We start from the raw sequence: 60,948 nt of genomic DNA, 5'->3' as shown, positions 1-60,948 counted from the left end.
AAACCACTGTTAAACTATAAAAATATGTGAGTGACCCTGTAGTTTACAATTTTTATGGCCTCGTTTGTCTGAGGAGTGGAAAAAAGCGAGGCAAAGTGTCGCCAAAACCAAGTCATAGGCACTCAATCCACGCAAATAGAGGCACACTTCTTTTTCCTCAGTTTGTTGCTGTCTTAGACAATTGGAGTTGATTCCTATGATGACTGGCAACGTGCAACCCAAAGCTACCAAGGACAGAGATCCGAACATGAGAGGACAGATGCATATCTGAAGAGGCTGTTTGGCAACAATAACGTTCTGTTACTGTCTTATGAGCCTACCCAACAAATGAGGCAGATTCTTAAAACACTATTGTAAGTGTTTCATAAATATGCCTTTTTTTTTTTTAGAGAAAGATTCATGGACTATAACAGTGTGTTACTATTGTCAAACAATCCGAAAAGGGATGGATCATATTTAAGCATCCAACATTTTTCATCAACTACATGGGATGGGATCACATTCAGATAAGCATCTAACATTACCCATCAACCACATTTGTTTCTGTAACTGTTTGAAAGCATGAATTTCAGAGAACATAGAGGGTGGTGGGAATGAAACTGGAGATAGTTCATGTCATTTGCAAACACTTCCTAAAATAGATTTTTAATTGGCAAATGCACAATCAATTTCTGCTCCCTGACAAAGACAAAAGCAACTTCGTCAGTACCCAAGGCAAGATATAACCTGGCTCTCCCTTGGTGGTCTATGAGATTTATAGATTCTCTTCCTCATTATTACATACCAACTTCATAATATGCATTTTTTTCTGTAAGGGGTCATGAATACATATGCCACTGCAGGAGAATTTTAGATACACAGCTTCGTGCCTTCCTGCTTCCTCATCTTAGTAGCTGAGGCGGGGTGTTGGGTGAGATTTCAAAGCCAAGGGAGAGCGGAGACTGTTGAATTGGCGGTGGCTTCGCCAGCATTCTAGCCTTCCGTTTGAATTTACTTTTGGGTACTCAATATCTCTATCTTATCTCCTATCTTCTTGTTGAGAGAATTCTTGATCTTTGCGAGGCATTCTTCGATATCAATGCACAGTTGGCGAGGATCGGGAACACTTTCTTCATCTACTGAAATAACCAACTTCACCTTGTTCACATAGCTTTGGAAGTGAATTGTCAATGCCTGAGAAAAAAAATCCAACAGAAATTATTCAAACAGTTTCCTTATGTTTAATATATATATATATATATATATATATATATATATATATATATATATATTAAAAAAATGAAAAAATAGCATTGAGTTGAACTGTATTCCTTGGAAGAACTTTCCCTTCTCAGATTTTACTAATGTCTGGGTTCAAATTTCTGAAGAAACTTGCATTTGTAGGTCGAATGCCTAATTCCACTTAATCTCTCAGAACAGAGAGACACATAAGGTGACAAACATTAGTAGCGAAATAGAATAATTTTTCAATTTGTGGAAGTCACTGTTCACACCAAATTTCTAGCAGTAGTCGCCGATCGAGTTGTTTACACCTTTCTTGCACTAGGTTTGCGTTTGACCATGGCTTGGCTAAAATTTATGCAATAACTCAAAATATAGTTGCTATTCTTGCTTTCAGTAATTTCTTGTTAAGTTTTTTCTTGTCAATTATACCAAGGTGTGGTTACCAACATGTTTGTGATCACCATCGAATGCATAAAATTTTTCACATCTTGAATCTGAAATATCTGCACATACATGCAGACCTGCAGACTCCTCAAGCAGAAGGTAAAATGATTGCGGCTATCCTGTTAAAAATAAGAAAGTATGCACCAAAAGAAGCAAAAGTTTTACTTACATGAGGATGCCCATACACGGTGGGAGCAATATAGACAATTGGATTGCCAAAGAACTCAACCTCCTCCGTTGGACCAATAACAGTTGAGAAGGAGAATGTTGTATTGGCAAGTATATTGTGGCACATTGCAGTTGCTAACTGTTTGTCAAGTCATGCAGTTCACGTCAGCTGAAGCTCAGAGAAATGGGTGGGTGCATGGACGCACACACACATCTACTACTCATGCACAGAGAAAAAGCAAGAGATCGTGACTTTTACTAGTCCTAATCACCTGATACCTAAAAACTAACAGTGACTTTAACAAATCCCTTAATTTTTGAGTTTATCTCCCTTCTGAATATTCACTGTTGAGCATGAAATGATGATGAGTATATATATATATATATATATATATATATATATAGATAGATAGATAGATAGTGGTGACAAGTAAGTTAAATGAAGGGCGGACCTTGAACCCGAAGAGTTTGGCTATCAGAAGACCACCATAATAGGAGAAGTATGCTTCAAGGGACATTTTTTTCCTGTCGGCAATGGCTTTGGCTTCTCGAACGTAATCCATAGGATCCTTATGCATCTTCATTGGGATGGGGATAATCATGTATCCCAATTTATTTCCCCACTTCACATTCCCGTTCCCCTTCATCATCTCAGCCAGTTCCTGTACAAATCCATGTACAATCCTCGCCATTAGCATTAACAGATAATTTTTGGGCTTATTATTTCCATTACAGGTAAAACTGACCTAATGAAAGCCTAGACAAGATGTCAGCAGATTGCAGCTAAAATTTAAGAATTAAGACTCATTCAACCAAAAGATAAATGTGTAAATCTTGGCAAAATATTATTTTTTTCTTTATGACACGGCCCCTTCAAAGTCGCAAAATTGGGGTCATAAATTCCAATCCGGGCATTTGATTTTGAACTTTTTTTTTTTCCAAACCTGTAAATTTGAACCACCCAAGTTCATTCTGCCCAGTCAAATTTGAAAAAACTTTGCCCAAAAGCTAGCCGAACCGATCAAACGACCATAAATATAATGGACCATTCATCCAAAAGCCTCAACGATCAGGACCTGTTGACAAGTACAAGAATTATAACTCATGTTTTCATGGATGACATATTTCAAGTAAATACTTACATGGAGCCCTGGTGTTTCTCTGGTATTGAAGAGAAGGGTTGTCCGGACCCGAATGTTGGAAGGGATGCTTGGTCTTTCGTCATCCACGCCGTTCGTCTTTGCTATAACCAAAATGAAAGATTTGAATAAGATTTTCTCTAGCAATGAGTTGAAATGGACACTAAACTTTTCCTTATACTTAAGTCTTGAATTGGTCCAGCTCCTTTGAGTTAGAACAGGTCCATGAATCGATTAACAACACCGTAAAAACTTTGGTAGCCGGAGATCTCAGATGAGTCTCGGATAAAATGAATAAGTGGGTGCGAGTCTGCCAGGCCTGGAGATTGATCTGGACTAAGAAATCCAAATACCGTGGATCTCTCATGGCAGATTCGTTTGGTCTTTGGATTCATCATGTTTGGAGCTCAACGGCAAATCCATTTCCTTCTCTAACGACATGCTTGTTATCCTGTTGTGTGTTCTGTTACGTTGGTGGGCTAATTAATCTGGCCTTGAGCACGAGCACCAAGCCCGCTCAACAGCTTTGAACAGTACGGTCAGGCCCATGTTTGAGCAAACCCTGAACCTGGGTCAGGACTGGGTCCACCACCATGTCTCGCTCAGAACTTGATCAAATTGTTCAGAACTCTCACTTTGTGTTACTTACCATATCTCCTGTTCATGTACCGAACGAGTCCTGCCGTAGCAAGTCCAAGCATGACGTCGTTAACGGTCTGCAGAAACCAAACAGGAACCAAAAAACAGAAAGAAATATCAGGATCTTAGCCTTGGTAACAATGTAAGAAAAAATGCATTCAGCTTCATGGCACTCTCAAGAGGAAGAGAGGAAGCTTACCCCAGAGACGGCATGTTTAACCAGCTTGATATCATCCAAGCTGAGGGTCGAGTGGACTATGAGCTTTGGCCTGCTCTGCATACCCTTTGAGCCCTTGATGGGATTGTTGGTGTCCTTATAGAACAGAGCTGTTGCCATCAGTAGAAAGCAGTCTATGAAGCTGTACCACATCACCTGCAGGAGGAGCCACAGACCCGCCAGGAACGAGAGAAGACCCTGCTTCCGCTCCGACCCTCGGCGTCTCGGTCGCGGTATCGTGGGGAGAGACTCGGGATCCGAGACCTTCCTGGTGCAGGCGAGCAGCAACGACAAGAGCGAGATGCCGTCGCCCAGCGAATGGTGGACCTTCAAAACCGCCGTGGCCTCCGCATCCTGGGTTTTCCCATTGAGAAGGTGCAGTTCCCACAGCGGCTTCGACTTGTCGAGCGGTATTCCGGTGATTTTTCCGACGTACGCCTCCACGAAGTCCGGCGGCAGCTCCTTCCCCTCCTCCAACGGCGGCATCACGATATGGTCAGGGATGCATACCTTGGTCCGGATCCACTTAGGCGCACCCGATCCGCTCTCGTCCTGCAGCAATGTCACGTATCCGGATATTGGTATCTCTCGGTTTCGTTCTATGGGGAAAACTTCACCGAATACACGAAAAAAACCAAAAAAAAAAAACCCAAATCTGAAATTGGAAAAAACTTTTAAAACTATATTTTAAAATTACAAAACTAGTTTGCAAAACTTATTTTAACACTAGGTCACGTGCATTGCAGAACGGCATTTATGAGAAACTTGTCCAGATAAATGGGAGATAACTCCGGCACCTGAAATATTTACTTCATGTGAAGGATACAAACACACATTCTAAGCCCAGTCGGGCAGGTCCGAGACTTTTATGACCTGATCTTAAGGTGAAAATTTATCTTGGTGAACGTACCAACTTGATCAGAGGATCTTAACTTTTAGAAAAGAAGTCTAAGAATCCCATAGTGAAAACTTTTCATCCAAGATAATTCATGCACACATGTGAAAGCATACAAAAAAAGGTGTGAAACTTTTTTGTACCAACTATATGGTTCTCATTTATTTCTCCAAAAAGCTATTCGTTTTTGTCCTCTGACATGGGATCCAAGCACAATGGTAGATCCTACAACTTGTACAACTTGTGATAGTGAGATTTAGGGTTATGTTCTACAACTTTGAAGAGATTTAAGGGTTTTTATGTATCTGTGTTAAAATAAGAAAATTTTAAAGTCATTTATGAATCTCTTTTAAATTGGGACATATTTATAAAATATTACCGTTCTCAAAAGAAACATACGTGTCCTTAACAGGCCGTCACAAATTGTTATTCTCCAGTGATTCTACTTCAAAATTTACTATAAAATTTATGAAACAGAATTTTATGAATCTACCTTAATTTTTCAAAGTAGTTTTATGAGACGGGTTGAGCTAATAGAACAGTAACATGCTTTAAAATTTTCAGTCAAAATTAGATTAAGTTCATGGAACAGTAACTATTTCATTATTGCTGGAGCGAACGGACAAAAATGATATGCAATTACATCTAGATGTCTATGAAGATTGACCCTTCGGAAAAAAAGGGAAGTAAAAGAAAGGTAAAAGGAAAGGAAAAAGATACATGGATCTGCAATCTTTCCTAAAAGTGAAAAAGATTTGGAGGGAAAAAATGTGTCTTAGAAAATGACAAATTTGCTCTCTGCAATTTCTTCCTTGTTTTTCTTGGTCCAAGGCTAGTTAGTCAATTTAAAATAAAATAAGAATAATAATTTCCGACCACAAGTCGGAAAGGGAAGCCATGAAAACCGTCCCTGCTAAACCAAACATTTGGCTAGGAATATTAAAGAATAAAAATTTGTAAAACAATAAACTAACAATAAGGTGGAAAATCGGGAAAAAAAATGAACGTAGCTACGGAGATCGCAGGCCACGAATTTATTCTGCCCTTTTGCTTTTGTGTAGAAATTTTAAAAAATTCCGGCGTTCTCGCTTCCCGGAGTCTTCTTCTTCTACTCGCTTTTCGTTTTCGTGATCAAAGGCATGATTTGGGCGGAAGATGAATCGAGAGAGGGAACGAAAATCGGGAACCGGCAAGTCCGAGAAGGAGAAAAGGAAGAGAAAGCAGCAGTTCTTACCATGATGCTGCAGAAGCGGGGGTGCTTGCCGAGGGTGAGTCCGAGGGCGGAGATGGAGGTGGCGACGTCGATGGGGCGGCCGAGGCCGAGGATGGCGATGACGTGGCAGTCGAAGTTGCGCTGGACGAAGAGGCGGGCGGCGGGGCTGAGCGGCTGTTCCTCGTCCATCTCCTCTTCTCCCTCCCGTTCTTCTTCCTCTTCGTCTCCTCTTCCCTGGCCGCCGGTGGTGGCGGCGACGGCGGCAGTAGTTGAGTGGGGGAAGGGAGATTGATCCTCCTTCTCAGAAGACCGTCTCGATCGGATTCGGACTCTCAAGTCCATGCGGGGAGAGATAGACAGCCCGCCCTTTCTTTAATACCCCCCAAAGATTGAAGGGAAAAGAGAGACGGAGACAGAATCGGAGAAGAAGGGTCCCCTGTTTAGGCTGTCATTGATGGCCTCCAATCGAAGAGGGAGGTTCTCTGTCTCTGTCGGAGCCTTGAATTGAAGAGAGTGGGACGCCCGCCTGCTAGCATCAAACTGAAAATTTGAAGAGACAGAGAGAGACGAAGAGAGAGAGAGAGAGGCTCTCTGCGTGGTAGGGGAGAGTCGGGAGAGAGAGAGAGAGAGAGAGAGAGAGAGGTAGACTTTTTGTACCATGGATGTCGTCGTTGCCGCCGTTCATCTGCATTTGAGGTCACCAAACTCCCCAGATCGACCTACTTTTGCAAATTTAAATTTCACCCGTAAAACTTTTCAGAATTTATTTGCAGAAGGCTTCTCTTGAAGTTTGTTAAGATAAGATGAAGAACATTTATGGTGCCGTAAAGTTTTTGCCGGCTCCGCCTCATCATTTGACGCTGAAAGGCACCGTCCCTCTTTGATTCCCCCATTAATGTCTGCAGATGCGGTGACTGTCACCATGACGCGTTGCCTCCATCCAGAAATGCAAATAAATGAATAAGATCCACTAGATGTCCAAGCTCCCATCTTTTATGAGAATCTGTTTGGTTATAAAGAAATTAGATGATATAGATTAAGTTTCAAGTATAAATTTCAAGTTATTTTTTAGATATCCAAAATATAATGAAATGGGTGTGGACTAGCCATCAAAAAGTTTCATTTAAATTATATTATACGACTTAATAATTACATATAGCAAACCTTTGGTTTACGTTTGATGATGGCAGTGAAGAAGAAGAAAAAATCTTCCAAAATAAGGAAAAAATCCACCCCAAACTTTTTTCCATTTCTCTATGTCAGGTAGATCCACTTCTCCCCTTTCGAAAGATATGTTGGCTGCCTGGAAACAAATCAATCCTAAAAGTTGCTGGGAAATTCAATCTGGTCTTTCTGTTAATGATCTGATTACTATGCATAGTGTCATGAATATTTCAGTTTAAGATGCAGTGACTCAGATCGGGGTGTTTGATGAGGACTAATAGCAGTTGTTTGTTAAGAAAAGAGTGAACCAACTTCTGTTCAGACCAGGTGAGGAATTTCTATGCTGGAAAAATTTGTCTTTAATAATCATATTGGAACCAATCAGACTTCAAGGACCCCGCATGAATTGGACAAAATCAAAATGGCTCGACCAATTTGTCCTCATCGCTAATTGGTAGCAGGCGACTGGAAATAAATATAATGGTGGGTCACTGTCACGTCTCAGTGCGCTTTATTTCTGTACGGTAAAAGGTCTCGACTCAGGGAGTCGGGCACAAGGAGGAGAGGGGGGTCAGTCTCTCTTACGAGCGGTAAAATGAACCACTCACCCTATAAAAAAAAATCATTCTTTTATCAATAATAGATGGGGACTTCCCGGTTGGATTTCTTTTTTTTTAAAAAAAAAAAAAAAAAAAAAAAAAAAAACCTATGGTGATAGCATTGCATAGTGGGATCGGTGTGATAGAATTGGAGGACAATCAGATCCCTTTTTCATGTAATTAAACATGTCCGTCCAGATGAAGGAAGATCTTGCCATAAATCCCCACGTTGAGTATCGCTTGGGTAGTTCATTTATGGTGAGAAAACTGGCCCCTCAACGACCATATTAACTGGACTATTTATGAGCCCCCTATGTAGTTTATGAACCCTTTAACGTGGACGTTGCAGGTTGCAAGTTTTTGGCAGTTGGTTCGGCTAAGGATCTTATGAACATCAAAAGCAAATGATACCCAATTAGCGCCAGCAAGTTCTGCATTTATTGTTCATGTTTCACAAATCACAACTTACCAAATTGAATCATGCTACCATTAAAAAGTACTTGTGAACAACAAGCTCGACTCGTTAAAGCTCGCTCGGCTCGTGAACGAGTTCGAACCAAGTCATGTGCTTAATGAGTCGAGCTCGTTCAAGCAATCGAGTTGAGTTCAAGCTCAACACGTAACTACTGAGTCGAGCTTGAGTCTTAATCGAGTTTGTCGAGCCTTAATCAAGTTTTGATAAGTTCAAACGAGTTTCTGAGTTTGTCGAGCCTTAATCGAGTCGAGCTCAAACTCAAGACGTAACGATGAATATCAATTCTATTCAAACGAGTCTGTCGAGCCTTCAGCGAGTTGAACTTGAGCTCAACATGTAACAATGAATACCAATTCTATTCAAATGAATTTGTCGAGCCTTAATCGAGTCGAGCTCAACCTCAACACGTAACTGTCCAGTCGAGTTCGAGCTGCTTCCATCGAGCAATTCTCGAGCTCGAGCCGAGTTGAACTTGAGGTTTCATTAGTCGAGCCGAACTCGAGCTAACTGAACTCGGGCTCGATTGGGCTCGTGCTCATCCCTATTAAAAAACATATGTTGTTGACAGGATGATTAAGGGTAGAGCCAAGATCTTTTTCTCGGCGGAGGAGAATATTTAGAGAATTTGTGCTTTTTATATTTTTAAATGTTTTTAAAAATATCTAACATGAGCCTACTATATTTTTAAGTTTTTACAGTGACAAACTAAAATTCATGAAAATTATGATGTTTAATTTTTTTTAACAGCTCACCGTCGCTCGATATGATTATTTTTCATTATATTTATATGCTTTTTGTTTTAGTCCTTGCATAACAAATTCCACTCGCTAACACATTGTAAATAATTTCTCTTAGCACACGATGGAAGAACTAGGATTTTACATTCATTTGGACAAGTTTAAAATTTAGACATGCAACGCTGCTAACACAATTCTAATGAAAGTAAATTTTGCAACTGGTGGATAAGTATATGAATAAGTATAAGGGTAATCGACTCTCAACTCTCTTTAGTAAAGCTAAACCTTTAGCAACTAATCTAGTCTTCTAGTTTAGAGATTCAGGTGAGCAATCCACTGCTCAAATGAACAACAAAACTTCTCATCTTCTTTTTGTCTCTGTTGTCGAGAGAGGAGGGGGTGCCTTGTTGAATCTTGACTCTGTCCTTGTTGAGGTCAGATATGAATCGGTATGGTGAGATTGCCATATATTTAGAGACCCACTCCTTTTCCGCTCAATTAGAAATTGAAAATTCAAAGAAAAAAAAAATGATTTTCAAAGTGATATCTGTCCCTTAAAAAAAAAAAAACCATCAAACCATGCATCATGCCGGGTCACATACAGCGTGAGTCGGCCAAACTAAAATCGAATTTGTCCAGAACCAGGCAACCGGCTACCGGTACCCTCGTGACAGTAAACTGAAAAAATAGAAATCTGGTTTGGCACTTCTGTGCAAATTTTGACAATTGAAGAGGGGCCAACGAAATATAAATTTTTAAAAATCCCTCGGCTATACGTGGCTCCATTCTTACGGGACACCTTTTAATTTCTAAACCGGTCTGACTTTCTTTTGTATTCTTTTATGCATCACAGCCAGATCTTAAATCCCGAGCAGATTTTTCGTGCACGCTAGATCTTCTCTTATCGGTCCGTCTTGAGAAAGAGTGATGCATTTGACTACTGTGTAAATTATTCATCAAGTTCCAAGTCTGTGGGAGACGTTTATATTATGCCCATTTATTCTAACAACAAAAATAAATTAAAAAAATCGACTTTATAAATTAACTTTGCACTCTCAGAATTTTCCAACAACAAATAAAAAGCAATTCAGTACTTTTAGAAATTGCCTTAAGAGTCATTTTTAAGCTACTACGGAAGTGTTTGATATATAGAGAATAAAAAAAAATTGAATCAATATGCTTTTTTTTTAAGAAATTAGAATTATTAAACAAAACAGGATATTTTGTTTTCAGATTTCCTTTTTAGTTTGAAGAGGAATTCTGAAATTTTTATTCTTGAATCAAAATTTCAAACCGTCAAAGACGATTTTTGGACAAAATTGGTGGAGCCGAGTGAGTGAGTGAGTGGGTGGGCGTGGTCCTTCATAATTTCAAAAATAAGGAGCTGTGAAGCCAAGTTAGCAGTCCTCTAATGGGACAACTTTTCAATCCGTTGTTTGATTCCATCACCCCATTGAAAGCCCTACCTCACCTGCCACCAAGACTACGTTTTCTTCTTCTAGAAACTCTACAAGTAGGGCTGCACACGAGCCGAGTCGAGCTCGCCTCGAGTGTCTGTCTTCGAGCTTGACCCGAGCAGCTCGTCTAAACTCGGCAATGCCTTCCTTTTTCGCTGCAACCGAAGGCGGGGTGAAAGTGTCACTGACGTGGGGAGGAGGAAAGGCAGCATGGGAAAAGAGAAAAATGGAAGGAAATGACGACGGGGAAGAGGAAAGGCAGCTTATTCGGAAAAGAGAAAAAGGGAAGGAAAAGTGAACATGAGTGGTGAGGAAAGAGAAAAAAGGTTTAAAGAAAGTGGCTGAGTGGATGAAGAGAGGAAAAAAAAGGAGGAAAAATTAGAAAATTTAAACAAAAAAAAATAAGATTAAGGTGTGTGTGGGTGAAAGGAAAAAAAAAAGAATGAAAAATTAAAAACACAAAATAAAAAATGAGATTAAAGTCGAGTTGAGTCGGTTCATTAACATACTCGAGTTTATATTTAAGCTCTAGCTTGACTCGTATAAAAAACGAATCGAGCTCGAGTCGAGTTTACTTGAGGGAGTTCGAGTCGAGCCCGAGTTGGCTCGACTAGCTGTGCATCCCTATCTACATGCACCATGCGAAGTCAATACTGGACCCATTTTACTGTGTTTGAAAGAGACAATTTTTCCAAGGATTGCGTGTGTAAGACACAATTATATTTGGATTTGATAGTTGAAAGAAAAAGGTCGATATGGAGTTTAAAAAAAAAAAAAAACTATGGAACTGCTTTAGGTGTGTAAGTAGATATAGTTTGATTTATCGACCCTTAGTAAATTTTTATTTAGAATTCAGAATAGCATCAACATATTGGAATTGGTATCAGTTATGACCTAAACTTGAATGAATGTTGACATGCAAATAAATAAGCACCTTAATAAATGAAAATTTTTAAAAGATACACAAAACTTGTAAGTTAAAGCTTGCTTCAAATCACATTTGCCTAGTCAAACAGTTAATAGAATATATAATCATTCTCTTGATACCCAATAAAATTTTACCATCGCCTTGCAGATGTCTGGTATAATTTTGCAGAGATTTCTCTCGTTCGTCGGTTAATGGCACAACCTGAAAAAGACTAAACAAAAGAAAATTTGAAAAGAAGCCAAAGTCCGGCGGCCAGAAATCCTTCACAACAGCTGGAAATTTCTTTCCGAGAGTTGGCAACATATGGTGCAAAGCACGTCCTTTCAAGTGATCCAAATATATAATTCAATGGTGAGCCAAAAAAAAATTAACAATAGTTATATATGGTGGAGCACTAAGGATAAAAGTTTAAAGATGCTCATTTGAAAATAATTAAATTTTAAGAGATTAGGGTGGGCAACTGCCCACACCAGTCACCATGTGGCTCCGCCACTGTCTATATTACATAGTTATGTATGCCAAAGAAATATCCCTTGTATGGGCTTCTGCATAGCCGGCGGTCCGAAAAAAAGATCACTAGCAAAAGAAGATGGAGAGTTGCCCACCAAAATACAATAAACTGTTATTGCACCATCAATGCTTGTTATTGCTCTCTCAGCATTGGATTTTTAGCATCAAAATTTTAATTTTTAACTAACATACATCATCCAGCATCTGTCGCAGCATCCGGTAAATTTAAGTTCTTTTATAAACATAATGTTAATAAGTTGTGAAAAGAAAATTTCAATATTACTTTTTACGGAAAGAGAACTTATATTTGTGTCCTGCCAATGATGAAGTATTGTGAACCATTGAAGTCTACATGCATAACGTTTTTCTAAGAGGTAAAAAGAACAAATAAACACAAAAAATTATAAATTGACAACTCATGCAGTATACCAGTTGTTTGGGTGTTAAAACTCAGAAACCAGTTAAAAAATTTAGTTTTGGTTGCTGCTAAATGACCGGACTGATGTTATGATATTAGTGGGCCCGCACGATGAATATTTTATCATATCCCAAATCTTTTATCTTTCTTACATTCTCCTACATTGTAAACAAGTATGTTTTCAATGTCTTGAAGTGACGCCTTCTATTATGTTTTAACTTGCATGTCAGTATAATTTTTTTTTTTGTAGTACAAAAGATTGATACTCAAGAATTCAAAACAAAGACCGGTCACATTGTCTCATTTGTTACACTAAGAGGTCGTTTGATAATTGTCTCATTAGACAGAACGGACAAAACGTGCTATTCACCACACTAATGTCTTATCTGTTTTGTCAATGGTGTCTTCTATCCACTGTTTGATCATTTTAAAAACAATAAACTATGTCATTTTTGTCAAGCATTTGAATTGCATCAATTTATTTTGTCTAGTGTTTGCTTTCTATTTTGTTTTTTTGTTTGTTCCGCCCATTGTTTGCACTATATACATGTATATATATATATATAGAGAGAGATACAGAGAGAGAGAGTTATTAAACAAAAATAATACAAATTCTATATTGATAACTTATTGCTTACATGAATAACTTATTACAATCAATAATCAAACATACAACAAAATGATCCATAAAAAAAAAAAAAAACTCATACTTAAAATAATAAATCATCAATGAAACATGTACTTTCACCAAACATTTTCTGTCCAATAAATATTCATCCCTGAACAGCCAATGCAAAATACAAAAACGCCCCAAATCTATTGAAGAGACCTCAAGCCCAAACAAGCGATTGAAAGGCTCCCTTCGCTTACAGATTGAGAAGATGAGCTGCTGGTTTTCTGCTTATTGGGAAACGAGTCGTATCTGCTGGGGAAGCAACTGAAGGAGCTGGTCGTGCTCCTCGGGATGAATCCAGGACGGGCGAAATTTATACCCAATGTCCGCCTCGTCCACCCTGACTTGCAGCCAGTGTTTGGTGGTATTTTAGAAAAAACAGAACTTATCGTCCTGCTCGTTCCAGGCCTATCAAACGACCTCTAACCCCTTGCAGAAAGAATTCAAGCGACTTCACTTCCACTGTCAATTTCATCGGTGGACGAATTTAAAATCCTTTCATTTATTAGCCGGTGAGTGGGTCCGGCTTATCATGACGGCCAAAAAATGCATACCAAATTCTCAGCTGCTGCGTGGGAAAATGGGCAAGACAATGCCCACTGGCTCATCCAGCTCCACAAGGCAACATATATTCATTAAGATCTGATCTAAAATTATACAAGAAAAAAAGTTGTTCTTTTAAGTCCCTGAATCTCAAATCTTGAGAATCTAAGACCAAATAAGATCTAAAGAATATTTTAATTTTTAAAAGTCAAAATAGAAAACTGACGCCTAGGTGCACTATTTTTTAAAAAAGTCATGACTGAGTGCTTTCTTTGTTCCAACAAAAGATGTGCAGTGGAGTAAGGCTCCCCAACCTTTTATTGAGAAAAAATGAAGGATATGAAAAAAATATAGAAGGGGCCAAACCTAACCACTCCAAAGCCAAAATAAAAAAACACCCTTGCCATAAAACATTCAGAATGCTCATCATAGCATCGGTAATCAAACACTGTCATCCCTTCCATCTCTTTCCCCATACTTCATAATGACCTTACCCACTTCCACCATTGGAAGCTTCAACTGCAGAACTATATCCGACTTGTATTGATGATGAAAAGCATGCCACTTAGGTGCAATCTGCCTTCTGCCTTCAATCATTCCCTTTAGACGTCTCCATTCAGAGCTGTTAGAGCATATGTACTTGCTACCTGTACAGAGGTTAGTGCTACTCAGCTAGTCCATTAAAAAATGCATCTCAGCATCATCGCCTCCCATCTTCGCCTCCACCACTCGCATCATCCACTTCCTATTACTGTCTCTCCATATCCCATACACTTAAGGGGCACAGTTTTTTCTAAGGATGAGAAATAGGAAGCCATTGTGAAACTCGATCATAAACTTTAGAGGGATCGAGTTTCAACCCTACCACCTTTTCTCTACTAGCTGAGAAGACTTCCATGACCTCATTAGCCAGGGAGATCCGATCGTGAATAGATCTAGTCTTGACAAAAGCTCCCTGATTGGCCTCTATGATTTGAGGAAGGATGTTCTGCACTCTCATGACCATGATTTTGCTCACAATTTTATAGAGGCTGCTACACAGTGCCAAATGTCTATAATATTTAATTCTCCTCGCGCCATTAAACTTTGGAATTATCATGATGTTGGTGTTGTTGATACTTCTTACCATATTTTCAGTTTTGAAAAACCCTGTCACTGCTTTGCCCACATTCTCTTCAATTATATCCCAGTATTCCTAATAGAAAAAGTTACGTATGTTATCCAGGCCAGCAGTACTTTTATTATCTAGAGACTTGACTGTAGCTCAAACCTCCTCCTGCATCAGCAGCCTAATAAGCATGTTGTTTTCCTCATCTGTGACCATCTCTCCTTCAGCTATATTCCCCCTTACCTCCCCCGTGGCATTATCACTATTGAGAAAATTTTCAAAATACAGACTTGCTTCCTTTAAAATATCCTCTTCATTCTCCAGCTGTCTACCATTAACTAGTAGTCAGGAATTTTATTTCTATTAGCTCTCCCTCTCCTCTAGCTGCTGCATGAAAAAAATTAGTGTTCTTATCTCCAACCTGCAACCACCTCACTTTAGCATTGTTTTTTCACATCATTTCTTCCATAAGAAGAGCCTTCTCCAGCTCTTTACCAGCTTGTAGTTCCTCAGCAGTATTCTAAATATACCCCTGTTCCACACTCTCTTGAAGCACCACCCACTTCTCTGTCAGCCTGTTAATCTTCTAATCAAGCTTGCCAAAGTGACTGTATTTCCATTGCTTAAGTTTTCAATTCACTGTATTCAAATTTTCATAACACTTAAAAACATTGGGCAACCTGCCTCCCTAGAGCTCCAGCCCTCTGTAATAGCTTCTCTAGCAGTCGGTTTCAAAGTCCAGGGCTTAAAAAATCTGAACCTAGTGTATCTCCCTTCTTCCTTTATCCATCATGTGGAGGACCAAAGACTTGTGGCCGGAGGTGGACTTAGCTGTACAACACAATTTCCATTCATATGGCATGATTGGAAGTAGGCTGTATTAAGAAAGCACCAATCAATCATGATGAAAATCATTTCCTCCCCTTGTCGTTTGTTGGACCAAGTATACTGACAGTTTGGGTCTTCAATCTTCCTAAGGTCACAACTGCCTATGCAGCAATTGAAATGAAAAGTCGATCGTAAATTGGAGGGAAATACCAGTCTTGTTAGCCAAAAATCTAACCATACTAAAATCTCCAATCACTATCGTTGAACAATCCTCCATAAGGATGTGCTCCTTCAAAGCTTCCAGACACTCCCCGCCCAAGTGCAATATGTTAGACATATAGACTCCGAAAACTCTAATCCATGGACCCCTACTGCCAAACTGAAAACCTGCCCATTAGCCACCATTCAGTTTTCTGTCAGTCTAATGCAAGCACCTCTCCCGGGTTCCCATAGTACACCACAGGCGGTATATACGCTCACTATCTTCATTGGTCTCTATCCCCATTAAGCCAAATTTCTACGCCAGACTCAGGAGAGTGATTCTCTTAGCCCGGGTGACTAGTAGAAACATCAACTAGGGCCTTTCTTCTCTTAGCCCGGGTGTCTAGTAGAAACATCAACTAGGGCCTTTCCTTTCTAATGAGGGTCAGGGTATCCTGTTGAGTTGCTGCCCTTGCAACTCCCCTCACATTCAACATATTATTGTCATTTAATAGAGACAGGCGTACCCATCTCTCTTGGTTTTCCTTTGCATCAATTAGCATACCCTCTCCCTCATTCTCCTTGTCTTCTCTCCCCTCATTCACAGGCGTCTTTGGCTGCTGGACTTTCTTCTTTCTCTTCCTGCTAACCACCTCCCATTCAACCTCCTCGTCCCTTCCATCATTATGCATCTCTTTTAAACGAACACGTCCCAGTCTCCTCCCTTCTCCTTTTAACATACCACGTCCTTTTTCCTTACCCTCAAGAGCCCTCTGTTTTCCTTTACCTCCCTCTTGATGGGGGTGAGTTTCTTTCCACTCACCCTCCGCATTAAAAGAAAAACCAGGAGTACTATGCAATTCAACCAAATCTATGCCATTTTTAAAAAGTGAAAAAGGAGTTAATTGAAAGAGAAGCTGCAGTACCGGCATTAGTTGTGCTTCCACTCTGACCTTTGCCAAACAAGAAGTCCCCTCCTGCTATTCTGGTCCCTCTAGACTCGCCCTCCTATATCAATTTCCCTTTCACTAAGGCCTGGCGATAGCTATCACTAGCTCCAGGGCGCCAATCACATGTCCCTGTGCCTTCTCATTAGAAGCTTACCCACATCTTTCCCTTTCCCTCCATCCATCTCGACATGTTCTTTAGGTCTCACTTTGTAAGGCACAAAAAATTTCTAGACCATTAACACTTTAGACCATGGGTCCTCCTTTTCCACTCGCCCTTTGTCCCCATTGAGTTTTCCTTTGCAGACTGAACCCCAGTGCGTTAGAGTCCCACAATGGTTACAGAACATGATACAGGACTCATAACAAATCTCTTGTTTTTACTGTACGCCCATCCCAACATGCAGGTTTATGCCAGGTATTGTGGAGAAGCTGATCGGTATTTCCACTCTGATCCTAGCATAACCTAGCCTACCTCAGTTCCTAGTACATTGATCTTCTTCCATGAAGGACCCTTTCATAGTTCTAGCAATCGCCTTGAATGTATACTCATTCCAAAGGAGGGCTGGCAACTCTAGAAGGTATGTCCCCTCTTTGATTTTCATTTCATCCCCAGGGTCCCACCTACTCGCAATCAACGTGCGAACTCCAACATTCCATGCTCTTCTCCTCAGAACCAGGTTCAACTCTTCTTCCGATTCGACACGCACCAGAAACCTCCCGCTGCCTATGATTGAAAATTTGTGACTCCTTGTAGCCAACCATTGCTTTCTTAGAACTTCAAAAATGTAGACATAATCCACAACCGAGCCGATCCCTGCTACTGCTACATAAGAAAAAGGCTCCTTCATCTTATCATACATTTCCTGTGGAATGAACACCTTCGGGCCATTCTCAAAAAGTGAAACCGTAGCTTCCAGAAAGCCCATTACTTGTGCTTTCTCATGCACCTCAACCACATCTGCCCACGACCTACCTCCAACCTTCATCATTACAGGAGACACCCTGTTCTACCGACCCCAACCTTCCCAGCTCTGACGTTGTCTGCCGCTCTCTCAATGCCTTTTGGGTTCTTTCTCCTCGACCACCATTCCCCGCTCTTTCTGTTCTCGCTGGTCCGAGTGCTTTCTTTGTTGCTGCGAAGATTTGAATGTGTTTTTAAATGTTTTCTCAAAAAGCCATCTTAAATGTTTCAAAGAATTTCTCTAACATATTAGGTGTTTGCAAGGATCAGTCTCATAAAGAGCAACTCATGAAAGCGAAGCGTGTGAATCTTCTAGCAAGTCAATGTTTTCTCTTCCCCAAAACTTTGGGCGTGGTTTGGAGAAATCCATTGTTCAAAAATACAAGTGCAAGAAAATCTTATCGAATAATTACCTACCTCAAAATTTCAGCCTGCACAGTCACTTTTGACACAGAAAGAAAAGCAAGTCAGCAAACTCGCCGAGCTGACTTGGGAATCGCCCATGTCAGCTCGGATCGCCTACAAACTGAGCCATAAGTCAAGGTTTTGGCGACGTAGAACTTGGACCGACTAGACAAGGATTGCCCTTGACTTGATTGGCATCACCTGACTAGATTGCAGTAAAAATACACTAAAAAATAGTCTTTTAGAGAGTCAGAAAACTTCCTTCATCTATATGTTGTAAAAATACATTAAAAAATTCATCACCTGTAACAACCGCGTTGCAAGCAATATATCCCTCATTGAGGAACTAGTTTACTTACATTTTATCAACCCAATATTAAAAATTTACTTTTTATTGGTTCCACCTTATCAATTTCTGCATGCTTATAAACTAAATGTTGACCAATCTAAGTTGGGTTCTAAAACATGTGCCGCCAATGATGAGCCACCCTGAGCTTAGGGTGGTTGGGAATGTAGTAGCCCATAGGATGCAACAATTGCATAGTGAAAGTGGTGGTAAAGGTGCCAGTAGACCAATTTTAGATATTTCTTACGGATCAAAAAATTTTGAAGACCCTCGCATATCCACGAAATGGTTGATCTAGGTTGAAGCATCTTTAATTGGATCAAAACTTTAAAAAGGCCTAACCTCATTCAAAATATTTTGTTCCAATTGTCGTCATAATCCTAGTGGGATTTGATTCATTTGAAACAAAGGCACCTTCATAGAGGAGATGGAGTTAGTGAAGATGACCTCACTTTGGTTCAACCTGCAATATCTCCATCTCATCTCCTGACTTATTGTTGACAGAGTCTGAAACTAGCAGCAGGTGACCAGAAACAGAGTCCAAAAGCACCTGAACAAAATATCTCGTCTCCTGATTTGTTATTGACAAAGTCTGAAACTAGCAGCAGGTTTTGACTTACTATTGACGGAGTCTGAAACTAGCTGCCGGTGACCAGAAACGGAGTCCAAAAGAGCAACCTGCACTTTTGCGCGGCCTCTCAACATATGAAATAGGGGAAGTCTTAGTCACTGTTGTGGAAAAATTCGAGGATACTTTGGTAAAGATGCAAATGGTTCAAATCAGAAAGCTAAATGCACAAGTCAGAATGACAAAGATCATAACAGGTATGTACCAATCGCAACCATATTCTGTAAAAAAATAAATCTAAAACCAGTACGAAGCACAATGGACGAAAATGCAGATCATTTTTCCAATCTCAAGTGAATTGGTTTTCTTGTGTACAATATGTGGCACAATGCCGTCAGAGGAACTTTCAACATATTGAAAAAAATAATGGTTCTGTATCATGAGACCTGCAGTAGCATGTGCCGTTGCTGGAACGGATCAGAATCTAAATTTAGCCGTAAAATTGCTTTTAGGATGACAGAGTTACCATGTTATTAGATTTAGTCACCTTTAGACTTTAGTAATTAGAACACTATAAGATTAAAAATTTGAGATAGCTTAGAATCAATGACTCACAACTCATGAACATGGATTGCCTGAGAAATGGTAGCCCCACAATCATATTGATGCAAGGGCTTATGCACAACCAGAAGGTTATCTTTTCTTGTCAAAAGTTATTTTTATGTAAACCAAGGTATGCCCATGATAGTCAAATGACATAATAAACAACATTTGTATGGGTTAGTTTTTAAAAAATGATGAAGAAATACACGAAAATTATAAACATTTACAACTAAATGACTTTAAAATTATTAATGATACTAAATATTAATCCAAACTTTTAACACACTGATTTCATGAGTATCATCTTTTACTTTACAGTCTAATGCTCGTATATGTACTAAATTGTACAAGATGGTCCATGTAGGCTGCCACAGTACGTCTCCACAATTATACAACCTTGCAGATACAGAGCTCATCAGTACTTCATCCGGCAAACGTCACTATACAATTTTTTGATGACATGCGACACACTGTGTTCATGGTACAAGCAAGACTAGGTCAACAAGTGTATCAAGTTAAGAAACAAAGACTACACCATTGAATCATCAGGTGGAAGAACCCAGTCTAGAAAACCAGCATGGATGCCATTCAGCCTCTGGCTTGAATACTCAACCAGCATAGTCCAGAGATCACCCACTGTCCAATTATGGGACAAAATCCACTCAGTAACCTGTCAAACCAAGGGCATAATATCTTTAGGCTATAGCAATGTGATTGCACGTTTTCTGGGTGGCTTGAAACCATAACAAGTAATTTCAAATTATTATTTATCGGATTCAATAATCAGATAATCAATTTAACCTTGTGGAACTATTTTACATATTTTTTTACCATGTTTATTAGGTGTAATCACCTGCAATGGTCATAGCTTTCAACCATGAATATAATGAAAAACAGTGGCTCCTTAATCATGATAATGAAGGTGGTTCAGGGGTGCAAGGAGTACAAGAAGTCAGAACTAAGGGTGTTAAGTGAGTCCAGCCAACTCGGTTTCAACTCGAACTTGCTTGTCAAACTGGATTCGAGCTTGACTCGAGTTCGAATTGAGACATGAACTGAGTCAAGCAAATGAATTGAATTTGAGCTAGCAAGCTCAGCTCATCTGAACTTGATTAAGCTCATGAGTCGTGATGAGAATATGTATAATATGCTTCACAGTATTTTCACAAAAGAAAGATAGTTCAATCAGGCTTTCCATGTGCCTTACAAGCTTGAGGTCCTGTGTTCAAGCCCCCTTTGTTATCATTCAAGTTAAAAGGTAAACCTTTTTATTAACCGGCTCGGGCTAGCCGGCCCAGTCAAGCATAAGCCAAATCTACGGTCGAGCCTATGTTGTCAAGGCACCAAAAAGCTAGCAAAAAGAGTATACCTGTTCCAATCTTTGCAAAGTTGGCTCCGCAAATGTGTAGTATAAGACAAATGGCCTCCGTGCCTGACAGAAGAAACCCATTTATTGCTATGTTCAAAGAAACTGAACAGACAGATAAAGAGATTGATGGTTACCAGACAGAAAAGAAGCAACAATATAACTGGTCATCTTTCCTTGATGTATGACACCAGTTATGGAGCATCCAAGAAAACTATGAACAGCTAAAGTGCTTTCTGATACACCACATTTACATAACTAGTCATTTTCATTCAGCAAATTATATAGTTACACATCTCCTACATGATAGTTAAGGAAGTTCGAGTAAAAGAACTAACTGATCCATGCCAATCTTCCTGTGGAACAGTAGGCATAGGACAGTGATGAGAATGTAAATTGTCATGATAAAGAGTAAAACAAGCTTCATTTGTTATTTTATTTCCATGTAAACATAAGATTAGTCCATCAATAAGCAAAGGACATCAATGGAAACTCTGTAATCAACGACCTCAGCCTCATACTATTTTATCTGGAAAGATGGTGTAATCCCTGTATCTTGTATGTAAAACAAGAAAATCAAAAGACAAGCCCACCTGAGAGGCTGCAAGCCACTGAATCATACACTTCAGTTCAGGGTCTCCACCAAAAGCTCCACATCCCCAATTTCCAGTGGCTATACCAATACTTTCCTTACCATGTGATACTTGGCTACTTTCAGACTCTCCACCGTGAGATATTTTATCCTGCTCCTTCTCGCTAAAAGCTTTTGTAGAAACAGAACAAGCCAAGACCTTGGAATTTGTCTCAATACAGAGAGTAGAAAGTGGAGTGGTATCTGAGAAGGTCAGGTCCAACCTCGCAGACGAACTATCATCTTCATCCTACAGAAGAGGCCTCATAAGTTAGCATCAGCAGAGTTGCTGCTTTTATGCTAAAAGCCACCAAATCTCACTAACTGTTCCAGGAGTAAGTGCAATGGTACTACACGACATAGGAGCATGTAGACAATAGAGTATGATACAAGGGTTTTATAACCCGTATGAATAGCACTGCCAAATAATTATGTGAACATGTTTGGTCCTTATAGTAGTTATTGCAATGAATGATATATGGTGTAGTTAACCATATCATGCTTTAAGTGTGAAGGGCATCGGACAAAGGGAAGGCAAGTGAAATACAAAGTATGGAGCCACCACAGTCATGAAAAAAATCAGTAACATCAGATAAACCAATAACGAAAAATATCACAAAGCTTACAAAAGGGGCATGTTTGACATCAAATGCAACACCATTTCCGCCCACATCAGACTTGTCAGAACCCTCATTGAAATAACCATGATATTCTTGACATTTTGACTGATCCATGAATCCACAGAATGCCTTATTTGTTTCTCTAGACAGGAAAAATTGAACACCTCGATTAAAAAGGAACAGAACAAATTGCAGAAACATATTGCAGTGCATGACCTAAAACAATTACTTGAATTGGTAGTAATTGGTAAAAGAGGAGGGGAGAAACAGCATTTTAACAATGTAAATTGCACTAAGTAGCTCAAAGAAATATACATATTATCGACCATAAAGAAACTAGACCATGGTCATCGAGCAGCAGCAAAGGAATTTTGAAAGAGAGAAATTCGAATAAATCAGAGGAAATGAGCTTAACTAGAGACAAATAACAGGAGAGAAGTGTCAGCATTTCCTAATATATGTCACAATTAGAAACTTTCCTAAAACAAAAACTGCCCTACACATAGTTATTTCCAAATAAATGGTAAATGCCAAAAATACTGGAGTCCTGACTGATAGAAAACATGTAAATGCAATTGTATTTTCCATATATAGATTACGTGTGTGTATTCGTGTGTGTGTATGTGTGTGTGTGTGTATATATATTATAGATACATGCACACATACATACGTACATAGTATAAAATTTGAGCATTGACCAGACTGAGATAACCATTGGCCAGTCAGCTGATCCTTTGCCAGTATATGTTAAGGGGTATAGCTTTTTTTCCATCTATGCTTTTCCGAGCATTGGCCTTAAATAACATTGATCATTCTTATCTGATTTTGCCTCAGTTCACTTGTTCCTCGTTGAGACGTTTTGAGAGATAGTTTGTGCCTACTGCACTATTCTTAGTTGTTTCTTATGTGGCCTGTTGAAGAGATAAATTTTAGTACTTGTTTTTTAACAAACGAAGACTTCTCCACATGGACCACGGAGGCTCTTGATCTTTGTTTACGTGAAATCAGATAGATTTGAAGCAATTGTAGATATCTTGAAAACATGTGTCACTCCCCAATTGAGGTAGAAGATTCATCAAGGTGGTGCTGCTGAATCTGAATGGGTGAATGCGATGAAACAATCTTCTCAATCGGATGCAAGCGGAATGTCTAGGAAACCTGTCTTGTGTGAGATAGAAATCATGAGGCCCATATCAAAGGCCAAAAAACAAAGAAATTTCTGGAGTTACCATTTTTCTCTAAGAAAGACCAACATGTTTCATGTTTGGTATTAAGTAAGAAAAATAATAAAAATCATACTAATAACAAGTAAAACCAGAAGGATGAGAATGGTCCTAATAGCAAGTAAAAATTCACGCATACAGAAAGTACCTGAGCAGGTATTTGATGTTGTATTGTTTAGCCCCCGGCCTAGATAAAGCATCAATTGCAACAATTTGTGTTCTTCGTCTGCCGTGTGCATCTTTTGCTTTCTGGTCAAGATAATCTCCAGAAAAGAGGAAACTTGAAGCATAGCTGTCATGTAAAACATGAATTTTTCAGGTAGTGATTATGAAGCCAAAAGGAAATCTACGTCAATTGTCAAGCCAAGAACATGTTGAATGAGATGCACAAATATACGCTGAAAAAGCAAGTGCTCACATAGTAACAGAAATAACTGATTTTGTTTTCACAATTTTTTTTCTGGTACAGTTATAGAGGAGAACAGTGCAAAAAACATATGTGTAGAACAATATAGATATATATGCTATTTATTTACAAAACTTTCGGTCTGATCGATTTTCGGCATATACCTCGATTGCAAAATGAATTGACTGATTCAATGGCCAGGGCAGGTTATCCAATATATATATTATACATATATATATATATATATATATACACACACATAAACACACACACACACACACACACACACACACACATATATATATATAAGCAAGGGCGCTAAGCATCAAGCAGTCATCAATAAGAAAGAAAAGGCTTCTCTACTTGGATCTACTCATACACAATGTCTTAACCAACAAACCCACCTGCTGTCTCTTATACTTGAGTAAAGTATATAGCTCGTTTATGGACTCATTGCCTAAAGATGAGCTTTCAGAATGGCTGGGACACTCAAGCGCAACCCATCAACCAGGGAAAGAACTGCCCAGAAGCCAGAGGGAAATCCAGTCACAGTCCTATAGACAAACACCATTTCAAGGTGGTGGCCTGTGGAGTCTAGTTCAAAAGGCATAACTTGACAGCCTAGAAGAGTTGTGTTTGACTAGGCTTACACAAATTTGCTCACCTATATAATGTGTAGGCGTTGAGAGCAAATAAAATTAACATTGGGGGTTTCCTGGGAAATAGAAAAGTTAGAAGAGTGCACAGGACCATAGGTTGCTTTTATTTCATTATTTTTGGAGAACTTATCCATCATTATTCTTATTACCCTTAATCATCACTTAAGGGAGATTACACTTAATCCAAAACAACTTTTCTTTCTCCTTCAATCTGTTTTCATCATGGTATCAGGGACTCCAACATCTCCCAGACACCATCCAGTTTGGAGGTCATCTTTCTTCTTGTCGGTCATCTTCCTCTTCTCCTTCTCTACTTATTCTGATCAACAACTTTATCCTCACATCGTCGAGTGATCAGGGATCTGATCACCACTGTTGCACTATGCAGCAATGACAAATCTCTCAACCATGGTCAGCCTTTTTGGGATTTAGTTACATGCGTGGATGGCATCTTCCAATCTTTCCCCCTTCCTTCTTTTCTCTTCATTCCTTTCTTTAAGGAAAGCAGTTGTCGAGCCCCACAAATGCACCTGTCCCATTACCAGTATAAACAAAGGCAAAAAAAAAAAACCTACTCATCGAAGTTATTACATATGAAGTTTCAGCTTCATCATGAGTTTATTTGCCATTAGGGTATTGTACTAGAATATATTGTCCAAGAACATAATTTCATCACGCCATATAAGTAAAAGGACCATATGAACCACAGAGTCAACAATTACCAAGATTGTTGTTCAAATTTTATTTCTTTTAGGACTCTGTAATCCACTATTTAGACCCCATACACATAATCTTTTTCTCAAACATAGATAGACAAAGGGAAGTTTGGTTGAGTAAATTAATAAAAAGTAAATCAATATTTGGACTCTGAGCAATGTGATGAAACAGATCTCAGGACTCATCGAAAGAAAAAGAACAAAGCTACATAGAAATGACAAACAAAAGAACTAACCCTGTATAACTTGAGAATCTCTCAGCACCAACAATTTCTACAGCCTCATTGTCAGCCATCGAAGGCAAGAAAAGCATCCCAACAATTAGTTCAGGATTTATCATGAAACGTATCTCTTCCTGCAACCAAACCAGTCACCACTACAAATGACCAACAAACAGAAAGGCATAAAAAAACAGTAATAGTTGTGCATTGACCACAACTGCACTGGACCTTCATGTCATATAGATAAAGCCATATAGAAAGGACCACAGTACGATCTTCTCCAATAGATTAGCATACAAAACCACATACTGTCAAAGTATAAGTGATTTATATACATAAAACATCTAGACCCGTGATGCAGATAAGAATAAAACCGTCAGCTCAGGGAGCTAATGGCAGAAGTACAAAGTGTTGATTGTTGGGTTTGGGTTGTGGTCTCATTTAAGGTCCAGAAGCAGGTCAGACCCATAAGATGCTTTCCCTATAAAAAGTTGATTGTGGCTCAGATTAGGGCATCAAGATCTTGTGGACTTTGACTTCCCCCTCAAAAAGGAAGCATATGAATAAAATTGAAAACAGGGACTCTTATTACTGTCTGTGGTTTTATCATTTGCAGGTCTTGTGGTGTGCAGGACCTGCAGGTTAACAGAACAACAAAGGCAGACCAGCATGGAGTACTAAAACGGATTTTGGTTCCCACAAAACAATACCTTGAAATTTGAAAGTTCACCTGCCTTCAATCAGATGACATAAAGGATAACAATACACCACCACGGCAACATAATAATATAGGAATGGACCATATAAGCATGATGTCTTGGATTAGATGATATTGACATGTTTCAGTTGCAAGAAAGATCCAATTCTCTAGCAACGTGTCATGGTTTGCTGGTCTTTAGACAGCCAGCACAAAAGAATTTTCACATATGACTTATCATACACAAGGAAAAGAAAAAACATGTCATTGGATTGGTGTCACTGTCTGATGCAGTAATGTAAACATATTTACTCTTATGATTATGCATATTTATCTGGGCTTCAAAATCTTGTAGATGCTAAAAATCACAGGTTTAACACACTTTTTGGCCATCAACCTTAACACTTTATTTCCAAGGAGGAGATAATATAACATTACTAAAACCATCTTCATGATAAAAGCAGGAGACCAACACAATTTTTCCAAGATGGAAGATGATCAGATATGCTTTCTAAAATTTGATAAAAGGAAAAACCTGCACACAGCCTCGAGTAAGAGCACCACCACCAATAAATTTATTGGCAAAATCTACTTCTAAAGCTTCATGCTGCTGATCTTCTATTTTACCTGTTTGCAGAACCTGCAAAAGAAATTTTCATCATTATTGAAAATGCCAACCGTATAAACAAGGCATGGTATGAGATGAAGATTGGCCATGAAGATGATAAACATTATCGGATATTGTCTCATGGCAAATGTGTTGAAAATTTGATAAATTTGTAATGGAGAAGCCATACGAATTTCCCTTGACAACTTGGGCTTAGGCTACACTATGTCAATCTTATACCTCAATGGGACAAAGAGAAATGGTAGATTTAACCCAAGAAGTAGCTCCAGGATAAGACACAGAAAGAGGATTGTTATTTAGAGAAAGAATCTTTCGCTCAAAAGAAACAAATCCTAGTGGCCTGGTTGTGCATATCCGCTCAAAATAGTGAACTAGGCACTTTATCTTGTTCTCCTGGCTTTGACTGCTGCCATGACCAATTCCCCTGAAAGATAATGATGAAGTTGTTTCAGATGTTTTGGATTGTTTTACATCCACAACACTTGTAACTCTTGCCTACTAAAGAATATTGAATGTAGGCACATTAAAACTCTGCTCTTGCTAGCTGAAGCAATACCTCAAACCAAAATGTGGAGGATGAACCAAATGTGGAGTTCGCAAGAAAACCTACTAAAACTTACAAACCAAAGATTGCATTGTACGTTCTTTACATATCAGACCCATTTGGATAGTTTTCATTGAGAAGAAATGATGAAATGTCAAACTGATCATCAGCTAGGTTTTGAAAACAAATGTTCCTGGAGAACACCATCAGGCATCAGCAATCTAAGGTTGAAAAGTACAATCAATATGCAACTGACTAAGTAGATATAGCAGTTGAACCTTTGGATAACACGAAGTAATCACACTGGTTTATGCTAGAATTCCTATTAGGAAAGCACACAGAATCACAGATATACTTTCACATCCCATCATCAAGAAATAAGCTGCATTTGTTCAACTGAAGAGCAAGGCAGGATTAAATTGCTTTAACATTGCGTACATGACGAGCAATTAGATGCTGAACAACTACATGGTCTCTGATGAATGTGGGCAAACACAATATTTTGGCTGCATAAATTGAACAGAGAAAGAAGAAATAGAGTAAGCAAAGAAGATGCTGTAGGTATAATTTAAGAAGATTTGTGAATTGCAAAGGAAAAAGGAGTGGCAAAGAAGAAAAAAGACTCTTTGAGTAGAGCCATACAGAGTGAACATAGAGATGCAAATAGAAGTTCTGAGAAACAGAAGAAACATCCATAAAAGTCGTGATAGCCTATCACTAAGCAAGAACATTTGTGCATAGATGTGAATTCAGAAAAAATATGGGTTTCTTAAATTTTACAATACATGTTGCAGAAAGTAGCCAACTCATGCATTGATCAGTATACATTGCAGACTAAGTCACATGGGTACTTCAGTAAGGTCCACGTACCCGTGTCGCCGTACCGGTACCCAAAATGGGTACTTTGACACTTGGGTACCTACATATCCAAACTGCTTAATTTTACTTTGATTTAATTTTTTTCACCTTACTTTTTATTCTATTCTTTAGATGTGAAAATTCGATTGATGTTCATATTTGACTAGGGGGCTGCTTGGTTGTCCATATGTTTAAAGTTTTTCATAGGTTTCTTAAACACCCTGCTGCAAGAGCCGTTGATATATATTTTCTATGTTATTTATTTGTTTATGTTGATGTATATTTTTTATTTTGATACATATTTTCTAAGTATTTCTTATTGTTTATATATATATATACGGCCGTATCCCCGCACCCAAGTTTTTTGAAAATGGTCAGTACCCATACCTGCACCGGCACCCGTACCCGTACCTATGTGACATAGATTGCAGAGCAAGTGCATCACACAAATTAAAGAAAGTGACTGAAAATTGACCATTTTCATCTTTTTTGAGCAATGCAGATAACTCCAAAAACGACACAGTTTTTAAGAATGTAACTGGAGATGCACTAAAACCATAGAGAAATTTGTCAAACAATAACAGGCAAGTCATTGTTAATGTAAATTTCCATTCACAAGTCTGTGATCTATATCAATTAAAACATGAAAAAAGCAACATGCATATGAACACTTAGTAGTAACCAGTATGGAGTGACAACTGACAACTCCACTAACAACTTGACATGCAGGATTCTAGTGAGTCATGGAGAAAGGAAACATACGCAAATAAATAGTCAAAGTTGATAATTGGAAGGCATGAAACATCCCGAATTCCGCATGGAAACAAACAGAAGAATGAGCATGAAAGCAAGGCTCCAATTAGTTCCTGAAAAGCAACAAGTCAATCTGAAACAACAGAAGTATATGAGACAAAGATGAAACTTAGGGAAGATAACAACCGACCATTGGCATTGATACAGTTGTTGGAGGCACATATTTTTGTGATACATGAACATTTGACCACAAAACTATACCAGGACACCCTAAAAAGTTTGATAATCAATAAAATAACACATAGTAACAACATATACTTAAAGCTTTGCTAGGACGTTTAGAGTTTAAAATGTAAATTTCCCTGAGTTGATTAAAGATCTGAAAACAATGGTAAAGTAATACCAGCTTAGTGATTTCATTAATATAGTTGATCTAGATCCTCAAACATGATCAACAAGGCACCAATTTCGTGAACTATGCAAATATTCTAAGAATTGAAGACACATAGACAAGGCCATTTCTACACAGCATAAAACGCAGTCAATGCACAGTCCAGATAAGGCTTATTTTGGAACACTGCCATACAAAATATAAAATATCATACAAAATTTGAAAGGGAATTTACAAAAAAAAAAACCTTCTATACTCTTGCAACTGTATAGAAAGACGGAAGAACCTGTAATATGTGCTCATCAATACCTTTGAAAAGCAGTTACCCTGAAAATGGTTTCCCACTGAATGCGTTTCCACTCCATATTTAAAGTTCTATGTGTCTCATATATGTCGAAATTTTGCCAGGAAAATAAATGTTAGAATACCATTAGATTTTACCAAAAGTCTGATCTGTAATGAGTGGGACACTGAGATTAACCGCATGGAGACACAGGTATAGATATTCAAGGACACTGGCAGCAAGAATTGATTTTATGAACACTTATAAATATAATACTTTCAGGTTACTGAAGTGAGGATGTGGGAATTCTCTTTACACTTCTAACTCTAACTAAAAGAAACAAAATCAGTAACACAAGATAGCATGTGAGGAAAACGAAAGAACCTGGCTGAGAAATATAGCTCCTGCTTCTTGGGAATCCAGTAAGCGCAAGCGAGTCCTAAGTAAAGAATCACTATCGTCTTCCTCTTCGTAATGAGCCTCCAATAAAGATGGCAGACGTAACAACATGCACGCCAATGAAGGAATGAACTCTTCAAACCATCGTTTTGATTCACCAGGAGAGATCAACTACAATGAACTTCAAAAGTCAGTATCGTAGGGGCAAAGGGTAAAAAAAAAGCATGAGTCTAGCTCTAAAGAATTTCTCCGGATTCCAATAGGCACTTCATCTCGGTCTTTTACATGCTGGGCTTCATCTCATAATTTTACATAGTTGGCAGGCCACCATTATACGAATAGGGCGAGGTCTGCCACCCGGAAGTTATTCCTTTATCGAGAAAATATCAAAAGAAAAGCCGTTCAATTCCCATTGGATCTATGAACCAGAGACGGATTCCATCAACACTTCACCACCCCGCCTCAACGGAACAAGAGAGAACTTTTACCACGCTAAAAAAACGAGTGTAGCCCTTTCCCGCCGCCCAAGAGAGGCTCTCGCCGGACAAGCCAAGATGGTGCCGTAGGTCGACGATGGCATCGAATAGTACATCCCCGGAGTCCACTTTGCTCTGGGCAGGACCCCTGGACAGAACCTTGAGGGCTTCGAGAGCAAGGGGAGGCCAGCAGAGGGAAGAGCAACGAAGGGTCAGAGGAAGAAACGGCAGTATGGAGTTCAAGTCTTCCCTCTTCTCCATGCCTCTCTGAACTCTATAACAAGTTGGTGAAGAAAAGACGAAAATGTTGAAGTATGCCTCTTCTACGCAGCAGCAATTGAATGGAGATGGCAAGCCTCGTCTAGCAACGAAGTCGCATCGCTTGAAGGATGGAAAAGGACACGAAATGAAAACGAATGAGAGAGAAGGGGAATGGAAAAAGAAAGGAGAGAAACGAAAGCAAACAAATGGATCGCTTGCTTGGCTAGAATGGAAATGAAATGAATTTTTAAAATGAAAGGAAAAAAATAGAATGTATATTGTTTTATATACCCGTAACACGGACTTATTATACCGATAAAAATATTTTCTGTTTGGCATGACACATACACTCGACATTTCAATTTTTAATAGTAAATCTGATAAACTTTTTCATTAAATCTCCCAACTGCCTGGGCTTCTAATCTGCATTTTTTTTTCCATCGTCGAGTTCCTTCCCATCGATCTGATCCGCCCTCACAAACCCCAAACGAAACAGAAATGAAGCGAAGAGGAAAGAACAAAGAACCAGTGCACCCAGTTGTGATGTGAAGCCAAAATGATACTATAAACGGCTTTTGAGTGCGATGGATAACTTGTTTTTTCTTTGTTCTTCCTACTCCTCCTCCTTTCATTCTTTCTCTCCCTGCTCTTCTGTAGCGCGGGTAAGCGCCTCTCCTTCTCTTCTCACTCCATCTACCCGTGGCTTTATATCTCTCTCACTCTCCACAATAAAAATAAAAAAATAGCAAAACTAAAAATTAAACAACAACGTAAATATGCATCAAAACTTTATAAAAGAATTGACCTAAGAGTATCACAAATTTACTAGGTGTGAAAAACATAATTTAATGATTCGTTTGCAAGGTCCACACCTAACTGCTCATGACAATTGCCAAGTAAGATTTATGTTGGTCATTGCACTTGATCATGCTAAAGAAACATACTCAGGCTCAACAAATAATATGCAAGCAAAATTTAACCAAGATCGAATACACTCCACACCCCCCCCCCTCCATCCACCCCACGCCACCTTTTTTCTTCCATTAATTTCCCTTCAACCAAACAGGCTTACTTACGGTCTGTTTTAAGAGATTATTATTTTACCATTTTTTATTTTAAGGGATTACTTAGGGAGCATTTGAATACATGTAATTGAATATCGTAGCTTAAAGTTGCTGAATATTTTGTACCGGGTACTTTTTTATGGAATTTTTGATTCATTTTTCACTTATTTGTTTGATTTCATGAAACTTTTGTTCCCAACATTAAGAAGTTAACAGGTAAAAAAAAAACCTTTCATTAAAGCTCCATTCATTTAGCTGGAATTCTAATGCCAGTACTAAAGTTCCATAACAGCTCTAAAACTTTCAATACTAAAGCTTTGTGTTTATCTATAGCTGGAAGTTTCCACTGAATTTGAACTAAAGTTTCAGCTTTATAGTAAAGATCTACGTATTCAAACCAGCCCTTATTGTTGGTTTTCTGATGTATTTTTGTACAACTAGTTTGTTGGCAGATTCTCCCTTGGTATCCTTTCCTTCTATAATTTGCATTTGGTGATGTTGTCATTTCAAACAATCTTGTATGGCATAGTAGTTGTTGGGTATTTGATGCAAAATTGTAGAAGTATGGGTTTTTATCACTATTTTTTGCCTTTAATTTGATCTGTTTTCTATCCTTAATTGTTGTTGTGGGTGTTGAGTGACTATTAAGTTTTTTTTTTTAAGTGTAAAATGGTGTGAGGATGAATCAGTTTCGTTCTTAAAATGATGGTTGGTAGTATGGGTTGATGTCGTTGTTAGAAGTTACTGATAAAAGGTGGAGAGATTATCTGTCCGCTCATGGCATTGAATTGCAAGCTGCCCTCAATAAGTTTTTTTTTTCTTTTTAAGTTTTCTCCCATGGACAACTGATCCAGTCTGCCATGATAAGCACATCCAATTATTTCGTGCATGCTTTCTTAATCAAGTTTAACCATCCTATAATTGAAATAATGGATTCAATTCATTAAAATAAACAAATTTCATGTATAAAAGTTTCTTTAAACATGCAAGAAAAATAATGGCTCATATTAAACTAATATCAAGAGTGATTGCATAGTGATCATGTGATATTCACAAGTCATACCTTTACACGAGCAAATAACTGTTTTTAGTTATTTATAATAATGATACAGAAGTGTTTTTTGTCCAAGCTTTTGGGTGATTAAGATGAGTATTTCATTTTACCATCAAGTGGAGAGCTGAAGTTTTCACCTACCTAACCTCTCATCCTCTTAGGGTACAGGGCTTGTTTTTTGTATCTCCAGGTGTTGCCTTGGCTGTGCTTCAACTTGCATGTCAATGACCTATCTTTTGTAGCACAGAAAACAAATGCCTCAAAAATTCAAAACAATAACTGACTGCTTACCTACCCCTGCCCAAATTATTGCGCCAAACACCTCAGGGACTTCTATGTCCAAACTAGGTTGAGCAAATCATTATCTGTGTAAGCAATGAGACACATCCTGGTCAAAGAAGTTTTGACTGCAAAGCAAAAGGTTAGAGCTTTTGTTAGCAAAGTTACTTTTTATTTGTTTTTTTCATATGATTTGATCAAAACATGGCTGGTTCAAGTTCCATAAGAATAAGTCAAATATATAATTAATTGGATTTTGGCATGTTGCTTATTAATTGGTTGTGAATGTGCGCTTTGACTACCTTTAGAATGCAATCCAAACTAATTAACCTAAAATTGTTTTTAGTCATTTCAGCTACATCCCTTGTGAAAGTTTTGAATGTGCAACATCTATATTAACAAGTGAAACTTTTTGGCTAGATTTAGGCATTTATCAAACGCATACCCATAATTAGATATGGACTTGGATGCCATTAAAAAGAGAATGCATGTTCAACTTGCTTTAATTATAGAGCGATAAATAACTGGATTGATATCCTAGTCAATGGTATGGCTTTTTCTCAAATCTAGATATAAGCATCACACCATTTATTTTAAATTTTTTTTAACATGAATAAATGGATGTTGATCATGGGTCTGATGTCCAATGTTTCAATATTTCTTCATCGTAATGAATGAATTGCGAATTAGTAATGTACAATTAAAGAGTTATATCATTCCATTTAAATTATCAATCAAACCCATCTGATCTTCTATTAATAATGGAACAAGTATGCTTCAACATATAGATGAATGACTTAACAACATGGCCTCTAAACTGTTTCAATTAATATAACTCCATTTTGCTAGGTACTAAAAGTGAATTTCAAATTAACATAAACTTATTTTGCTAAAGTTTTTACCATTATTAAAATGAGAGGACACATATTTATCTCGGAAGTACACATGCCAAGAATGGATCTATCAATTGATAGAGTGCATGTTTGAGTATTATTTAGCATTTTTTACTCATTATCTAATAAAAAGTAGTTGAATTGGCTTTGAACTTCACCCAGGTATATTGCAAGCAAATATATTTGGGATTCAAATGCACAATATAGATTCAAAGTGCAACATAAAGTTAAGCCAAACTAGAGAACAAATTGAACATGATCTAGGTCCAATATGAAGACTAAAATTAGAAAATACAAATAAGCATACGGCACAAAACATTAATTAGGCATGTTTTTTTTTATTTTAGAAGCACAGATGTAGTCCCTTTTTTTCTCTCCTATTCTTCTCAAAGGAATTTTGGTTTGAGACTTCATGTATATTTATTATCATTTGTTGGTACGAATATTCATCAATTTATTATTATTACTATTATTATTTATAGCCGTTCATAAACTATAATTTCACCTGCAAAGATTAATAAGTATGGTGAGTTAGTTTTTCCCTTCTCGTCTTTCTCCTCTTCTCAATGCAAGTTGATTATTATGCACATCGGGAGCAAACGAGATAACAAACAAAGAAAAAAAAAAGTATATGTTGAAGAGTGGCAAGGAATATCTTACATTTGCAAATGGCTAAGATTTTAGTTTTACTTGATCTTCTTGGTAGATGTGACAATATTGAGTTTGTTTTTCTTTGTCTTATTCCAATGTTTTGAATGTATAAATTGTCAAATCAACTAAAATCACACGGTTCTCTATGGAATAAATTGACTTAATTATACCTCGCTCCCTGTACATTTACTATTGGTGTCATTGACAAGTCATGACAAATCAATATTTTGTTAGACAAGGTTTTTGTTTGGTCTACTTATTGATTAAAATATTTATAGGAATCGTAGCTATTGGTTTGACCCCAATACTTACACGAGAATTAGCCATTTTTTTGTTTCTTTTTAGGGTTCTCAAATGTTATATAGCTATTAATTTTTGTTTACTAGTTTAAATTGACAATATCTGTATTAATTTTTTTTCCCTTGAGGGTTATATTCAAGTTTCTTGTTTTTTTTAGCATCTCTCTCTTTTAGGATTAGGTTGTGAGAAGCCAAATAAAAATTGCCTATTTCTTAATTGAACATTGATGACAATATTCCTACTTTTTGATCTATATATTAGATATTAAGAACTAAGTTTGGGCAACGGGCCCGGGTACCCGGTACCCTACCTGATTGGGCCTGGGTTGACCCGATTAACAATATTTTTTTTTATTTTTGTTATTTTATTTAATAATAATAATATATATTGTTATTAAAAATATATTTTATATTAAAAATTTTAATTATATCTTTATTTTTTTTTTAAATTTTAACTAGGTTCGGGTATTGGGCTCAAGCTTGGGCTTGAGTTTCAAGCCTAGACCCGGCTTGGGTTTCAGGCGTTGGGTGGACCCAGCCAAGATGCCCAGGTCTAAGAATCACATTATAAGTTGACCCAAACAACTAGCTATTATGAGTTACGTCCATAGAACTTATGTTGCTTCTATGTCGATTGTGTTTGCCGTATATTTTGGTATAATTTGTTTCATTTAGCTAACTTGTGTTGGGTTATTTGTTCCTTGCGTTTGTTATTTAACCCTTGACAGTATTACACTTTTTTTTTTTGGCATTCTTGGTTTATGTTATTATTACTTTGTGCGGGCCAAAAATATATCAATGGGTAACTCTGCCACCTTATTTGCCATAAATAAATGGCGACTACAAGAATCGAACTAATGATCTTGATCGATGACCTTATTTGCCATAAATAAATGGCGACCACAGGAATCGAACTAATGATCTTGATGGGTGATGTTATGCCCGTTAGGACTAAAAAATTCAAACCAAAAGAGAAAAATTAGGTGGCTTTGAATTAAAAGCGATGGCTCATTTCGATTCCCCGAACTGGCGCCTGCGAGGAGCAGGTGCGCGTCGGTGAGGGCGGGCTTCGTAATTCCCTCGAAAACCGAGGGGTGCTATCATCATTTTCAAAGTGTTTGAATCGCGTTTCCACCTCTCTATATTTACGTGTGTAGGGAGAGAGGAGGGAGAAAGGAAGAGAGAGAAGAAGGCCGGCTATTTCTGACGAAGCGGTCTCATTTCTCTCTCCCTTCCGCCTGACTTCCAAATCCGAACTCTCCGTCTCTTTCTCTCCCGTCGGATCGGCGCGCCATATACACACTTTTCCGCCAATCCCTCCATCGGAATCTGCACGCCCTTTATTCTACTCACCTCAGGGAGAGAGAGAGAGACGATATGGAGAGTTTGATCTCCTTAGTCAACAAGCTACAGAGGGCTTGTACTGCCCTAGGAGATCACGGGGACGAGAGCGCGTTACCGACCCTCTGGGACTCGTTGCCGGCAATAGCAGTTGTCGGAGGCCAGGTGCGTTCACCTTTCTTGTTTCACCAGCCAGTTTGCTTTCTGATCGTGCCTTTTCGCTGTGAATTTTGATGATAGATAGCCTGATCCTTTGTTTCCTCGGCTTGATGCACGATCTCTTTCGTTTCGGCATTTGGATGTTCTTATGTTCAGATCGGATTGGTGTCCTTCTTGTTTCTCGTATAGATCTCTGATTAGTTCTGATTCCACCCGTGAGAATTTCGCGAGATTTTGTGTTTTTAACGTGTATGGTGTAGGCACGTCGTTTTGGATCTGCTGTTCGATCGCGTCTTCTTTATGCAATTTGATTCCCTTTATCTATAAATTTTCACTTGGAAAGGAAGCAAAAATTTCAGAATTTGTTTGTAGTTGCTGAAATGCGGCCTAATTTGCTTCAACAACCATTTCCTAAGAAATTTTGCACAGTTGGTTTTCCATTTTCTACGTCCAGGTATTAATTTTTGTAGGTTATTTGTCTAGGCCAAGTGGATCCTTTTTATGAAAGTCCAATTCAATTTCTGTTGTTCATGATGCACTGTTGCCTAAATCGATGGACATGGCAATTTTCAATAATTTGTTGACATCTAAATAAGTACTTACTCATAGATCCGAACATACCAGAACATTTTTTTTTTCTGTACCATTATATTGTTATGTTTTTTTTTGTTTTCAGTTTTTTGTACTTCGCTGTGATCTTCCGAATTCCTCTGACCTTCGATGGATCCAATAAAATATTTCAAATATGTTTTTCTTCTTATATGTTGGGCATTTCCGATCAATCTATTATTTTGGTTTTATGTTTTACTGTTTCAATATTTTGATATTCACAAAGATGCCTTGAGCTATTAATCAGAGTTGCCCCTTAAGTACTTTGTCCAATAAACATGATCTTCTTTCTGAGCTTTTTTGCCTCCAAAGATGGTGCAGTTTCTAGTTATTTTGGGTTTTATGTCAAATGTGTTTTATTTCCAGCTGCACTACAAGAATCTGCAAAATGGCAGCAAGCATTTTGTAGATTTAGGACATTTCTGAATGATGGAGAAAATGGTCAGACATGCTTCCAATTCAAACATGTGGAGGGTGTTCATGACACACTCCAACAGAGCCCATTGAAGACGTCAAAAAATCCCATTTTTCCTGCTACACCCTCTTAGGTGCAACAGAAAATGGAAGAGAAATTCATGTGATGATGCATCTTATGACCTTCTTTACTATATTTAAATGCATCCTTGTAATGTCATTGTTGAATCTGTAGCTGAAATGCCAGGCGGCTGTCATATTTCTATTTTTGTTTATCTATCTCTTTATAGTTTATACATGTGCATTTCCATCTATGCCACATAGGTGCGGGTAGGGTACGGGTGCGGGGATACGGGTGTGGACACGGCAATTTTCAATTTTTTTTGGATACGCGAATACGGCTAATTTTATATTCTCAAAAACATAGTCACAAATATCTGTGTTCTTTTGAATTTTTGGAATACATAACAAGAATTCAGAATAAGTGAACAAAATAAAAGATCATATATTAGGTGTATAGCTTAAACTTAAACAGTTTCATTTGATCATTATTTGCTGAAAAGAATGTCAAAGGTGTGCACCTGGAGTTTTCCAGTCAGTGAATTCCAATATTTTCGTTGGCTTGCGTCAGTTTTCTGTTTGCATGTCCTTCCTCTCAATTTTTTGGATGTTTTACAGAGTTCTGGTAAGTCTTCAGTGTTGGAGAGCATTGTTGGGAAGGACTTCTTACCACGTGGATCTGGTAATTCATCAATATATATGTACTTTTATAGAATTCAGTACAAATTATGCAAATACGCAAGCTTGCAATTGACCAATTTTCATGCTTACTCATTGTTTGTTTGACTGGAAAATACACAAAAATGATGTATTTGCAGGAATTGTTACTAGGAGACCTCTTGTGCTGCAGCTCCATAAGATTGAAGATGGAAGGGAATATGCAGAATTTCTTCACCTCCCAAGGAAGAAGTTTACAGATTTTGGTAGTTTCTTTATTTTTTGTTATGTTAATGCACCTAAAATTTTATGATAAATAGCATAACGTAGGTCCTCCTGCTTTCGGCGATTGTCTTATGTCACAAAATATTGGCAATGTTGTGATAATATTGCCAAAAAAATTGGCACATTTATCAAGAAAATCTAATCATATTTTGAAAAAATCACCAAAAGATAAATATTGCAGTAGGGAATATTATGATGCTTTCCCCTTTGTATAGATGATTTCAAGTATATGTTCCACTTTTCTGTTTTTTTTTTAAAATTTTAACCTATTTTGAATCTTTATCACTTTTTTTTTGTAAAATATAAGTAGTAAAGTCATTATTTCATATTTTTTTGCTATTATTCTTTATCATTTTATTTTTATTTTTGAGTTCCTGGGATCTTCTGGGTAAAAAAGCATTGTCAACAACTTCTGGAAAAAAAGCTTGCCAATATGCTTTTGTTTCCAATTAGGGCTTGTGCCATAGTCGTGGTTATCATCGTAGGAAGCTAACCTATCTCACTCACAATATGCACACTGAAAAATACATGCATATAACTTTTTCCATCACAAAAACAATGTGTGGAAGCACATGGGAAACAAGATCACACATGGAGGACAATCTGCATGTGTTCCTTGTTTGCACTGCTTCGTGATTTGACCATGATGTCCTTATTCTCACGGGGATGAAAAATAGAAGCATTTACTTAAATTTTTTCGTTGAATGTTTAATCGTGTGATGCTTGCGTTTATGTTCTTTTTTGCTCTTTTCCTCACCTTAAGTTCATTGTCTTGCTTTAAATATTTCAGTATGTTCCTTAAAGCCATCTGAAAGATTTTCTGTGTTCTAGGTCTTGTGAGGAAGGAGATTGCAGATGAAACTGATAGAGAAACCGGGCGTTCTAAGCAGATCTCTCCTGTTCCAATTCATCTTAGTATTTATTCTCCTAATGGTGAGAAACAATGTCTGATCCTTCTTATTGGCTTTCTGTTAGTGTTAGTGTTGTTGTCTATTTCCCTTTTGGGTTCACTGAACTGGTCAGGACATTTATTCCTAGACAGAAGATTGTTATTTTTTGGAGTCATGGGCGAATGCTACCTTTCTGCTGCCTAGATTTCTGTTGTTAAGAGTGAGAATCAAAAGGAATCAGAATTTAAGGTCAAGAGAACAACAGCTCAAATATTTAAGTGATCCATTATCCAAGAAGCATAAGCAAATGGAAAGTGGCATGAGTAAACAAGAAAAAGAGATAGTAAAGTGTTGATAAATCAAACGAAACAAGAAGTTAACCTTTTTAGAATTGAACATGACGATCAAGAAATGTATCCTGAACTTATTTGAGCCATAGTCTTATAGTCATGATTTCCATGTCTGGGAAGTGGTTGTGTTAGGAGATCAGGACTGCCGATTCTGGCTTTTCCTTCCTAGGAACAGGTTTCTTTCCTTCACCATCGTAGCTTAATTGTTCAACATTCAAGGTGGTGTCATCTTCCCTTGCCATCCATAAAGTTGATTCTGTGTTCTAGTGATATATTTGCTGTCCTCATGAACTTTTAAGGCTCTAGACATCCTCACTGACCATACAGTTTGAAGTGAAATGCGTTAATAGGATGCAATTACTCTTATATAATCTAGTAATGTTCTCTAGAACAGACTCCATGGAGAAGGTATTAAGTTATTAATCTAACCTCCGGCAAAACGGTAAGTGTAACTCAAACTTAGTAGCAACTTATATGAAAGTAACTGCAGTATCTTCTACTATGAAAAAGTAGATGCCTTTTTAGCCTTATCTGAGATTCACTTTGATTATGTTCCAAATTCTGCCTGCATTTTTGGAAGTTTCCCTCTTCTCAATTGAATTCCTTCTTTTTGCTATCTATCTTAAAATTTTCTTTCTGATATTTGAATTTCAGTTGTTAACTTGACATTGATTGATCTTCCTGGACTTACAAAGGTTGCCGTTGGTAAGCTTTTCCATCCTTTATTACATTGTTCAATATCATATGAATTTTTATTTTCGTTACCTTTTTTTCTTATGTACAAAACTGACAAATAGCACCTCTTTTTTAGAGGGCCAACCTGATAGCATTGTGATAGACATTGAAAACATGGTCCGGTCATACATTGAGAAGGTGTCATTCTCTCTCTCTACCTCTCTCTGCGCCCGCCCCCCTCTCTTTCTATGTGTGTATGTGGCTATCCTTAGGCATGGATGTGTATGATGTGGATGAATATATTCATGAATATTTGTGTTGCTTCATGTTTATTAATGGAGCCATGTCTCATTATTCAATTGTTAGTAACTGAATCTGGTGAAATAGGATAATTTCTCGTGGTTCCTTTCAGTGTTGTAAGTATCTTACAATACGGATCAGTATACTTATGATATCTATCGTATCTATTAAGAAATATGATACAATATACTACCTGTATCCTAAAAAAAGTGGTGTATTTACGTGTACCTTATGTATCTTATGATACATTCCCCATAACTTACCATACGAGGTCAACATGTGAAAATGGGGGTCTGAGCTCGTCTTTTGGAATTGGGTTTTAAAATATTTTCTTCCCCTCATTTGTAAACATTTTAAGAGTTTAAGGAGGGGGAGTTCTTGCTGATTTCAAGGAGAAATTGTCACTTTGAAGGAGGAATCATTGTCACTAGTATCATTTTGGGGTATTGAACGATGAGGCTTTTTTCAGGTATAATATGACACATATGTTTTTCTAGGGGAGATCTTGGAAGAATCTCGACAAGTTTTAAGGAAGTTAAAAAAGGAAAGACCATCCTGTTATATGTGATTTTTACTTTATACATAATTCCTGCTAAAGTTGGATTCTGTATGTTAAAAAATCAGGGGCTGATTTTCCTTTTACCTGTTTCATAGAATTACATGTTTATGTCTTGTCTCTGTTGTACTTAGGGGTGCACAGTGAGTTTAATTAATTAGGACTTGAATTTGGCTGGACTCATATAAGTGAGCTCAACTTGACTGATAAACAATTGAAGCTCAAGTTAATAGTTTAATCTTGTCCATTAAATGGGCAGACTCAGCAGAGCTTGGATCACCCCATTTAAGCTTGATTGTGCTGAATTAAGCCTGTCAAGAAGATATTAGACATCACATTATATGGCTTGGCATAATGGTGACTCCTGTGAGCTTAACATGCTAAGTTCCTTGTTTAAGTCCCTTATTAATTCTTTATGTGATTGTGTCGTGCAGATTTTTTTTTTTTAATATTCAGGTTACTTCAAGGCTCAAGCTTAACCAAGCTAAGTAAGAGATGTATTGAGTTCGATCTGTCGAGCTTGGGCTCTAAAGTTGAAGCTTAGCTTTTGTTTGAGTTGAGATCGGGCTGAGTTTGAGCAGGCCAGCTAGGCTTCAACTCGGCTTGCATATACCCCTAGTTGTATCAGCCTGCAGTTAGAGTGTTTAATCCACTGCTTTATTTTCATTTGTTTACATTTCATTTTTAATAGTATATCTTCTGTTTTGACTCCAAAAGCACAAAAAGAAGAACCTTGAAGTGAGAGACATGTAAATTGCTGATATTCAAAATCATGCTGCATAAAGCCCATTATGGTTCTATTCTTCTTTGAGCTTCTTAACATTCAGTTATTTTTGTTCACGACAATGTCTTTATGTACACTGATTTTTTTTTTATCCAAAATCATGCTGCATAAAGCCCATTATGGTTCTATTCTACTTTGAGCTTCTTAACATTCAGTTATTTTTGTTCACGACAATGTCTTTATGTACACTGATGCATATATGCCTGCAAATTTTTTTTGTTTTTCTTTCTATTTCTGAGTCTTAATTTTGCAAAGTTGTGACAGTGTTGCCCTATCTTTTGCTTTCACCCTGGACATGTCATATGTAATAGTTTAATTTTTCATATTTTATGTTGTTTCAGCCAAATTGTATAATTTTGGCAATTTCTCCAGCAAACCAAGATCTTGCCACCTCTGATGCAATTAAGATTTCACGAGAAGTTGATCCAAAAGGTAAGTTCCTGGTTTAGCATAGCGTTTGTTGCAGCTACTGATGGATATAATAATGTGTATCTCCAGTAGTACTGGAGCTTGTTTTCTTCTAGCAGCATTCGTTTGTGACTGTATGTATTCCTTATGGTTCCTTATTCAAATTTAATATCAGCATCAAACCTACCAACACTATGTCAGCTTGCTCCAGTGTATTGGTCTGTACACATCAACCCATAACAGGCTATCAGCCTATTTTCCTTTTTTGACTTAAAAAAAATTTAGAATATTTTAAATTGGTTTGGGCAGTGTTATCCGTATCTCATGATATGGGCCCGTATCGTGCGATACTTATCGTATAGGTTTGAAAAACTTATACGATACGACTTCGATACACGATACACTTGTGTATTGTAGGCGTATTGGCTGTATCGTGCGATACGGGGGCTGTATCGTACGATACACCCCGATACACCCTCGTATCGTATGATATGGGGATAAAATGATTTTTTGTGGTTTTTTACAAAAGAGCCTTTCTTTCCCTCTTTCTGGACATGTCTAAAAGTTGTAAGAGAGGAAAATTTTACTAGTTTTTCTACAAAATCGTCCATTTATGTGATAAATTGTCGATTTAGAGGAGAACTCGCTTGTCGATAAGAAGTTTACTCATGGCCTGTGGGGATAATGGGACCTTGATTGATGATAATCATAATATATTATTTGTTGTAAACTTGTAATGTAATCTAAAACACTTTAAAGTTTAAACATTAAAGTTGTGATGGATGTTTATTATGTTGTTATGAATTTTTTATTTATTTCTAAATGTGTTAATAACTTAATATATTATGGCTTATGAATGATGTGATGAGTTATTTATTTATTTATTTATATAGGACACATTTTTTTTTATTTTTCCTGATTTTACCGATTTTTTCTCTATTTTCTCTATTTTTTAAAATTTTTATGAATTAAAAATTTAATTTGCGATACGTTACGATACAGTGTATAGGTCGGCACAACCGATACATGTTATGATACGCCTTTTACAACATTGGGTTTTGGAACAAAAAAAAAAGTGGGCCTGCATCAGTCAGCATCATATTGGTGGAGCTGGGCCAGTATGCTAGGTTGCAATGACACTGATCAATTTTTGTATCAATTTGAAGCACATTCATAAAAAGTTGGAAGGGAAGTTAAGTGGCATAAAAGCTGCCATGGATATTGTAGAAATACGAACAAGACGAAGAAGAAGAGAAACAATGATCACGATGTAACGTGGAAAACCCTCAACACGAGGGAGAAAAAACCACGAATGAGGAGGAGTTGGTGCCCACTAGCAGCCAGACTCTCTCTCTCTAAAGATTATCATTAACTCATAAGGATTAGGGTTACATGACTTAAGTAGAGCCCAAAACGGGCTACAAGGCGGGTCGGGTATGGATCCGGACCCGAAACCCACAATCTATCAACACTCCCCCTCAAGTTGGGCGTACATATCAAACATGCCCAACTTGGATACATTCCTCTCAAATGAAGCTGAAGGAAGAGCTTTCGTCAGAACATCAGCAGTTTGGTCTTCAGACTTCATGTAAGGTAAGATCAACTCTTTCGCATCAATCCTTTCCCGAATGAAGTGACGATCAATTTCAACATGTTTTGTTCTGTCGTGAAGTACAGGATTGTTGGCTAAGTTGATTGCAGACTTGTTATCACAATACATCTTCATAGGTCCTTCAATCTCTATTCCAATGTCAGTCAACAATATCTTCAACCATAATAACTCTGACACTCCCATAGCAACTGCCCTATATTCTGCCTCTGCACTGGATCTAGAGCAAACATCCTGTCTCTTGCTCCTCCATACAACAAGGTTTCCTCCCAAGTAGACACAGTATCCTGTAGTGGATCGTCTGGTATCACCACAACCTGCCCAATCCGCATCAGAATAGCCCTCGATTTCCACAGTCTCTTGTTTCACATACAGGAGTCCCTTACCAGGATTTTTCTTCAGGTAGCATAGCACTCTGTCCACAGCCTTCAGATGTGCATCGGTTGGCGCATGCATGAATTGGCTCAAAACATTCACCACAAAGGTGATATCAGGTCTCGTGAGGGTAAGATAAATTAGCTTCCCAACCAAACGTTGATATCTTCCCTTGTCTTCTTCACAGAGAGGCTCTCCATCTCTGAGACTCAACTTGTGCCCAGTGTCAAAAGGGGTAGGAGTAGGCCTACATCCCAATTTACCAGTTTCTTCCAGCAGGTCTAATGTATATTTCCTTTGGTTTAGTACAAGACCAGTACTAGACCTAGCAACCTCCATACCAAGAAAATACCTTAGTTTTCCAAGATCTTTGAGGTCGAATTCTGTAGCCAGTAACCCTTTTAGCTTGATAATCTCTTCCTCATCATCTCCAGTAACAATCATGTCATCTACGTAGACGAGCAGGAGAGTAACCTTGCTCTCCTTCTTCTTCACAAACAGAGTGTGATCTCCATTTCCTTGTTTGTATCCATGACGTATCATCACTCTTCTCAGTCGTTCAAACCACGCTCTGGGCGATTGCTTAAGGCCATACAATGCCTTTTTCAGCTTACAACACATTTCTGGTTCTTCATATCCTGGAGGCATATGCATATATACTTCTTCTTCGAGGTCACCATTGAGGAATGCATTCTTAACATCCAGTTGATACATCTTCCACTCCTTCATCACAGCTAGGGATATAACCACCCTCACAGTCTTCATTTTCGCAACAGGAGCAAAGGTTTCCAAGTAATCAATTCCATATTTCTGGCTAAATCCCTTGGCCACAAGTCGAGCTTTATATCTTTCAACACTCCCATCTGGTTTGTACTTGATGGTATACACCCATTTGGATCCAACTAGGTGAGCGGCTTCAGGAATCTTCACCACTTCCCATGTCAAGTTTCTTCTTAGGGCATCTATTTCTTCTTTCATTGCATCGGCCCACTTGGAGTCACTTTGAGCTTCAGCGACAGTCCTGGGAATCACAGCCAAAGAAAGAGTAGAAACAAAACACTTGTAATCTTTCCCAAGTCTGGAATAAGAAACAAAATTACCAATAGGGTGTTGAGTACATGACCTGACACCCTTTCTCAGGGCAATGGGAAGATCGTCATTCTTCTTTTCAACCTCATCATGGGTCTCCACGGTCTCCTCGGTAGGACTTGGTTCATCCAGGGAAGGAGTGGCATTGGGATTGGAAGTAGATCTAGCATCACAAGTCATCACCTCTGTCCGAGTACCTCGTCTAGAGTAGAACTGTCCAAACAACTGAGGGCCTTCCTTCTCAATGCTATTGTCACCCCTTTCCTCATTCTCAGGCACATCAACAGTATTAAGTGATTCTGTTTTCTTGTAGTCCAAAAAATCTATAAACTGAAGTTCCTGTCTCTGAGAATACTCTTCCCTGCCCACAGACTGCTCCCCCTGAAGAGGATTCACACCAAAGTAAGAGGCATGTTCCAAGAAGGTAACATCCCTCGTAACATAAGCTCGACCAGTAATAGGATCAATACATTTGTATCCTTTTTGCGTAGGGGAGTATCCAACAAAGACACCTTTGATAGACCTAGGATCAAGTTTCTTGACATTTGGACTGTGATCATGGATAAAACATACACAACCAAAAACACGAGGAGGAAGAGGAAATGGTGGACGACTGCCAGGAAGCAACGAGTGGGGAGTCCTACCATTCAAAACACGACTGGGCATGCGGTTAATAAGATAGGCACTAGTAAGAACTGCATCACCCCAATAGTGTTTAGGAAGATTTCTCTGAAACAAAAGAGCCCTGGTGACATTAAGAAGTTGACGATTTTTCCTTTCAGCTACCCCATTTTGAGGGGGGGTGTAACTACAGGATGTCTCGTGAACAATCCCCCGTTGTCTAAGAAACTCCTCAACAGGCCGACACATGTACTCACGGGCATTATCGGACCTGAAAGTTTTAACATTCGCACCATACTGGGTATGCACAAGAAGAATAAATGTCTCGATGATTCGAGGAACCTCGCTGCGGTCTTTTAACAAGTATATAAATGTAGCACGAGAGAAATCATCAATGAAAGTGATAAAATACTGGAAACCTTGACGGGTATGAATGCCCGAAGGTCCCCATACATCAGAGTGAATCAGAGAAAAAGCTTCATTAGCACAACTAGAAGAAAGAGGGTACGAAGCCCTCACATGTTTGGCAAACTGACAAACATCACAAGAAATGGAAGACACATCAAAGGAGGAACACAAGTCTGGAAACAAATGTTTCAAAATCCCAAAAGGTAAATGCCCAAAACGTTCATGCCAGTACATAAAAGACTGAAGACAATCTTCTCTTCTCTTATCTGTCTTGCGGATCGCTGTCAACAGAGCAGTAGCCACACGTATGGGAAGACGATATAATCCATCAGAAGCTAAACCAATCCCAATCCTCTTCCCTGTCACCAAGTCCTGCAAAACACAACGATCGGCAGAGAATATAAGTTCACAATTCAATTCTTTAGTAAGTCTACTGACTGATAAGAGATTTAAAGGAAACTGGGGAACATGTAAAGCGCCCTGCACATGAAATTTGTCCAACAAGGACAGAGTGCCTTCGCCTGCCACACAGGTAGAGGAACCATCTGCAAGAGAAACACGTTCCCTTCCCGAGGACAACTTATACTCATGAAACAATTTTGGGTTACCTGTCATGTGATGAGTAGCACCACTATCGACAATCCATTCCCCCACAGAAGAGTTACCTTGATTGCCAATAGCTGCAAGAGCATGATTAGCTGTAGTTCCCTCTGAGGTCTCAGTCTTGTTGACATCGAGCCTGCCCAAATAAGCCCTTAGTTCACGAAGCTGGTCAGCAGAAATGGAGACTTTTTCTCCACTAGAGGCTTGCACCTCAGACACGGGCGTTCTCCCAGTCAAAGATCTCCCTCTGTTCCCCTTCTTTTCTGGATGAAGATCCCAGCAATAATCCACAGTGTGACCTGTCTTCTTGCAGTGAGTGCACCGGCGAAGAGACCTAGATGGGCCGCCAGGACCACGACTCACGAGAGCAGATCTCTCGTTATAGGGCACAAGTTCCCTCTTCCCTTCTTTTGTAACAAGCCTTCGCTGTTCTTCCGCTTCAACACAGGAGTACACATCTTCAATACTGGACACCTCCCCTGAATTCAAAATCTGACTTCGAACACCTTCAAACTCATCATTTAAACCTGCTAAAAATAGGAACACCCTGTTTTCCCATTCATGAGCAACATAGAGCGCCTGATCATGGGGACAATGCCAAGGAATATCAGAATGATAGTCAAGCTCTTCCCACTTGGCTTTCAAAGCCCCATAGTACTCTGCAACAGACGAGGTCCCTTGTCGAATGCCATAGACTGTCTTCATTACTTGGTAAGTACGAATTGCGGTCTTCTTTTGGCCATACATTTGCTCGAGGACCACCCACATGTCTCTAGCAGTCTTCTTCCGAAGGATAAGGGGCTGAATATCGGCGGAAACGGAATTGACAATCCAAGTTTTCACTTGATTATCCTCAAGAAACCAAGTATGCCACACATCACTTGTTCTTGCTGGTTCGGGGTTGCTCCCATCAATATAGGCCATGCGACCACGGCCAGCAATCCCCATGGTCATAGCAGGCGACCACGAGAAATAATTATCCTTGGTGAGGCGAAGAGTGATGACCTGCATGGGAACATTCTCCGTTCTAAAAGCCCCTATTTCAGTGGGATTGGTGTTGACGGTTGACGAGGAAGAGGCTGCCATAATCACAGACCAGTAGGCAGCAAGGGCAGCAAGAAGCAATCACACGATACAACACCAAAAAAACGGACAGAGAGCAGGAAACAGAACCAGGCAAAGCGGCGCGGCGCTGGGCGGGAACAGACCAGGCAGTCGGCGCGGCGCTGGGCGGAAACAGACCAGGCAGAGCGGCACGGCGCCGGAAAAGGACACGGCGTTGGGCGGAAAAAGACCGCCGCTGGACAGGTCGTCGTTTGGGCAGGCCGACGCTGGGCGGAAGCAGCAGAACGGGAACGCCGCTGGGCAGGCCGACGCTGGGCGGAAGCGGCTGCGCTAACCAGGGCGTCGCTGGGCCGGTTGTCGCTAGGCGGAGACGGCGGAATCCTGATCGGCGTTGATCAGGGCGGCGCTGGGCGGAGACGGCGGCGGGGTGACAGACGACGCTCGGGCACGAGCGTCGGGCACGGGCGAGACGATGAACAGTGTCGGGCGATTCTCCTCTAACACGGGCAAAAGACAACCAAAAACGCCGGAACTTCACGGCTCTGATACCATGTAGAAATACGAACAAGACGAAGAAGAAGAGAAACAATGATCACGATGTAACGTGGAAAACCCTCAACACGAGGGAGAAAAAACCACGAATGAGGAGGAGTTGGTGCCCACTAGCAGCCAGACTCTCTCTCTCTAAAGATTATCATTAACTCATAAGGATTAGGGTTACATGACTTAAGTAGAGCCCAAAACGGGCTACAAGGCGGGTCGGGTATGGATCCGGACCCGAAACCCACAATCTATCAACAGATATCAAGGGGATTCCAGATTTGATGGTTCTGGCAAATGACAAGAAAATGTGAATGATTATGGGCGCAACACGTGTATGTACATCAGTACATGCTCATATAACATGCATGCATATCTTTATGCATACACACATACTAACACAACGAAACATGCATGCATGCATATGCAAGTGCATATGGACATCCATATTTCATACATGTCCACAGATACATGCTTATGTAGGTATGCGTTCACATGCATATACAATTGTGCATCCATGAGTGTGCTGTATGTATTTTTCTTAAGTATTCATTTTCTTAAAGACCCTAATCTCTTTTTTGGATGATAACAGGAGAAAGGACATTTGGGGTGCTGACAAAAATTGATCTGATGGACAAAGGGACTGATGCAGTTGATGTAAGTGTTATCTTTTTTGTTTCCAGAAAATAAATGTACATGATTCTTGTGCAAAATAGTCCTGAATGCCTTCTTTAACTAAATTCACTACAAGAAAACCAGATATCCCCCTCTCTTATATAATTATATTAAGCTATACCGTAAATATGGCTTTCCTGGCTGCATGTGGTGCTTAATCCAGAAACTTCTGTTTCATCTTCTACTTTCTCTTCATGGCATGTGAACTTAGTTTTCTCTGAATCTTCAAAAGAGGTCATCCTAGAGAGTTGCTAGCCTGAGCATATTGATGCATCCTGGAAATTCATTATTCTTTCTGAAAAAGCATTTGGAAAGTATATGCATCAAAAGAACTTTAGCAGTGATCGTACTTCTGGCTTCAATAAGGAAGGGCTATTATGGCTCTGAGTTGTTTGATATGTCTCTTGAGAAAAAAAATGTTGTTTCACTATGTTAAATAGCAAAAGTTATCAACATTTCAAGTAATTATTTTGTGACCAGGTTCTTCATAAGGCAGAAAAGCCACTGAAGTTGTGTTAAATGTCAAACTTGTGTGTTTCATGTTCTTATCTATTAAACTTCTAATCCTTTTTTTCTTATGATTCTTCCTCCTTATTTTTTTTTATGATTTCTTGTTTGTCAGTTGCAGTAAGCCCAAACTTGTTCCAACCTATTTCACAGGGGTGCGGGTACGGTACGGGTATGGGTATGGCAGTAGGGGTACGGGTACGGCGATTTCGAAAATTGTGGGTATGCGGGTACGACAAATTTTTAAATTCTAAAAAATGATAAAATGAAAAAAAAAAACATTAATAGTTCATAAGTGTAATCCCATAAAAAAATCTACAAACCAAACAATAAAAAGATGCAAAAGAAAAATATATAATGAACATAAAATTCAAAGAATAAAACAATAAGCAATCAGCTGTTACAGAAAAGTGAGAAAACCGATCACAATCAGGCGATCACTCTTCATTTAGGCTTGCGCATAAGCTTGGCTGCATCACTTTTTTTGTTGGTTGATGAAGAGATTTGAAAGAAATAGCTGATAGATTCATCCAACTTTTAATAAAAAATGGCAGCAACCAAACAACACTAGCGGTCAGAGTAGCTGATAGAAATAAAATGCAACCAAACAAAAGTGGCAGCAACAAATAAACACATAAAATCAAACAAAACGTATATAAATCTATAGATTTACATTCAATCTTCACACTAAACACCCTCAAATAAAAAAAATGAAAGACCCCAAGTCAAGTAAATGGAACCCTAAGTTGTTGTAATAGTGAAAAGAGAAAAAAAAAAAAAAACCTGGCCGCCGCCAGTTTCCGCCGTGCATTGCTAGACATGGCCGTCAGTCACCGGACGTCATCGCTCTACTGTGGAACAATGCTGGTCGTGGTTGAGCTGAACAACTCGACCTTTCGTAACATAAAAATGATGGTTTTTTTTTTAAAATAGTTTGGATCGGTCTTACCAAGACCCGACCCAACCTGTACCCAACACTCTCGCGGTACCCAGTTCCGCAGACCAGCATACTGGAGTGGGTACGTGGGACCCCACGTACCGTCACATAGGTTCCAATGTTTTGACCTTAAAGACTATTTTCATTTATCTTATGGATTCCTTTCACTAATAAAATTATCTTGATGCCAGGATTCTATGCATGACTACATTTAGTATAATAATAAAAAAAGGAAATATTTCTGGTATTATACATGTGGAATTTGTAATCTTGAAATCACTAACTGGTCAGGTTTTATCACATTCCTAATCCAATTGTCTGACCTTTATGCGGATCTTCTGCGGAGACGCCTATGTTTGTGCTGGTGCGGCATATGATTCTGTTGATTATGTCTTCAACTTTTTTGTACAAGCAGAAAATGTTCTTTTTATTGAATCCTTTGGAAGTGTGCTGTTTGAGTTCCTGAGAAGAAAAGATCCATTTTTTGTGGTTCTCATATTTTTTGTTTTAATTTTCTAGATATTAGAAGGCAAATCATACAGGCTGCAGTATCCATGGATTGGTGTTGTTAATCGATCTCAAGCTGATATTAACAAAAACGTTGACATGATTGCTGCACGGCGTAGAGAGCGAGAATATTTTGCCAATACTCCTGAATACAGGCATCTGGCTCATAGAATGGGTTCTGAACATTTAGCAAAGATGATGTCAAAGGTATATCAATTGTTTATGTTCTTTGGACTTATCATTCATGATGAATTTTATGGACGTGATTGTGTCATATGCAAGTTTAGCTTTTTTTAAGCTCTAAGGAGTGACAGAAAGTTTGCTTGTCGTAATATTGCAGCACCTGGAAAATGTTATCAAGTCTCGCATCCCTGGTATTCAGTCTCTTATTAATAAGAGTATTGTGGAGCTGGAAGCAGAGCTAGCTCGTCTTGGAAAGCCAGTTGCTGCAGATGCTGGTGTAAGATTTTTTTTGCCCCCTCTAGAATTTTTTGTTCTCCTAAGATATATATTTGATGGTTGCTTAAATATTTTTTTAGTTGTATTTTTTTTTTGTACTTTCAAGCAATGGCATGAAAATGTCTGATTTTTGTGTTGTTGCATTGCATTTATCAGACCTCTGGCAGAATTTGTCTTGGATATGTCTCTGCATTGTTTTTGTTTTTACATGAATTGTTTTTTTGAATGTAAATTGCTTAAATAATAAATATTCTCTCTGCTGTTTTGTGTTTTTCCTTCCATGCGAGGAGCACTTTATTATAGTGTCAAATCTTGTGCACATGGAGATTGAACATGGATTCCAATTGTTTAGTAAAAAAAAAATTTTTATGGATGGAAAGCTTGACCATCTCTGATTTTGCATATTAGACTCGCTCCCTGTCCATTTGAAAAAATTTGACTGTCAAACTGATAGTGGTGATTTATTGTGTCCTTAGCAAAACTTATTGATTTTGGCATGGATAAAGAGAACTTCTACTTTGAGAACTTCTTTGTAAGCTCTGATAATTATGTGAAACCTATGGCTTTGTTGCTTTTCATTCCTGGTTTTTGTAACCGTGCCTCGTTAAACTGTTTGATGCCTTTTCCTCCTAGTTCATGCCATCTTAGAACCTCTGCTGAGAAAATGTCCTATCTTGTACGGGGAAAACTGTACAGAGATGGGGTATTTGTAGTTTAGTGTTCGAGCATCTCTGATTTTGCATATTAGACTCTGTCCTGGTCCATCTGCAAATTTGGCAGACACACTGATGATGGGGATTTGTTGTATCCATAACAAAATGCATAGACTTTTGCATGGACAAGAAGGCCTATAGTTTGAGAAGCTCTTTTTGTTCTCTAATAATCATGTGAAAGCATGTGGTTTTTTTTACTTTTCATGCTCGGTTTTCGCAACCGTGCCTCATTAAAGTGTTCGCTGCTTTTCCCTCGTAGTGCATGTTCTGCTAGAACCAGTACTGAAAAATGTCCTACCTTGTGCAGGGAAAACTGTATATGATTATGGAGATCTGCCGTGCCTTTGACCAGATATACAGGGAACATCTTGATGGAGTGTATGTGTGCTTATGTACTATCGTGTTTTGACTTTCTTTTGGTTGATTGTTAGACCAACTGTTATTTGGTTGTTTCAGTGACTGTCCCATCAATTGTTTTTAGAAAATGTGCCTCACCTTCTAAGTTGTCATAACCATTTGATCTGGACAATGCCCTAATGGTAGTGTAGACAACTTTTAGGGCATGTTGGCTGTTGAAAGGTATGTCACAGAGAAGAAAAATTCGAAACAGTTCCTTTCAGGTCATATAGATATAATTTGCACAACTTGGTCGTGCACCCAACATCACAACCACTGATTTGCTTGTGTTATCTATGTTATTAGATTTTCTCGGGGGCTCAGCAATCTTCACATATTGTTTGGGAGTTTTCAAATTTGAAATTTTAGTTAAACATGCAGTGTCATTGACATTATATATGTTAAATGAGATTCCATTTGTCTTTGTATCGGGATTTATTTTTCTTTTAGATTTCATTAAGACAAAATGTTCTAGCCGTTTCTATATTTTTGATGTCATTAGTTGCTGTATCAGATTTGGAATATTCTTTTTGTTTTGAGTATGTGACCTCTTTACCTTGTCTGCAAAATTCTAAATTAGGTCCTTTTAATGTTGGATCCTGTAATTTCTGCTTGAGTGCAACCAGTCTTACTGATGTACTAGTTTGGCCGGGTTCAAAACAGCTAAACTGAGTACCATCTGAATGTAAGGTCTGTAACCAAAACACATCATTAATCCCATGGTCTAATGGGGTTTTGCTTCTCTTTTCCCCGACAACATTATCAATGACAATAAATAAATGATTTGTCGAAACAAAGAAATGTGCTGCGAAAAAATCAGTTGCATGTGTGCATCTAATGTAGCTTGGGTGTTGCAAATTGTCCTGGTACTTCAGAATCTCAAGTGTCTCCAGAAACAGAAACTTCCCATCATAAGCAACATCCCATGTTAGCGGCTGGAAAAGAACTTCCTCCAGTAAGCAAAATTCTCTGCCATGTCAAAATGTGTCTCAGTTTACATCTATATGCCCTCTTAACTCTATTTAAAAGTGAATGACATTTAATACATGTTACCTCTTTCTCTCTCTCTCACGATCGCACACTCACAAGTGCCACGAGTTGATTGGCATCCATAGGCATTCGTTGGCTGGTACGGAGTATGCCAGGGAATACCACACGTCATAAGTTGATGGTCTAAACCATAGTTATTTCTATCCTGCTAGAGACTACCTGCTGCTTCAGGCTTGTAGCAAGAGACACACCTGATATTTGAACTCATGACCTTTTGTTGGCTTGGCAACATGCATGAGTGCTTCTATCATATGAGTGCATCTCCTGATGCACATCCTTTTGTTTCTCCAAACAATTAACTCTGATGCAGGGTCATCATGCCAATGCTTATACCAAATTGTCAATTTTTTTTTTTTGGGTGCTTGGGTTCATATCTCTGGTCTGGTAGAATGCATGTTCAGAAATCTAGAATATGTTTCACTTTTATGGATGGGAAATGCATGATTGCTTGTAAAACCTTCTGTCAAGGAAGAATGCAAGGCCATCTGAAATAGTTTTTTGCCTGTTGGCACACCAACAGGTTAGACCATTCTTTTTTCTAAGGTAATCCCGTATGTTCAAAATTGGAGTGCTTGGACAGTTTTATTAGTAGACAAATGGTCTTACTTGATTCATATACATCAATAAGTTTCACAGAGTTTCTAACTTTCTGGTTGGTACTTCATTTGTCTTAGTGGATTTAATGATGTATACAATGATTCTTGTAGGCGTCCTGGTGGTGATAAAGTTTACAATGTTTTCGACAATCAGCTTCCTGCTGCACTGAAAAGATTGCAATTTGATAAGCAACTCTCCATGGAGAATGTGAGGAAGATTATCACTGAAGCTGATGGTTACCAACCACATCTAATTGCTCCTGAACAAGGATATCGTCGACTAATTGAATCTTCATTGACAAGTATTAGAGGTCCTGCAGAAGCTTGTGTTGATGCGGTAAGGACAGTGAATGTTCAAAATTCAAATGGATTAATGTTCCTCCATGCAATTGCATTTCCATGCTGAAGGACATCCATGCTGCAAGGCACAAGAATATAAAATTTGAATTTTGATAGGAGAGAGAACAAGATTAAATAATTTGGTATCTTGTGCCAAGTGTGTCTGACGTAGTTATGAAGCAATAATTACCTAATTTACTTTGTGCAGATAGTGGGCATAAGTGGTTAAATGGCTGGTTGTTATTGTATCTTAACTGACAATTGTTCTGGTGCTCACAAGGGCCCTTTACGCCTTTGTAGGTGTATTGTCTTAAAGCCTCCAAATTGAAGGAGGTACGGAGATCAATTCTAAGGGCTAAAACAACAGGGACACTTTCTTGATGGTCAGGGAAGGGTTCTCTGTGGTTTTACACTGGGAGATAACCAGACATATCATGATAAACTTGCGGCATCTGGTTGGCAGGTCCAACATGTCCTAGAAACTTGGTTGTTTTCCTTGTCATTAAAAGAAAAAAGATTGTTAGACATCTTATATAAAATTTATCCTTTTGGAAAATGGGTTAATGTTATTTTATTAAACATAATTGAATGTCTTGTGCATATGTTTGTTTTCTTGTCACGTCTAACTTACTTGTATGCTCATCTTGACAGGTCCATGCAATATTAAAGGAATTGGTTCACAAGGCTATCAGTGAGACAATGGTACATTTCTTCCTATATATGTTCGTTCACATTGTTCAGAGAGTTTCACACTTATACTAGGTTTATTTGTTTTTCCACTACTGAATCTTAGATACACCTCTTGATTTTTGAGTCTGTCCTGCTGCGGCCTTTTACTGCAAAATAATTTTTCTGATTTCTGCCATGTGTAGGAACTAAAACAATATCCTACACTGCGCGTGGAAGTAGGAAATGCTGCTTTTGATCAATTGGACAGATTGCGTGAAGAAAGCCGAAAAGCAACTCTTAAACTAGTTGACATGGAGTCCAGTTATCTGACAGTTGATTTCTTCCGGAAGCTTCCGCAAGATGTAGAGAAGGGTGGAAATCCAACACATTCTATCTTTGACAGATACAATGATTCCTATCTCAGACGCATTGGTAATTAACATTTCTTTATATTCATTAAGAAAGGCGAATATGATCCACTCTGGAGACGATTGCACTTGGGTGTGGGGCTGTGTTGAAAAAATGTTTCTCTGAAAATGTTAAAGGTTATAACTTGGCTCACTGTTGTTTCATCAATTAAATCATAGGTAATTTTAACTTCTAGAAAAGTTGATTGATTGAATGGAAACCATTTGCTCCATCAGGAGGCTCTATGGTGAGGTAAATTAGCATGGTTAGGGGAATTGCTATATACCTGCCTAATCTCCCAGTGATTCAAGAGTACGAGGTTATGCTTTGTGGATATGAAGTAAAAAGGTGTGATCCTTGTCAGACCATGAGTTATGGATGGTATGAACATCATAAGTACCATGGGTGCATGAACTTGTCATTTCATGGCAGCTGGCTGACCTATGAAATTTGTGGCCTATCATGGTGATCAATCACTATCTGGTAAATATCTAGGGCACATTTATTGACAAATTTTTGCTTTCCTGGAACAGGGTCAACTGTGCTGTCTTATGTGAACATGGTATGCGCTGGCCTGCGCAACTCCATTCCCAAGTCTATTGTCTATTGCCAGGTCCGTGAAGCAAAACGCTCACTGCTTGACCATTTCTTCACCGAACTTGGTTCCAGAGATGTAAGCACTTTCTTCCCTTCCAAATCTCCACAGAAAAGGTTGTTTTTTAATCTTCCATAGAGCTTTGATTGTGGATAGATGAGGTGGTCAATATGAGGGAGTACCTTAAAGTGGGGTTGAATATATCCATATCTCTTGCATTTACTCATCGACTGTGCTGTTTCTCAGTCTTCGCTTTTTGAAAACCTTGATTAATATGGTTGAAATTTTCTTTAGTGAAGTGTCTCAAAATTATTCTGTTCACATAAAATCCTTGATAGTTGATTTTCAGCAGGGACTTTTAATTGGCTGAGAATCTTTTCTTCTTCATGGATATGGTGTCTGTTACTCTTGGTTTAGGTTTTTACCAGGCGGAGTTAGTAATGGGGGTTTGTCTTTTATCTGTCCCAATCTAATCCCGAACTGAATCCCTATGTATTTAATTGATCCCAGTTTGATCAGTTTACATCCCTGCCTCACTTATTCATTTTATGGATGAATTTTCGTGCTGCCAGAATTATTTTATGCATTATATATTTATTATCCGTCTGACAAGCACCCAATTAGAGCAGCTTCCTTTGTTAGGTGGCAAATAGCCAAATACTCTGTTTCCATTGAACGTTCTGCATCTTAAAGGATTGAGAAAGTTTTGTCCCTCTTTGAAGTTTAAGAATGAAACCACTGACATGAATGTAACCGCTAACTTTTCCTGCAGCAAAAGCAACTTGGGAAGCTGTTAGATGAAGACCCAGCAATTATGGAGCGTCGTACATCTCTTGCTAAAAGGCTGGAGCTTTATCGGAGTGCTCAAGCAGAGATTGATGGTGTTGCTTGGGCCAAGTAGGCAGATATAGAAGCGATTTGGCTGCTGCTGTTGCTGCTGTTTTTTTTTTTATTTTGAAAGGGGGAAAGAGAGGGTTGGGGGTGGGGGGGGGGGGGGGGGGGAGGAGAGGAGAGGGGTGGTGGTGGGTGGTTACCGTAGTTAATTCTTTTATTCACGAAGGATTCCTGGTTGCAGATCAGGTATAGTTGGGTTTCTTGAGGGCCACTGCTTTGTATCATTCAATGTCCTCATTGAAAGTATGATCGCACTAAGTCTTGTTACTTACTGCATATTTCACTGCATAGTAGCCACTAATGAAAAACTGGTTCTTAATGTCAAATTTGTGTTTTGTTTTGGTTCACCTTTTTTGGCTTAATCTTCTGGTCTGATGGAACCTGAAGAGTGGCGTTGAGTTTTTATCTGCTGAATGCCAGTTATGTCAGCAGCCATAATGCAAATGTAAGAATATCAAGGTGGGTGATCTCTACAAAGTGTAAAAAAAATGACAGGCTCATCTATGGCTTCAGGTAGCTGACATATTTGTATTTCAGATCCTGTTTCAGCTTTTGGTTGCATAGCGTAAATTACTGGTTTTTATATCCCAGCTTTGCAGATGGCAGAGAAAGCTGGCAAGGTTTCTATACTTATAAGGCGATATTTTCTCCTTGTTGAATTGTTCAAGGGATAGATTGGTCGCAAGGAAATGAATTCCCTCTCTGAACTTGGGATATGTGATTCTTAACCGTCTTAATATGCTTCTTTCTAGGAAATGAATTCCCCTCCACACCCCACCCACCACACAAAAAAAAAAAAAAAGGAAACCTTATTTGCTAATAACGTGTTAAATCATGTTTTCTTGTAACGGTTGATGAGGTACTGCAAATTAGTTCCTAATTTTCCATGGAAGGTTTTCTCGTCATTGGAGAATGGAGACCATCTCAGCATCTACCTGGGACTAAATTACGCATTTTTCTTCCCTGGAGGATGCGTACTTGTCTTCGACTGTAGGGAAATTGCATCTTCTGCCTTTCTATCGTCGTGTCTCAAACATGCGGTTATTTTCTTGCTGTAGCTCACTTACCGGTAATCTAAAAGATTTAGATCATTCTATCGTTGCAGTCCGTGTAATCGTTTATTGGAAACTGAAATGCTTTATATCCCTACTTTAAAAGTGTTTTTCGCATAGACAAAGAGGAAGGAGGAGGAAAGTGATATGGCATCAGCTACCACCCATCAAGAGGGAATAGTTAGCTGACTTAGCGGGTAAAGATGGAAAAAAAAGGAAAATGAAGAGTTAGATTTACGAAAGAAAGGAAAAGAAAAGCAATAGGTATTGATAAGGACAAATGTCTTTTGCGGCACCTTTTTCCTTTCCTTCTTCCTCCTCTCTCTCTCTCTCTCTCTCTCTCTCTCTCTCTCTCTCTCTCTCTCTCCTTTCATTCATATTCAAACATGAAAAATCTTATCCTTTTATATTCATCCATTTGTATTAGATATTCAAACACAGTTTTATCTAATCTTTCCTTTTCTTTCTCTCTCTCCATTCAAACATGCCTCAACGAGGAAATATTCACTTGATTGGTTTTCCTATTGTTCTATCGATAAGACAAACTAAAAGAATGTGCTATTAACAATGTTTCACCTTCACAAAGACAACCTTTGGGTAAGGTCGCAACAGGTTTGATTCGTGCTGACTCTTTCTGGTACAACTTCACCTAAATCCGACTGACCCGGACTTGATTTGCATCCTTGCCATCAACGGCAAAGACTTTTTCAGTGTCCCCCTTTTCCAATGAATTATTTTACCTTCTACACAGGGGTTGGCATAGTTGAGAGGGCCTCAACTATCCGATGAGCAGTCATAGTTTGAACTCTATGATCCTTATTATTTTCTGGGTGAACGGGGAAGACCTTTCCCTTCTCAAAGGGCCGAAACTCTCACCCAACTTGTTGTTTCTTTAGAGTATAAGGTCTGCTTTCGGTGCCTCCATTGCACTTCAATTTGTGCATCAGTAATCCTTCTTTTTCAACAAGACGCTATTGATACTCGAAATAAATACTGGCTGCCTACTAGCTCGCACTCTAATCCATTGTGCCAACCCCCTCTCAAACCTAGGATCTTTAGTTTCTACGCAATCTACACATGCATACGCCGTTAGGCCGTTGGGCTAGTGATATCCAAGTACAACTTTTTTTGTGTTATAAATGAGAATGAAAAATCTCTAGTTGCAAGCATGACCACTAATCTTGAGATTAACTTCCGAGTCTATTCAATAAATTGCTAGACATGGCAGGATTACATGTTCATCTTGATCACGTATGCAGGAATGAAAAGATCAACCTTTTATCTTTTAAAATTCATACAGCCAGGCTTAGTATAAAGTCTCTTTGTATTCCTTTCTTCTTCGCCGGGAGAGGCCCGATTTGGTCAATTCAGCTTTAGACAAACTACAACTCTCCAAGCACATGAACGTGGGACCTTTATTCGGACTTTGGGATCGTCCAACTTTAAGAGTTTATTTATTCCTTACTTCAAGTTCCACATATTCCCCTAGCTTTGAATACTTTCTTTTAGAATTTCATTATCATAAAAGGAAGATGCCCTTTTGGTTGCTTTTCCTTTCTTTTTCTCCCCTTTTGTAGATGCCAATCTTATCAAGGAGCCGTTATTAGCACAAAAACGTTTGATTTAGGACATAAATGATGAAGAATTGATAAAGGATACAAATAGATTAGGTTTATTCGGTTAGTACGAGTCCAATGTTTATATTCAATTTAAGTCCACAAGAATCAAGATCCAAATATATGCATCTTTTTTTTTTGCACAAAATAATTGAGACCTAAACATATGTATTTGGGGATTCTCCAAAGAGGCCGAAACACATCTTTCTTTTCTCTGCTCTAACCTAGGTGGAAAGCAAAACACCTATCAACTAAGTGTTGTACACCTACCATTTGCAGTTTATCAGTATGTCAGTCCGACCAACTGCGCCATCCAAATTGAACATCTAAGTTGGTTGAGATATAGATACTTCTTTTTCAAGGAAGTCATGTTAGACCCATTAAATCAGATCTGATTAGACCCATTAAATCAGATCCAAACCTGGCCGGTTTACATCCTTATCCTCACTTCCCCTACCCATGACGACTTTCGGTTCCTTCTATCCTGAAAAGCATCTGACAAACTTCTATTCCCTTCTCTTTCTTCCTTTCCAAAATTCTCACTTGGCAAAGCAGCTTGCACCACATGCTGATACACCATTTAGTAAAAGTATTTTTCTTGGAGTTTTGCCCATAAACAGTCCTCTTCTTAAAAGTTATCGAAAACAATGTTCCGTGGACCAGCTTTCAAAACATTGCTGACCTTTTAGAATGTCAAGCATAGTTAGCAACCATGCCGACCCGAGTTGAAGTCAAGATAGTTAGCTAAGAAGATCCATGTATTGGGTCACGAGTCTAGCCTTACCAAGTCAGCTGGGATTATCACTTAATTACATGTTTTTTAAGCTTATGTTGCTAAATATTGATTTGTTTGAATTATGAAATATTACAAACTTTACTAAATATGCACAAATACTCATTGAATGTTATCACGTTTTAGTTGGTAAGAAACTATACATGAAGCCTTGACGAA

At 38.5% G+C, this 60,948-nt stretch overlaps 3 protein-coding genes across 6 annotated transcripts; 1 reads left to right on the top strand and 2 right to left on the bottom strand.

Annotated features, from left to right (window-relative positions):
• Positions 1-615: 615 nt before the first annotated feature.
• On the bottom strand, positions 616-6,589 carry LOC116260740 (wax ester synthase/diacylglycerol acyltransferase 11-like). The gene is made up of 7 exons (XM_031639189.2): positions 5,961-6,589; positions 3,814-4,383; positions 3,625-3,691; positions 2,979-3,079; positions 2,289-2,498; positions 1,838-1,975; positions 616-1,173 (listed from the first exon to the last, which is right to left on the bottom strand). The coding sequence occupies exons 1-7, from the start codon at positions 6,279-6,281 to the stop codon at positions 991-993; spliced, it is 1,590 nt and encodes a 529-aa protein (XP_031495049.1). The 5' UTR covers positions 6,282-6,589; the 3' UTR covers positions 616-990.
• A 13,037-nt stretch (positions 6,590-19,626) lies between these two features.
• Positions 19,627-31,183, bottom strand: LOC116260506 (poly(ADP-ribose) glycohydrolase 1-like). 4 transcript variants are annotated; one of them, XM_031638914.2, is made up of 11 exons: positions 30,297-31,172; positions 29,794-29,979; positions 28,745-28,848; positions 26,800-27,004; positions 26,488-26,592; positions 25,271-25,389; positions 23,402-23,545; positions 22,037-22,172; positions 21,373-21,660; positions 20,783-20,845; positions 19,627-20,083 (listed from the first exon to the last, which is right to left on the bottom strand). In XM_031638914.2, the coding sequence occupies exons 1-11, from the start codon at positions 30,900-30,902 to the stop codon at positions 19,943-19,945; spliced, it is 2,097 nt and encodes a 698-aa protein (XP_031494774.1). In that variant the 5' UTR covers positions 30,903-31,172; the 3' UTR covers positions 19,627-19,942. The 4 variants fall into 4 exon arrangements, with proteins under 4 accessions (XP_031494774.1, XP_031494777.1, XP_049935559.1 ...); XM_050079602.1 differs by lacking the exon at positions 19,627-20,083 and having other exon boundaries at positions 20,783-20,884; positions 30,297-31,183; XM_050079601.1 differs by lacking the exons at positions 19,627-20,083; positions 20,783-20,845 and adding an exon at positions 20,919-21,015 and having other exon boundaries at positions 30,297-31,183.
• Positions 31,184-35,945: 4,762 nt separating this feature from the next.
• LOC116260323 (dynamin-related protein 5A) lies at positions 35,946-57,421 on the top strand. The gene is made up of 16 exons (XM_031638568.2): positions 35,946-36,291; positions 37,987-38,050; positions 38,187-38,291; positions 39,142-39,243; positions 40,205-40,255; positions 40,362-40,423; positions 42,207-42,297; positions 49,176-49,240; positions 51,222-51,416; positions 51,550-51,669; positions 52,689-52,759; positions 54,535-54,760; positions 55,414-55,464; positions 55,635-55,863; positions 56,373-56,512; positions 57,207-57,421. Exons 1-16 carry the CDS (start codon positions 36,163-36,165, stop codon positions 57,333-57,335), a joined length of 1,830 nt encoding a protein of 609 aa, XP_031494428.1. The 5' UTR covers positions 35,946-36,162; the 3' UTR covers positions 57,336-57,421.
• Positions 57,422-60,948: the final 3,527 nt, after the last annotated feature.

This window comes from Nymphaea colorata, chromosome 9, assembly GCF_008831285.2.
Source record: "Nymphaea colorata isolate Beijing-Zhang1983 chromosome 9, ASM883128v2, whole genome shotgun sequence".
Classification (NCBI taxonomy): domain Eukaryota; kingdom Viridiplantae; phylum Streptophyta; class Magnoliopsida; order Nymphaeales; family Nymphaeaceae; genus Nymphaea; species Nymphaea colorata.
This window is presented reverse-complemented; position numbering and strand designations above follow the sequence as displayed.

Bases quoted from the DNA above. Each gene is read 5' to 3' on its own strand.
- LOC116260740 (XM_031639189.2), bottom strand. From the start codon at position 6,281: ATGGACTTGAGAGTCCGAATCCGATCGAGACGGTCTTCTGAGAAGGAG. The intron at 4,384-5,960 runs GTAAGAACTGCT...ACATTGCTGCAG, and splicing joins CCCGCTTCTGCAGCATCATG to GACGAGAGCGGATCGGGTGC. The intron at 1,174-1,837 runs GTAAGTAAAACT...TTTTTTTCTCAG, and splicing joins CCGTGTATGGGCATCCTCAT to GCATTGACAATTCACTTCCA.
- LOC116260506 (XM_031638914.2), bottom strand. From the start codon at position 30,902: ATGTCGAGTGTATGTGTCATGCCAAACAGAAAATATTTTTATCGGTAT. The intron at 26,593-26,799 runs GTATAAGATTGA...TTTCTTTTGCAG, and splicing joins TTTCTCTTTGTCCCATTGAG to GTTCTGCAAACAGGTAAAAT. The intron at 21,661-22,036 runs GTAAGCTTTGTG...CCTCTTCTGTAG, and splicing joins ATGTCAAACATGCCCCTTTT to GATGAAGATGATAGTTCGTC.
- LOC116260323 (XM_031638568.2), top strand. From the start codon at position 36,163: ATGGAGAGTTTGATCTCCTTAGTCAACAAGCTACAGAGGGCTTGTACT. The intron at 36,292-37,986 runs GTGCGTTCACCT...GATGTTTTACAG, and splicing joins TAGCAGTTGTCGGAGGCCAG to AGTTCTGGTAAGTCTTCAGT. The intron at 54,761-55,413 runs GTAAGGACAGTG...TCATCTTGACAG, and splicing joins CAGAAGCTTGTGTTGATGCG to GTCCATGCAATATTAAAGGA.